The sequence below is a fragment of the Orbicella faveolata genome, unplaced genomic scaffold, assembly GCF_042242905.1.
Source record: "Orbicella faveolata isolate gen_17 unplaced genomic scaffold, um_ofav_v1 contig_47, whole genome shotgun sequence".
Taxonomy (NCBI): Eukaryota; Metazoa; Cnidaria; class Anthozoa; order Scleractinia; family Merulinidae; genus Orbicella; species Orbicella faveolata.
Window position 1 is genome coordinate 17,538,787 of NW_028301577.1, and position 68,738 is coordinate 17,607,524.

The following is a 68,738-nucleotide window of genomic DNA, read 5'->3' on the forward strand; positions in this document are numbered from 1 at the left end:
CCAGTTTTGTTTAGGCCATCGCAGTTGGCCTTTTAATTACCTTAGTTTCCTTTTAATTATCAGTCAATTCTGTTTTCTTGGATAGAACACCTGTTAGCCATATGCTTCCTGTTTGGCGACATTCCGCCATTGAATGCCCTGTTCCCCACATGATAAGGAACACCACTTTTGATTTTAGCGAGTCAGAGTTACGTTATCATAGGAGAAAGAAGTCATTGGAGTTTATTAGTAGTCAGTCCTTACACTAACTATCAGAGTACCGTTGGAGCATTGGAGTTACCTTTTCTTTTTCAGGCTTTAACACAGTACCGGACGTAAGTTCTACCCGTTTATATTCACCTTCTCGTTTCTCCATTTACCATGCCTTTGTAAATCTTGTAAATTTTAACTCTCTTTTAATTATGTATTGTAATCTACTCTGTAGTTTTCACCGTATATGTATAATATTGGGCCAAGTCGACCTTAATAAACGCTGATCAAGTAAAGTCTGTCCAATTGTTCTACATTGGGCGGTTGACGCTCGACGATCTCACCGCGCACCACATGCCAGCTACCTGGGTTCGTTACATTGGGTGAAAAAAGAAAAAAGAAGGAAGGACGAAAAGCCGGCAGGGCAAGCAAAAAAAAAACACACCTCCTCTCCCCCCCCCCCCCCCCCCCTCCTTCTTGGCTGAAGGTCTGGATCCACCACTGCATAAGTTAATTCTAGTTAGGGCTAATTATAATTGATGGAGGGCTTATCAACATGGGGGCTACACAGAGCCTTATATTGCACGGACAATAACTAGTTCTTCTATTAATTGTCTTCGTTGACCTGAGTATCCAATTTTGGTGTTATGTACTCTTGCAGTGTGTTCCACAGCTCTGGGTACAAAGATTGGACTTCTTTCTCTGTAGGCACAAAACAATCTCTGCTATCAAAGCCTGGGGCAACCTCCTCTGACATCAACGTGAAAGGTATTTCATCAGGAAATGAGGAACAACTCTTTTCATCGACTAAGATTTTTCCACATTTGAGATAACCACCGGGAACTCTCAGTTGAGGAACATGACCCTTCGTAACGTCGCGCCCCAAGATATGCTCCTCAATTTTGCCTTCTGGAGAAACAAGAATGTAGTATGCTGGCCATCCATCGTGAAAATAGTGTATGGTGTCACTCTTGTTGCTGTGTAAGTAGTTTTTTCCTCCCTGTTCAGGTGACATAATATAGTAAATTGTGGAAAACACATTTCGTTCGCTCCCCTTTCGTCCGGGAATTTGAACCGTTTCAGGCGATCTGAATGTTTCTTTGAAGTATCCTCCACACGACACGGGAATTAACCCGAGTTTCTGAATAATTAAGTCCTTTCTGTGCTGCATAAAGAAAGCTAGGCTTGTTTTGGTGTTGTAGGAGACTACGGGCAAACTAGTTCGTACTGGCAACTCAAGGCAACTCACGCAATCTCGTAGGACGAGGGCTCTGGGTAATCTGGGTATGAGTTGGGAGCCTGTGTCACAGCCATTTCTTATGGGACGGGAATGTGTCACAGCGCAGCGCTGTCACAGCAGCCTCCTCTGACATGACAGAGGATACGAGGAGGGTTTCTGCATAATTTTACGCATACTGTATGTTAACAATTCGATGTCACTGGACACCAGGAGCCATAATCGGGGACGGAGACCGTAAGTCTTGGGATCCGCGCGCACCTATGATATGGGACAATTTTTCTATTTTTAGAACAAATTGCGCCATCCTGACGTCATATATCCGCGCGGATCCACGCACATGTCGGGGGTTCTCGCGTGGATGTTGTCACGTTGCATGATCAAATGGTGAGAGTTGAGAGATTCTCTTGCGTATCTTTCACAGCGATGGCAGGGAATAAGGCAGGGAATACGAACCAGGGCGCTTATATGTAGTTTTATGCTCTGAGCCAACGGAAAAGGTGGGTTTTTCAGGGTCGAAAACAAGACTAATCTCGCGCTGGGAATGAATAATAAGATCTGCTCGCGCTAGTTGTAAGCTTACGCGTATGTTTTTGAGTTTGTTCTGACTTAAGGATATAGCAAGAAAACTCTCTACTCTGGTATCGAGTTAATTTGTGAGTTTCTCAGACAATGGTTAATCATAACCAAAACCTGTTTTGATGGTTTCTTATTGTTTCTGCTTGTTTGGTGAGTTTGCAAAAGTTTTTGAAGGGAAAGTCTGACGCGTACAATTAGCTCATTTACATAGTGCAGCTCGTGCACTTTCAAGTCCGAGTCGGTGTTTTCAATTGTCAACAAATCTTGACAAAGATTTCTTTCGTTATCTTTTCCGCTGAGTTGCTGCAAAAGATTTCACGAACGCAAAAAAGGCTACTAACATCATGTGTGTTTCTTCAACATAAGCATAGTGAAGTTTTACACTACGAAATTGAAAATAAACAAGAGTTTTGATATTTTAAACTCGATCAACAAAATCGAAATCGTTATTCAAAGTTGATTAAAGGAAGCGTCATCGTAACTTTGCTGATTATTTCTGCTTTATTCGCATATTTTCAGCTTAGCTTTTAATATGTTCTCAAACATGTATCAATCTTAAACATATTTAAAAACTATAGAGTTATTGTTTGAGTTCGATGTACGTTTTCACACGAAAGTGCGGCGGAAGTACAATTTGTCATGTTTACTGACTGTACAAAACACGCATCGGCGGGCGCTCTCATTCATCGACAACAGATAATTTACTGGATTTTTACACGAATAAAACTGAGCAGTATCTGCGGACGTAAAGTTATTGGGCCTTGATGAAACATCAAGCATTGCTTATAATCCAGGCGAAACTCAAACTAGCAATTATTTTGTTTTACTTTTCGGTCGCGATAGACTGGCAAATTCTCGCAAGCGTGTGGCAAGAGGAGCTAGGAAACTATGAAGTCCTGAAGTTCTGCTATATCTAAATATATCGACCTAGTTTTTTGCTGTGTAACGGAAAAGTTGTTAATCTTCAACATATGTGAAATTTAAAGTGGAGTAATAAACAGCTCATGTAAAAGAAGCATCCGTCGGAACACAACTTGGTCAGCGATATATACCTAAGCTTAAAGCGGAACATACCTAAATTCGACACTGTCTTACTTCACTCAAACTGGAGCAGCTTACGACGAAGATACTTAAGCAAAATTCCAACAGACGTAAACGCGTTGAGTTGTGGGCCAAAAACATAAAAAATTTCGGGAATTTCGGACGCCATTTCCCCCGCGCGACATCCGCAAAAATCCTCGCAGCATGTACGCGCGTGTGCCTCAGGCGATGGCGCAATTTGTTCTAAAAATAGAATTATTGTCCCATATCATGGGGACAACCCCAATACTAGAAATGGCGCGCGCTTACGGTCTCCGTCCCCGATTATGGCTCCTGTGGACACTTATTTACAGACTGAATCCACGTTTAAATTCTGATCGAATTTAAGAAAACGGAGATGGCTCAGTATCAAAATACATGCTAATATAGATAAAAACAGGATCGATGGCAGGTAAAACTGTGGGTAGAAAAACAAGTCCGTCACTATTGCGTCCACTGTGATTTTATACACTACATACACTACATACATTAAACAATTATTGGATGAGGTTTTTGTGATATCCAGAATAATTAAGGTCGAGGTAGGGGTTATCAGCCGAAGCCGAAGGCTGAGGCCGTTAACCCTAACCGAGACCTTGATTATTCTGGATATCACAAAAACCGAATCTAATAATTGTTTTATTACATATTGAACGAAAAAAATGGAGGTCATGTTTTTGCTTCTTCACTGACTGCAAGCAACACAAAGCGCGCGAACTTGACATGATTACCCGTGACCTTGAGTGTCCTTGACATGATGCAGATATGATATGACGTCACAGCCACTGATTTCGAAAATTCACTGTACGCCTTCGGTCAATCAGGAAAGAAATAGTGAGTTCAATGTATAATAAAAGTGGTTATAAGTGTAAGACTGATGTAAGGCACAAGTATGAGCTGAAGTACAAGAGCAAGCATGAACGTCGTACAGGGGGGGGGGGGGGGGGAGTCGCTGGAACGGTTCATGAGCGAAAAAAAAAAGAGGATCACGGATATAAAAATTTCGTTTTCCCGAATCACGAAAATAAGCAAGTACGATACTCTTTTTGATAAGCCGTTCTTATACTAGAAAGAGAGCTTGAACAAAGCAAAATCGTGACGACTCTAACCATTACGAGGACTCTCACGCCTCAAAATTACGGAGAATTGAGTGGTAAAATCACGAATATCGGTTAATAAATAAAGGATATTACACGGTGGCGAGAAGATATCAATTTTATGTTCGAGCGGCAAGAACTATATCTCACGAGTGAACGCTGCGAACGAGTGAGATATTGTTTTTACCACGAGAACATAAAATTCATATCGTCGAGCTAACGTGTAATGTTCTTTTTATTATATAAGGCTGATTTAGTAAGAGAACGGGAACGTCACTTGACGACGGCGCGCGCAGAACAAACACCCAAATATGGTCAAATTAGAACAGAATCCAGGTTACTCCGCGCGCCCTGCAGTCGTCATCTGACCATATTTGGGCATTTGTACTGCGCGCGCCGTCGTCAAGTGACGTTCCCGTTCTCTTGCTAAATCAGCCTATAGACATACTGATGACGCCGTTTTTGACGATTTTTCGAAGATTTCCGACCACTTTCCGAAGATATCCGAAGATTTTCCAAAATTGTTCCGAAGGCCAGACGAACGTTTCCGAGCATTTTCCGAATATTTTCTAAGATTACCGAAGATTACCAAAGATTGTCGAAGATTGCCGAAGACGACCGAAGAAGATCCGAAGATGTTTCGATCATACACCAACAAATTTAAGTGTAGTTAAAGGGACAAAAGACAACTGTTATCAAACATGATATCTTCATAAGTGAGGATGTCATATCTTCACATGTGAGGATATATCGTTTTTATCAATTTGTTACCACTCGGTATACCACTGACTTTTATATAATAATTCAAGTTCTTCTCGGGTCACGCAAAACCTTCATGTCACGGATCAAGAAGAATAATTTCCCAAATTCACGTTTGACGGAAAATAAAATTAGCTAATCACGCATCACGAGAATACCCCGTAAGACCCTCGTTACTGAGGGATTACATACCTTGGTTGCTTTAGTGCGTCGACCATGATTACGCAGGCACGGTGCCTGGCTAATCACCTTGTGTTTATGCTAATCGTTTTCGTCAGGAGCCCATAGTTGTCGTTTATACTTGCACCTGTGGATAGACCTACCTTTCATCCTGCACCCTCAACCCCTTCCCTTCCTTGTGCCGTTGTGCAGCTGTATTCGCAGGCTTATGTGCTAATGCTTGCCCCCTATATGCATTCTAATTATTCAAAACTTGTTGACACACACGACGCAAGAATAGTACATAAAGTAGAGGGTCCGCTATAAGTTTTTCGTGACGCGTGAATGGGCGTTTTTTTTTTTGCGTGAAGCGTGAATGAGGATTTTTTTTCCGTGATTCGTGAATCTATATTTTTCCGTCCTCGGGAAACTGGTTTTCGATTTTTTCGTGATCCGTGAAAAATGCATTTACTTTCGCGTGATTTGTGGACCATCGACTTTTGTGGGAATAATTTTTCACATTTTGGAGATTTTAGCGTCATAAAAGCTCGTAAACTACACCAAACTGGATGTAAAAAGCGTGACGGCCTGCCTTTCTCGACATCTCTCGACGCGCGTGAGGATGGAGGACTGAGAACTAACCACAGCAACAGTGAACCAGGAGGGCCTAGAATCTAGTCTGTCCCACTGTGTCACACACGCGGGGTATCACGCCATTTCGGTCGAGAAAAGGCAGAAAATGGAGGGTTCTGCGGAAAAGGTGAGTTAATCTGTCAGTATCCACACTCTATCCAGCCTTAACTGATGTCTGCTCAACCATCGCTTCGATGTCATAACCGAAATATGTCAACAAAGTGTTAATATGTCTTTTGGATTCTTTCTTTTGTCTTCACGAAGGTAGCATTTGCATATTTTATTCATATTGTCATCTTTATTGCTTGGTGACCTCGTGCATGACCTAGCTGCAGTCTGCATTGTCAACCTTTATAGTTAGATGACTATAAGGTTTCCATAGTTTAATTTTACAGTTACATTACAATCAAAACAACGTTTTGTTGCCGTAAAAAATGTCTGCCTTATTCTTGGTATCGATAAAACATGTGTCCGTGACTTTTTATCTGAGAGCCCGCTTAAATACGGCTCAATACGGACACCCCGATAATACGGACACTTTGGCATGTCCCCTTGGTGTCCGTATTAACGGGGTTCCACTGTACGTGCATAATACCCAATCCACAAAAGATCTAGCCATGCTGACGACGAGAGAGTCTGAAATTATCAAAATATGGCCATATGCAGCTATATCTACTGAGCTGTGGTACATTTCAGTGTTGCCAAATACATTTTTGTAATGATTGTATTTGTATGTTTTGCCGAACGTGAATAGAATTTGCATTTTTACGTGAAACATAATTTAGCCTTTGCATTTTCGCGTGAAACGTGATTGTTTACTTTTTTCTGTGAACGTGAAGCTGTTTTTCGAATTTTTCGTGATGCGTGAAAAGGCCAATTACTTTTGCGTGAAACTGTTTTCAGAAGAGGTATAGGGGACCCTCAGAGTAGTCTGTTCCAGGTTAAGCCCTCATTTTCCTTCGCCCTCAGCTCCCATTAAAATATTGCTGGTTTTCAGTGTCACGCAATTCAAAATAGATCAAAATCAAAATCAAAATCGGTCAATTGATACAGTCCAGAATCTGAGAAATGAAAGGAGGTAAATATGCAAAGAATCTCGTCAAAATTTTGGTCACAGCAATTTTTCTTATGCGAGATATGCGGAGAAATTTTTTACCCAAATTTATAGAGATTTGTATGGAGACGCCATGCTACGGATGGGCACCAACATGGCGGCCGGAAACCGACAGAAACATCTGTCACTGAGTTTTGCTACAAAAGCGTGAATTTATCCCTCGAGGAACTCTAAAACATTAAAATAATACTTTTTCTAAGACATGAACTGTTCAGATAGCCAAGTTCCCCGAAATAAGTCACTCTTTTCACCATCATGACAGCTCTCTAGGCCGTCATGTAAATGCCGTGTCACGCAAAAGCTTAGAAAATCAAGCGTAGTGTATCACAAAACCAAGAACCCATTCGAAGCGAAAATTTGTATGAATATTAGTTTTCAGCTGCTCTTATACATCATTTAAGTAACATCTCAGGAAGATCAATAGTTTTGTAGTTCGAATTTTGGTGACGTCATGTGAAAACCAGCTATTGGTCTCTTCTTTGCTCAGGTTTTGAACCCCAGCCTGAAATTTCAGTCGTATGTTCCCCAGATCCTGCTCAGTTTTGAAAACTGTTACTTGTAAGCTGAGGCCATTATGCAGATTGATATAACATTCAGTGGAACCCGGGTTCCCCTAAAAGTTATATCGGGTTCCGTAATAACGAGGTGACCCAAAGGTGACCGTAAGGCGGGGGCTTCGCCTTACGGTCAGTTCCTTATTACGACCACCTTTTTTTGTCTCAGCGAAACGCCCATACATTTTCTCATACGACCCCCCCCCCCCCCCCGTTAATACGGCCAACGGCCATGCCACATTCTGTCATCCAAGTCTGTATGATCGATCTTTTATAATTTTACCCCGTTTATACGGCCACTCAAACCATGTACAGATTGAAGCTTCAATTTTTTTAAAAAATTATACCTAGTCTGAGGCGTCAAAGAAAAGTTGTTAAAAGTTGTTAGAAGTGCAATTGCGATATTTCTGTTAAGATGTAACTCAACTTAGATCAGCCATGAAATCTGACCTTACCCCTGACTCGTCCCCAGTCGTCTTCATACAGGAGATCCCTTTCTCGGTACCCATCTCTCCCCCTGCTCCTCCACCTCGCGCGCTGCCGTGTGCTATATGAAGAAGACTGGGGACGAGTCAGACCCTACCCTGTTAACACGGCCACCCCTTATATAACCCCAAATTGCCATGGCCCGTTAGTGACCAGATTAACGGGAGTTCCACTGTATATAAACAATAGCCTCCATTTGGCGCGAAAATATGCTCGGATATTCGTGCGCGGACATTGTCTGTTCCGAGAAAAACTGCGAGCTTTGAGCAACAGATAATGGCTGATAATGTCCAAGGACAAATATCTGAATATATTTTGGCGCCAAATGAAGGCTATTGACGCTATTGGGTCTATTGCGCTTATCCTTCAAAGACTTCGAATATTTTTCGCAGAACGTACAGCTTTCAAAATTGGGGAATATCACTCGGATATCAGGTTCATATCGACCCCGCTTTTTCCACTAGAGCCCGTGTTTTCCACCAGACCTTTTGTTTTCCACACCCCGTGTTCTGACCCCGTAACCAGGGACCCCGCCCCCGTATTTTCCATCTACCTCTCCGAGTGGCGCAAGCTCACCGTGGGTGAAAAGTCAGGTCTTTTCCGCAAGGGTATCAGGACGATCTTCACCTTGGGCTGACACCTTGCCGTGGTGGTGAAGCTTGTGTGTCTCCATGACCCGGAGAGCTGTGCCGGCGGGGACTTTGTTCCTTGGCAGGTCTAACCATGCCGGATTGGTCGAAGGGTAGAGGCCAGACGAAGAACAGCCCCTGGTCCTCCAGGTTGGGGGTTGGGCGGCGGGCTGATAACCCGCTCCCAGAAAATGCTATTTATTACAGAAACCGAAGCTAGAACTACCACTGCACCCTATCGGGAAGCAGGGGTAAAAGATGTTAACACCCGGTTGGAACAACGTGCGAAGCAGCGAATGACGCATAAACCGCCGACGAAATTGCTGTCGCCAAAAGCGTGTGTGAAGATCGGGCAATGGAATGTTAGGACAATGTTTGAGACTGGTAAGTGCGCACAGGTGATCAAGGAGATGCAGAGGTATGGTATTAGTATTCTAGGAGTAAGTGAAATGAGATGGAACTCTTGTGGGAAGTTGAGGGTAGCTACAGGCAAAACTGTGCTATACTCAGGAATGGATGAAGGTGAAAATCATGAGAGAGGAGTTGGCTTTATTCTGTCCAAAGAAGCTGCACAATGTCTGCTGGAATGGGAGCCAGTGTCTGAGAGGATAATCAGAGCCCGGTTCAACTCGAGGTGGCAGAAGGTTACCATCTTGCAATGCTATGCCCCAACAAATGAGGCAACGGAGGAGGTGAAGGATGATTTCTAAGACCAGCTACAGATGGTTTTGGAGCAGGTGCCATGTAGAGATGTGAAGATCGTCATGGGAGATATGAATGCTAAGATGGGAATGGATAACACAGGCAGAGAGGAGGTGACGGGTAAACATGGAGCAAGAGCTGAGATGAATGAAAATGGTGAGAGATGGGCGGACTTCTGTCAGGCAAATGAACTGGTAATCGGTGGAACGCTGTTCCCCCATAAGGAGTGTCACAAGCGGACATGGAGGTCTCCTGATGGTGGTATTGTGAATCAGATCGACCACCTGGCATTTAGCAAGAGATGGAGGAGCTCACTGCAGGACGTTCGCGCGATGCGTGGAGCAGACGTTGGGTCAGACCACCACCTGTTGATGGCAAAAGTCAGGCTAAGGATTGCCAAAGTGAGAAAGGGGGATAGTGGCCGAGTGCGTTTTGAGGTCAGCAAGCTGAAAGATCTGGAGGTTAGGAACGCATTCAAGCTAGCACTGCATAACAGATTTGAGGGTCTGCAGCAGTTAATGGAGGAGGAGGAGGAACTGTCAGTGGATGATGAATGGAGGCAGATTGAACAAGGTTATGTGGAGACCTGCGAGCAGGTGCTGGGTAGGGCAAAGGCAAACAGGAAGGAGTGGATCAGCAAGGAGACTTGGGAGTTAATCGAGCAGCGAAAGGTGGCAAAAAACTCCATAAACATGGCCAGAACAAGAAACCAGAAGAGAGAGGCAAGTAAAGGATATCAAGAGTTAAATAGGGAGGTGAAGAGGAGGTGTAGGAGAGACAAGAGGGCGTATGTGGAAGCAGAAGCTGAGAGAGCTGAGGAGGCTGGAAAGAGAGGTGATGCAAGGACTTTGTACGAGATCACTAGAAAGCTAAGTGGGAGGATCCAGAATACTTGTAAGCCAGTGAGAAATGAGGCAGGCGTGTTGCTCAGGACAGCAGAGGAGGAGATCCACTGGTGGAGGGAGCACTTTCAAACAGTGCTTAACTATGAGGAGCCGATCAACCCGCCAGAGGTGGAGCCAAATGACGAGCTTAACATCAGGACAGGTCACGTTACACGTATTGAAATCAAGAATGCTATAAAGAAGTTAAAAAACGGGAAGGCTGCAGGATGTGACAATATTCCACCAGAGGCAATTAAGGCGGGAGGGGACACATCAGAGGAGGTTCTCCTGGGCCTCTGCAACAGGATATGGAATGAGGAGAAGATGCCAGAGGAGTGGAGAAAAGGTCTGCTAATCAAGCTGCCCAAGAAAGGTGATTTGAGCTACTGTAAAAACTGGCGTGGCATTATGTTGCTGAACATGGCAAGTAAGGTGTTTTGCAGAGTGATCCTGGAGCGCATCAAGATTGCGTTGGACGAAAAGCTGAGAGAGGAACAGGCGGGCTTTCGAGCAGGTCGAAGCTGCACGGATCAAATAGCAACACTGCGGATTATTATAGAACAGAGTATCGAGTGGCAGTCCTCCTTGTACATCAACTTTATCGATTTTGAGAAGGCCTTCGATAGTATCAGTAGAGATGTTTTGTGGAGGTTGTTGCGGCACTACGGGTTGCCTGACAAGATAGTCACCATCATCAGAGTTCTCTATGAGGGTTTCTCCGCACAGGTGGTACACAATGGACAGAAGACTCAACCATTGGATATGAGGACCGGGGTAAGACAAGGCTGCCCGCTATCTCCCTTGCTGTTTCTGGTCGCCCTGGATTGGGTGACGAGGACAACCTTTGACAGGAAAAGAGGTATTCAGTGGACCTTTACGACATCATTAGAAGATCTTGACTTTGCCGATGATCTGGCCCTACTGTCGCACAGAATACAGGATATGAGGGATAAGACACGAGCCTTGGAGGTACAAAGTGCGAAGGTAGGCCTGAAGATCAATGCCACCAAGACAAAGCTGATGCGTATTGGTACCAAACGTGGTGATGTTGTGTCGGTAGCTGGGAAGCGGGTTGAGGAAGTGGATGAGTTCACATACCTTGGGAGCATTGTAAGCAAGAAGGGAGGCACTGACGAGGACATTCAGGCACGAATTGGAAAGGCAAGACAGGCATTTGCGATGCTGAGACCAATATGGCGATCCACGGCACTAACAACCAAGACCAAGCTGAGAGTCTTTGGGACAAATGTGAAGGCGGTGCTCTTGTATGGTTCTGAAACTTGGAGGCTGACCAAGGGATTGGAGCAGAAGTTGCAAGTGTTTATCAATAAGAGCCTGAGGAACATCTTGCGGATTTGGTGGCCTAGAAAAATCAGCAACAAGGACCTTTGGAGTCAAACAGGGCAACGACCGATAGAGGAAGAAATAAGACAGAGAGCTTGGGGCTGGATCGGCCACACACTGAGGAAACCAGATGGACACGTAGTCAAGAGGGCACTAGAGTGGAACCCACAGGGGAAGCGAAAGAGAGGGAGACCCCAAAACAGCTGGAGGCGCACGAGAATGGCAGAGCTGGTGGCGAAGCATGTTACGTGGAATGAGGCAAAAGGCACTGCACAAAATAGGGTTAGGTGGCGCGCGCTAGTTGAGGACCTATGTTCCACTTAGGAACGAAGAGGATTAAGTAAGTAAGTATCAGGACGCTGGGAACTTTCATTCCGCTTTTTTATTCCACAACTTCCTTCCCGGGGCTTTTCCCTCTGAAGTTGGGAGGCGGGGGGGAGGGGGGGGGGGGGACGGGGACCAAAAATTTGATATTCTATTTATGACTGTTGCGGCTGGCAAAGTTGCCCAAGACATAATTTATGAAGGGCTTTTGTCGATAGTCTAATCACTAATGATGAAAAAGTAGCTTCTTCTAAAAAACATAGCCAGTTCATGGCTAGAGTGCAAAAAACGATGACTAAAATGGCCAAAATCGATACCCTATTTATAACGAATACCGCTGAAAAACCCCTTTGGGGTCGCACATACCTATATTGTCCATATAAGGGAATACGCCCCTCCTCCCGGTGGGAGAAAGAGCTACATGTACTGCTACCTTCTGAACAATAGAAATTTATACGCATGTTTGCACTTTACGTACCTTTTGAAACATGAATAATTAACGCATTGTGTTGAAGTGTAAAGCATATAACGTGGGAAATGTCACGTTTGTTTATTCGGAATCTATTTTTGGTGAAGAAAATTTTTGCCTGACTTTTAAGATCATTCATTTGATCTACCCATGTTCGTTATAGCTATGAATGATATAAATGTTATCGACATGTTATCACGATCATTTTACTTCACCATTCTCGGTGTAAATACAGCAGAGAAGGTCACAAAATTGGCTCACACTCTTCTGTCCACTGACTTACGTGTCTGATCAAACAATCACATAGCTAGGAAATGTATATATAACAGGTTCAGGTTTGAAGAATCAAATTTCTGACATCAAAGTTCTTTGGGTCTCTTCAGTTTTGAGGTGAGAGCCTTGTTAAGACATCTGACCCATCGCAGAAACGCCGCTTTCTTTTCAGGTCACGCGAACTGAGTATGTGTCCACTGACAAATAAATACAAGAATTCAGTTTAAAGACAGGATTCAATCAATGCAAATCTTTGAAAAATTCAGTTCTATTCGTTGTCTGGTGCACAATACTCTTCCAACTTTGACCACAAGTCTGGGTACTTTGCTTTCACGTCAGAAGCAACCGGCACATGGCGATCTCTATAATCAAAGCCCGGAGACATTTCTTCTGAAATCAACGTGAAAGGTTCCTCACCAGGAAACTTTGCATATTCTCCAGCATCGTCGACGAGAATTTTAGCTGCTTTCAGGCAATTACCAGGAACCCTCAGTTGAAGAACATGGCCTTTCAAAATGTCTCTACCTAAGATAAATTCTTCTACGTCGCCCTCCGGTGTGATATAAATATATTTAGCCGGCCATCCATCATGAAAATAATGTGTGATGTCACTCTTGTTACTATTAAAATAGTTTTTACCTCCCAGTTCAGATACGATCAGATAGTAAATCGTGGTGAATAAACTTCGGTAGCCTCCCTCTCTCTCTTTCACTTGTACCGTTTCAGGTGAGCGATACGTTTCTCCGAAGTAGCCGCCTTCTTCAGAGAGGGGGATCAAACTTAGCCTTTGAACGTAGATATCTTTTCGGTGATTCATTGTGAAAGCAGAAATTCTGACTAATATAACGCGAAATTTCGATGAAATCGCTTTTTAAGCGACCCTGGCGATGACGTCGCAAAACATCACTAAATAAATGCAGGCATGCGAAATTCCTTTATTTATCGTTTTGATGTCGCACATTTACGATTTGTACAGGAAATCGTATGAACGCGGCGAGTGCATCTCGTGATTTATGGGCACGAGTGAGGTTTTGAGAGTTTTCAAAATTGCACGAGCCGTAAGCGAGTACAATTCGAGAACTTTCAAAACATCACGAGTGACCATAAATCACGAAATGTACGAGCAGATTCGTACGATTTTTTATTTATTATAAACAAACACACTACTTTCTACGCGTTACGTATTACATAAAACGCTTCAATGGTTTCCAAATTGCTCACATGTTTTATTTGAACCAATCAAAAAAATAATGTTGTGACAGGCAAATCAAGCGTGAAGTTCTCGAAGGTTTCTTAAAATACTCAGAAAATGTCTTGAAAGCTTGATTTTCAGGTTTGGCCGAATAAGCAGAATTGGTAAAAAGATGCCTAATAATAGTTTTAAAATGCAAACCTGAAAATGTTACATACATTGATTTTTGGTTATTGCAAACTTCAAACGCAGTTTTCAGACCTAATTCCAATACCTTATATATGACTTATAAGAATTATCCCTGAATGGTTTTCATGGCAACACTTGTCAAATTATAAATATGAACAATAAGACGGAAAATGTGAAAAAAACAGAAAGTGCTCATGTAAATTGCATTGGTTACCTTCGAACGCTCGTCCTAAACTACATTGACTCCTCTTGCTTCGTTTGGTATATGATAGCCATGTCAAATGAGTAGCTGTTCCAGGCTTATCACGTGATCAATTGCAAATGACTCGGTTAGGCTGAACAGATAGAACTGGTACAAATGTGATTACTACGGTCAAGTACAAGTAAATGCAAATACAATCATGTTACATACACTGGTTTTTAGTTATTGAAAATCTCAAACGTTTTTAGAGCTTATGTCAGCAACTTATTTTTAACTTTAAAGAAATTGTTCATGGATGGTTTCCATGGCTAAACTTGCCAAATGTTAAATATGAATAATTATTCGGGATATAAGAAGCTGCTTGTACATTTGTTACATTGATAATTAAAGTTAGATCTCTTCGTCTTCTTCGCTGTCATCTGAGAGAAACTCCTCGATAGAATCTTCACATCTGTTGTCACAGTCTAATAGCTTGCACACATCCGTGCACTTCAAACCATTTGCCAGGCAACTGCAGGTAGCAAGTTGACATGACCTTGTACACGAGCAAGACAGTAGTTTTAGCACGGTTGTAGGGGCTGGGTCACCGCTCATCACCAGTCAATGACAAAGTGATCACCGTCTTCGCGCCAGCCAAAACCAATGGGGTTCGCGTCCCTTGGCAGCTTTGCAGACTTCGCTTCCAAATGACTGCTTGGAAGTTTGCGCGAACCGCATGCTTGAACAAGCAGTCGACACAAGGTGGTAATTGGGAGGAGTCGATGTTACCCTTCTTGGTGCAGAATAACCTGTACCTCAGCTCATTAATGTTATCAGTATCATTATCAGTTATCAGTAGAGCTCACCTGTATACTCTTGAAGGCTCTGAAAAAGCATATCTGATAGAACCCATTTCGTCCCCAGCTGCTTAAACATTTCTTGGTAAGATGTCTGTTGCTTGACAAGTCGTAGGGCTCTTATCTTTTCCCTTCCAACGAAGGCACTCACTGTGTCACAACCAATGAAAGCATGCATACCAATTGGGCATTTGCAAAGTTCTTCTCCTACGGCTGCCACCACACTGGCGATACTGACATATCTAGTTCTTGTCTGCGCTTCACACTTGACATACATGGATGCCGAATAAAGCAATTAAACGCCAGGCAAAGTAAGAATACCTCTGTATCTTCTGATGCCACAACCACCGCCTTGTAGCGTGATTTAGCTGCATGAGCTGCATTTCTTGGTAAGCCTGGCATCAGCCTGGCAGTAAGCCTGGTATCAGCTTCTTCGTGTTGAGTTGAGCTCTTCAACTATATTGGCAGCTTGTGAGGTAATCTCGTAACAGTCACGTTCGCACGAAAAGTGACCTTGCTTGTCGACTTTGTTCTGTATTAATCCCGTTTCCATCCCTTTACCGCAAACTCTGTGAAGGCCTTTTTATTCTTTGGATTCAAAAGGAATTTTCTCCACTGCTGCACCTTGTGTTCGGATGCGTCCGCATGTAGTCGCGCTAAGATCCTTAAAAGGTTTTTTCTTCGTGCGTTTTCAGGAGCTTTTTGGCGGGTAACTTCTACAAATCTCCTAGGACGAGGGCCGTAACCATCGTCTGCATTGTAAATGGGAAGATTTTCTGCATCCAGTGCCTCAACACTCCTCTTTTTGGTCTGAACTATTTGCGTTGATGGTTTCGGGAGAAGTTGTGGTCCGAAATGCCTCGCCTGCACCGCTATTCCATTTACTCTATGCGATGTTCCTTCACCCAATAACGTTTCTTCTAGGTGGTCAATGTTATCCCATGCCAAAGTAGTGTCACCATGAGGCTGGATGTTATCTGGCAATGGGATTTCACTTGTTGATGTCATTTTTTTACGGCACAGTGCAATATTGATTTCTTCAAGCTGGGAATTGGCGATTCCGTGGCCGCAACGATTACGAAATTGGATGAGTTCAACGTTACCTGTCAGGGTCTTCACAGCATAGGGAAGAGGGCTCTGTTTGGATGGCTTAATCTTTCCTCTGCTTACACCAAACATCAGATCTTGGGCGAACGATTTCATCAACCTCTGCACTCTTGGATGACAGTTTTTATCTGGCCATTCCGTTTTTCCAGTCAGATATGTTTGCAAGAACGAACCCTGCTTTTTGGGAACATTCATTGCGCTCTTAGCGAGATCTGATGGGCGTGGAGACTATGACATCTTGTTTTCTGTTCTTTGAATAGCTTCGCGAATGTCAACAGCAGCCCGGTGTATATTTGAGCTCCGAGAAGACTGAACTCAATTATGAACTCAATTAATTGACCTGGCTCCCAATGTGTGGCTTCATATCTCAGTTGGTAGAGCATCGCACCGGTATCGCGGAGGTCACGGGTTCGAATCCCGTTGAAGTCCTGATTTTTTCAGGCTTCTTCTTTCCAATTGCTTAAATTGGAAAATTTACTGCGATGATCATTCTTCACTTCCATCTACAACCGCAGTTCGTATATGAATTATTTCATATAAACTTCACACCTTAGTCACCATATATGAATGAAATCATCTTTAGCAATGTATGAAATGACCCTCATATCAAAGGAAAACTATTATTTAATATCATTTTCCTTTCGGTGCATTTCAAACTCCATATTTTTCAAAATCTCTCATTATGTCATCTAATGCTACACCTTTCGTATAAAATGACCAATGATATATACTCGAACGCCTATTTCGAGGATCTGTAAGTTTCTTGTCAAAAATCGACACTATCAGCGTAATATTAAGTTAATTGATTTCTCTAAATGTTTGCCCAGATGCTTACTGTTTATTTTTCCCCTGAGAAAATTTCTCATTTCTATAAAGAACCAAAATTTAAGCAGGAATTAGCCCTACACACCTGTCAAGAATGCCGTCATCTTGGATTTATCCATGACGCAATATGAATGACACCGTTGGTTGTTTTTTAGTTTTTCGTGTAATCCTGACACAAATTTCTACTTCTAACAACTGCGAGGAAAAATAAAATGTTTTCCTTTATTTCAAATATCTAAAGTACTGATCAAACAATCGTGACCATATATTTAGAGGATCTTCTTCTGAGCCTCGTTTCCATGTTGAAGGCATTTTTTTGCGAAATTTTAAATTAAAAAATCTCACACAAAGCTACTCATTAAGAAAGGTTATCATACAAATTTGAAAACAACTCATGCAGTAGTATCAGCTGATAAAACTTAGGTTATGTCCTTAGGTTTGGTACCGAAAAGTGGTCTGGCCCATGGACTAATACCTTGGTTGTTTTAGTGCGTCGACCATGATTACGCAGGCACGGTGCCTGGCTAATCACCTTGTGTTTATGCTAATCGTTGTCGTTAGGAGCCCATGGTTGTCGTTAATGCTTGCACCTGTGGATAGACCTACCTTTCATCCGGCACCCTTAACCCCTTCCCTTCCTTGTGCCGTCGTGCAGCTGTATTCGCAGGCTTATGTGCTAATGTTTGCCCCGTATATGCCTTCTAATAATTCAAAACTTGTTGACACACACGACGCAAGAATACTACATGAAGTAGTCTGTTCCAGGTTAAGCCCTCATTTTCTTTCGCCCTCCCGTTAAAATATTGGTCTCTTCTTTGCTAAGGTTTTGAACCCCAGCCTGAAATTTCAGTCGTATGTTCCCCAGATCCTGCTCAGTTTGAAAACTTGTAAACTGAGGCCATTATGCAGATCGATATAACATTCAGTGGAACCCGGGTTCCACTGAATGTTATATCGGTTCCGTAATAACGAGGTGACCGTAAGGCGGGGGCCTCGCCTTACGGTCAGCTCGTTATTACGGCCACCTTTTTTTTGTCTCAGCGAAACGTCCATACGTTTTCTTATACGAACCGCCCGCCCCCGCCCTCGCCCCCGTTAATACGGCCAACGGCCATGGCACATTCTGAAATCCCAGTCTGCATGATCGATCCTTTATAATTTTACCCTGTTTATACGGCCACTCAGGCCATTGTTAATATTGTATGTACAGATTGAAGCTTCAATGTTTTAAAAAAATTATATCTAGTTTGATGCGTTAAAGGAAAGTTGTTAAAAGTTGTTAGAAGTGCAATTGTGATATTTCTGTCAAGATGTAACTCAATTTAGATCAGCCATGAAGTCTGACCCTACCCCTGACTCGTTCCCAGTCGTCTTCATACAGGAGATCCCTTTCTCGGTGCCCATCTCTCCCCCTCCTCGCTGCCGTGTGCTATGTGAAGAAGACTGGGGACGAGTCAAACCCTACCCCGTTAACACGGCCACCCCTTTGATAAGGCCAAATTGTCATGGCCCGTTAGTGACCAGATTAACGGGAGTTCCACTGTATATAAACAATAGCCTCCATTTGGCGCGAAAATATGCTCGGATATTTGTCCGCGGACAATGTCTGTTCTGAGAAAAAATGCGAGCTTTGAGCAACAGATAATGCCTGATAATGTCCAAGGACAAATATCTGAATATATTTTGGCGCCAAATGAAGGCTATTGACGCTATTGGGTCTATTGTGCTTATCCTTCAAAGACTTCAAATGTTGAAAGTGAAGAATGATCATCGCAGTTAATTTTCCAATTTAAGCAATTGGAAAGAAGAAGCCTGAAAAAATCAGGGCTTCAACGGGATTCGAACCCGTGACCTCCACGATACCGGTGCGATGCTCTACCAACTGAGCTATGAAGCCACACATTGGGAGCGAGGTCAATTAATTGAGTTCATATCTTCCCGTGAGGAGTGAAATGATGTGAAGTTTATATGAAATAATTCATATATGAACTGCGGTTGTAGATGAAACTGATGAATGATCATCGCAGTTAATTTTCCAATTTAAGCAATTGGAAAGACGAAGACAGAAAAAATCAGGGCTTCAACGGGATTCGAACCCGTGACCTCCGCGATACCGGTGCGATGCTCTACCAATTGGGATATGAAGCCACACATTGGGAGCGTGGTCAATTAATTGAGTTCTTGTCTTCCTTCATTATTTCATATAAACTTCACATCATTTGACTCCTCACGGGAAGATATGAACTCAATTAATTGACCTCGCTCCCAATGTGTGGCTTCATAGCTCAGTTGGTAGAGCATCGCACCGGTATCGCGGAGGTCACGGGTTCGAATCCCGTTGAAGCCCTGATTTTTTCTGTCTTCGTCTTTCCAATTGCTTAAATTGGAAAATTAACTGCGATGATCATTCATCAGTTTCATCTACAACCGCAGTTCATATATGAATTATTTCATATAAACTTCACATCACTTCAAATATTTTTCGCAGCACGTACAGCTTTCAAAATTAGGGAATACCACTCGGATATCAGGTTCATATCGACCCCGCTTTTTCCACCAGAGCCCCTGTTTTCCACCAGACCTTGCGTTCACACCCCGTGTTCTGACCCCGTAACCAGGGACCCCGGCCCCGTGTTTTCCATCTACCTCTCCGTGTGGCGCAAGCTCACCGTGGGTGAGAAGTCAGGTTTTTTCCTCAAGGGTATTAGGAAGCTGGGAACTTTCATTCCGCCTTTTTATCCCACAGCTTCCTTCCCGGGGCTTCTCCCTCTGAAATTGGGAGGGGGGGTGGTGCGGAGACCAAAATTTTGATATTCTATTTATGACTGTTGCGGCTGGCTCAGTTGCCCTAAACATAATTTATGAAGGGCTTTTATGATGAAAAAGTAGTTTCTTCTAAAAAAGATACCCAGTTCATGACTAGAGTGCAAAACGATGACTAAAATGGCCAAAATCGATACCCTAGTTATGACCAATACGGCTGAAAAACCATACCCTTTGGGGTCGCACATACCTACATAGCCCATATAAGGGAATACGCTCGCCCTCCCGGGGGGAGAAAGGGCTACATGTACTGCTATCTTCTGAACAATAGAAATTTATCCGCACGTTTGGACTTGACGCACCTTTTGAAACATGAATAATTAACGCATCGTCTTGAAGTGTAACGCATATAACGTGGGAAATGTCACGTTTGTTTATTCGGAATCTATTTTTGGTGAAAAAAATTTTTTCCTGACTTTTAAGATCATTCATTTGATCTACCCATGCTCGTTATAACTGTGAATGATAAAAATGTTATCGACATGTTATCACGATCATTTTACTTCACCATTCTCGGTGTACTGAAATACAACATGGAAGGTCACAAAATTGGCTCACACTCTTCTGTCCACTGACCTACGTGTCTGATCAAACAATCACATAGCTAGGAAATGTATATATAACAGGTTCAGGTTTGAAGAATCAAATTTCTGACATCAAAGTTCTTTGGGTCAATTCAGTTTTGAGGTGAGAGACTTGTTAAGACATCTGACCCATCACAGAAACGCCGCTTTCTTTTAAGGTCACGCGAGCTGAGTATGTGTCCACTGACAAATAAATACAAGAATTCAGTTTAAAGACAGGATTCAATCAATGCAAATCTTTGAAAAATTCAATTCTATTCGTTGTCTGGTGCACAATACTCTTCCAACTTTGGCCACAAGTCTGGGTACTTTGCTTTCACTTCAGAAGCAACCGGCACATGGCGATCTCTATAATCAAAGCCCGGAGACATTTCTTCTGAAATCAACGTGAAAGGTTCCTCACCAGGAAACTTTGCATATTCTCCAGCATCGTCGACGAGAATTCTAGCCTCTTTCAGACAATTACCAGGAACCCTCAGTTGAAGAACATGGCCTTTCAAAATGTCTCTACCTAAGATAAATTCTTCTACGTCGCCCTCCGGTGTGATATAAATATATTTAGCAGGCCATCCACCATGAAAATAATGTGTGATGTCACTCTTATTGCGATGAAGATAGTTTTTACCTCCCAGTTCAGTTACGATCAGATAGTAAATCGTGGTGAATAAACTTCGGCTTTCTCCTTCTCTCTCCTCCACTTGTACTGTTTCAGGTGAGCGATACGTTTCTCCGAAGTAGCCGCCTTCTTCAGAGAGCGGCATCAAACCCAACCTTTGAACGTAGATATCTTTTCGGTGATTCATTGTGAAAGCAGAAATTCTGACTAATATAAAGCGAAACTTCGATGAAATCGCTTTTTAAGCGACCCTGGCGATGACGCCACAAGACATCACTAAATTAATACAGGCATGCGAAATTCCTTTATTAATCATTTTCTTATGGTACATATGCTTTGTACCGAGAAAAGGCGCTGCACGAGTGTCAAGTTCTTATTGAGCATGCTCAGATTGTTGCTAAGATACAGTTTCGCACCCAGACCGAATCGGTTTTCATTTAAAAGACCAGGCGAAAATGACGTGTAAATTAAACAAAGCGCAAAGAAATGCCTTCGTGTAAGCGGTCACCCCAAAACGCAGACTATGCAGATTGCAGACTGCAGACCGTGCAGACCGTGCAGACCATGCAGACTGCGCAGACTGAGTACTTTTTTTTCTTATTCTTGTTTTTGCATTTACTTTTGACTCGCATATTTTTTGGTTCTGTTCAATTATATATCGGAGTGTTTGTTATCCACAGGCCGCGCAAAGTCGGTGGTATGTCACTGTTGATGTGTTATAGATTTTGCAAGGGAAACTCCCTTTAGTCCTAAATATGCTTAAGTAAAGCTATTTTACATTGTAGAAATAAAATGCACTTGTAATGTAATGTCGCACGTAACATGTGCATTTTCTACTCTTGCTGTACAAAATGTAATTCCAAATGGCTGCTGGAGTGTGATTGCGATCACGCCAAAAAAGCCTAGTGCATGGAAAGAGCACAGCAAACCGAGTAGCATTTGAAATTCTCAACGCAGTACGGTTGCCGTGATGAGTTGATGCGATGGTTAATTTATCTGGTCTTATGGCAGTTGTGTTTTTATGGTGATTTAGGCTACGAGTGGTCCCTTTTTCGCTTAGTCCATCGTGCGTGACGCCTAAGAAAACGTCGAGGAAAAAATTTCGTACGAGCATTTTTTTTCCTCGAGGTTTACTTACGGTCACGCTCAACTAAGCGAAAGAAGGAATACTTCTAGTCTAATGGCGATTCTGTAATTTGTGAAGCAAAAGCGATTTGTGGGACAAGGTCGCTTAGAGTCACCGTCCTTGCTTTGTTTTATGAATCAGTTAAGAGGAGAACGAAGACTAAGAAAATCGAAAAAAAAACACCACAACAACAACAAATTAGACAAAATAAATAAAACCAGAAACCCGTCAAAAATTGACGCAATTTGCGCACAGAATGCATGGAAGTTTATTTTTATGCTTGATTTTAGTACATTTAGGACCAGTAAAGGAAATTCCCCATAGAAAGTCTATTAAACGCGTGAATCAACAGTCAGATGTTGAGTTTGTGCCGCCTGTAGATAAATAACAAACACTAGGACATATTGAACACTATTTTGTCACTAGAAGCGACAAAAGTGAGTCAAGTGTTAGAAAAAAAGTACTCAGTCTGCACAGTCTGCATGGTCTGCACGGTCTGCATGGTCTGCAGTCTGCATGGTCTGCAGTCTGCATGGTCTGCGTTTTGAGGTGACCGTCGTGTAAGACGCCTGAGAAAAAGTTGAAAGTTTTGCGTTCTTCCCCTAGTTCCTGTTCGCCTCAAACTCCAACTAAAATTGGAATAAGAAGAGTTCAGGTAAAAAATGAAAAGGACTCGTGCTGCCTCTGTTGTGGGATAAATTTGTACGGCGCGAGAAGTACCTACAATTTACTGAGCCAAGATGGCTAAGAAGATCTCCTATAATTAATCCTCCAAACGATCGATGTCGAAAGGCAATCTTGTCGAATCTGTAAATCCTGCTTCAGACGTGTGGAGTCTTTGGACAAAAAGTCGTCTGTGTTAAACTTAGGACTGGAATGCTTTAGAAGCAAATATAACTCAAACAATCCGACAGGATCAACTCTGAAAACAGATATACCATCAGCAACTTCTAATGAGTCTTTCGTCAAAAGGCTTGCAAAAATACCCTTAAGGTCTGCTCCAAGAAAACGTTGAAAAGTATGTGAAAAGGGTTAGGGTTAGGGTCGCTCGTGCTTGGTCACTCGTGGTCACTCGTGAGCACTTTCGGACCCTATCTAAAATTGGCGGCAATCAAGTCCCTCGTCCGGCGGGTCATGGATAACTGAACTACTGAACAATATGAAGGATTTTTCTGAAAGTCTATTAATAATCTTTTAAAAATATTTAATTATTCCAAAACAGTTCGTTTATTTGCAGCATTTGAGTACTCCTTGGAACCTTACGAAATTTCTGTAGGCTTCTGTAGTTTGATCCTCTCTCCCGAATAAATGGTAGAAAGTTGGAATTCAAGTGATTTGACTGAAAATTTGATTACGCGTAAACGTTCCACGTGACAAAGTACGACACATACGACGTCTGCCACATTGCAGGTTCGTGCAAGCAGGTTCAGACTCTCGTCCATCACCAAGCAGAAAAAGAGCTAACCACTTGGTCAGCACAGTTGGCAGAGTCCCGGGGGGGAGGGGGTGACTCGAGCTCCCATATAAAAAGGACGCGGGTGCTTGTACCATTTAGGGGTTAAAAAAGCGCGGTTTTAGTACCTCTTAGGATTCAGCCTCAAAAGGTCTATAGCGGGAGCTTTTTGCGGTACCTTTTAGGGTATTGAGCCGAAAACTAATATGACAGGAGATCCTGTGTTGCTTTAGAATTGGCACCGCTTAGGGGTAAAAAAAAAAAAAATCAAGCCACGCCCACAAAACAGGATCTTGGTACCTCTTAGGGGTTCTTTTCAAAATTTCCGACGAGCAGGCCCCGTCCTTTTTATATGATAGACCCCTCCCGAGATAGAGCGCCAGACTGCTGTGCGGAGAGGTCGAAGTACTGGACCAACGCTCAGGGTCTTAAAATAGCTGAGGAGAATGTGCTGCCTTTATAGTTACATCTGCAAATGGTTAGACGTTCAAGTCTTCTTGGATAAGGACTATAAATCGTGGACCCCGTCTCCTGCATCTCCAGTGTTACATGGGTCTGAGAGGACGTTAAAGAACCCACGCACTTATAAAAAAGAGTAGAGCATGTAGGTCCTGGTTTTGTGGTCTGACCTTGTCTCACGGGTTGGTGCTTTATATCCGGGGTTAAACCTCATTGCGCATTTCCCCCTTGGACGGAATTGTCCAGGAAAAATTGCTGACTATGATTATGACTAATTAATATGACTATGACTGAGAGAAGGGAATTAATCTCTGTCCCGCAGGGTATGACTTTCCAGGCCTGGAAAATGAAATTATAACATTCCAGGACTTTCCAGGTTTTCCACGATACGTACGAACCCTATAAATCTCGTGTATCTCGTTCTTTATTTATACCAATATTCACAATACCAGAATCTGGGTATCCATGAATACAGTGACTGAACGCTAAATGAGCCAGAGAATCGAATTTTTGCTTTACAATTGAGTTCATTCATAAATATTAGCTCTTAAATATATTAGATCTAGCTATAAATAACATAAATATTATCTAGCCACTGAACTTTTATCAGAATCATTTTACTCTTGCGCTCTCGGGTTGTTATAATTAATACAGCGCTGAGTATGACCTCTTTCGTCTAGTGTCCTACGCGACTGTCAGACGTTCAAATTACAAAGATATGACAGAAGCAGGTTTAAGAAACAAATTCTGACATCTGTAGGACCTCTGGGTCACCTGAGAGCCTTGTTTAGAAATCGCATGCATCGTATATCGCTCTGATCTGTTCTAGCTACCGGTCTCTTTTCAGGTGACGCCGCAAGCTGAGACAGGATTCAATCGACGTAAACCTTTCGGGGAGATTCAGTTCTATTATTCTTCGCCCGGTGCACAATACTCTTCCAACTTTGGCCACAAGTCTGGGTACTTAGCTTCCACTTCAGAAGCAGTCGGTACATAGCGATCTCTATAATCAAAGCCCGGAGACATTTCTTCTGAAATCAACGTGAACGGTTCCTCACCAGGAAACTTTGCATATTCTCCAGCATCGTCGACGAGAATTTTAGCCGCTTTCAAACAATTACCAGGAACCCTCAGTTGAAGAACATGGCCTTTCAAAATGTCTCTACCTAAGATAGATTCTTTAATGTCGCCCTCCGGTGTGATATAAATATATTTAGCCGGCCATCCATCGTGAAAATAATGTGTGATGTCACTCTTATTGCGATTAAAATAGTTTTTGCCTCCCAGTTCAGGTACGATCAGATAGTAAATCGTGGTGAATAAACTTCGGCTTTCTCCTTCTCTCTCCTCCACTTGTACTGTTTCAGGTGAGCGATAAGTTTCTCCGAAGTAGCCGCCTTCTTCAGAGAGGGGCATCAAACCTAGCCTTTCAACGTAGATCTCTTTTCGATGAATCATTTCAGCGGTCTATAAGTGAAACAAGAAATTTTGACTAAAGCGAAACTTCGGTGAAATCGCTTTTTACGCATTGAGTCAGGATCCTAGCTATGACGTCATAGGTCGTCGTTAAATGTTCTTCTAGCTTCCTTTCGATGGCAGATGATATCGAGCACGTACCGACGATTTATTCCCGAGTCAAACCAAGCAGTACTACAAAGAACTGCAAACTTATCCGTTTCTTTGCGATCAGCAATCTTGCTTGATTTTTGTCTTTTGGCAGCTTCTGTTTTGTAATCCCTAGCCAAAAGTTAAGACATCATTGTTTAACTCGTTTCGTTTATTGAAAATGCGTTGTCATGGTACACTTCACTGCCCACATCCCCTGCGTCAAAGTTAATGAGGAACTAAGTTGAATTTGATTGTTTTGTACTCTTGTACGTATTTGATGGCCCGTCACGCAAGCGTTTCCTCCTCAACGATCGGATACAACTTTGTTTATTTTCAAGCAAGTAAAACACGATGAAACGCCCTTGAAACCGCAACCTACGCCCAGGTCAGTTTCTTTAGCTATCCACATGAAAAATATACCTAACAAAACTATTTTAAATTGTTTAATTATTAAATCAAAGAAAGGAAATGGAAGGAAGAGAAAAAAAAAAATCTTTCACAAAAAGTTCATTTTCAGTTTGTATATCTCTAGAAACGTCGATATTGATCAGCACTCTTATATGTCTCCAGGTGAAGTGAGTGACGTTTGGAAAACCTAAGCAGAAGTAACGGAAAAGCGTTGAAGAGCAGCCGGTATTTTTTTTTTGTATCTTGCGTAACAACAACATCATCAAATACGTGAAAGGTCTAAAAGGCCAAGAATGACGAACACTCCCTGCGCATATATCATATACGCGGGGATGTAGGGCGCGAAAAGTAGGTCGCGCGTGACAGCGCGTAATGAGTACCTCTACGTGCGCCCCTTACAAGCTGGTACGTTCTCGTCTCGAGAGTTACTTGTTAGAAGTATCGTTATGTTTCACCCACCTCATGACGAAAGGGACACGGAAGCTCTAGGGCTCTCTAGACTGCTTTAGAAGCTGACTGCTTACAGTGTGTTTTTCTCTCGACCTGGGTACTGTTCGGTGTGGTCGGTGTGCAGCACTTCGGCCCTTCTTACGTTCGCTTTCAAAAGAAACACTTTTCTGACCCAACGAAGAAAGACATGTTGAAAGCAGTCTATGGAGGCTTGCGTAACGCCATGTTCTACTTGAAGGAGGCTAGACTACCAGATTTAATTGATAACGCAGCACGACATGACGAATTTTCTAAAGAAATTTTCTAGTCAAAGAGATGCCCTGGAATACCATGCAACACGAGGGTTATTTCAATGAACCTGAAAATTTGTTTCCTGTAAATATTGCAAGCTTTCTCTGTTTTTCTTTTGTACGGTCGTAGTTGGAGTTCTTACTTTCACATCGTATATCGTGACTGAATTTCTCACGTACGGAAGAACCCTCTTTGACGACCACCCCGTATATAGCTGAACCGAACAAAAGTTGTATATCTTAGCTTGTTGCCGTCACCTCCTTATAATACGACCTAAATTGTTGATTCCCCCCGGCAACCTTTATTTTCTATGTAAATAAACGGCTTTGGTTCTCTGAAAGAATTAGCATTCAGCAAGACCAAGAATTTTGTTTTTGTGGTGCTCTGAAAAGAGCCGTTTTGAACAAAGAGCCATTTTAAATTTTTTCTTGAAGTTTTCGTAGGAGGTGGAAACTGACTTTCTTTTATCATGATTTCTGATTCTACTGAGGCTGTCGATTGAGGTTTCAAAATACGTAATTATTTTTGGAATGTTTTAAACAGTTTTATTAGACGTGAGAAATTTGAACATGCATGTGTTCACTGTAATTTGAGTGCGTCTGCATCCCGATTTCAACACTCACGCATTCGGACAAGTCACATTGGGTAATTTTTTGGGCAAGACTGGGTCCCCGCCCAATTCCGAAGTTCGATCGCGAAGTGCCCGTACGCTTTTGAATGCCACTGTGGTTATGGTGGGTAAAGTTCAACAGAAGTCTTTTGTTTATTCGGCCTGCGATAAACTAAGCTAAAATACCGTCCAAACGTTATTTTTTCTTCTCTTTTCTCAGCAGAGGAAAGAAGTAGCTGAATTAGAAACCTTGGCACGTAACACACCGTCAGAACTTGAAGGACATTTTAAGACGTCTTACACAACCAGTCTCTTGTTTTCGCGGAGGACAGCGCTTGGAGAACCTTTCAAACTACTTTGATTCCTTGTTTCTTTGAAAATGCCTTATTTTGAGTTATCAACAAACGTTAAAGAAGTGCCTGCCGAGTTTCATAAAGAAACTACGAATTTGATTGCAGAGCTTTTAGGAAAACCGAGCTCGGTGAGTGTTAATTCTCCCAGCTGGGATCAAGTTTGTTACGTTAGATGTGTGCAGCTAGGTCACTGATTGCTGATCTGAGCGCTCATCAGTATTCAGTACTCTTATCACCTTGCCGCCGTTATTTGGGTCATTAGAAGCGTTTGCATGATGATTTAAGTAACGGCTGCAAAGAGTCGACTTGACGTTTGCGTATTCTCCATATGTAAAGCTCAGTTCAGATCCCTCAAGTTGATGTTTATATCCCGAAGGATTATAAGCTTAAAGGGGGTCAGGCGACAAGATCCCCCAGGAAATTTTGAATAGAATGAACTGTCGTACTTGTTTTCTCTATTCTGTTCTGCGACATGACCCTTTTTTTTAACTATTCAAAGTGGCTGTAACCATGTACACATCGGTACTCTTTTGGGCAAATATATATTCCTGACCTGGGCAGTGGGTAAAGGGGGTGATATGGCCGCTTAAGTTCAATTTTATATCAACCTTTTGTGTTGATAAGAAGTATGTTATAGTATTACAGACAAGAGCCATAAATATTCCAAATTAAATTGTGGCATAGTACTTTGGAAAAATGTTTCCTGAGACACCATAATGGATAACTGGACATTGAAAAAATTTATTTAGATATCACACCCAAGGGACAGTGTTTTACTACTTATCCAAATGCCAAGAAGGGAGTTGAAAATACAATGCACCGTGATGTTTGTAGCCTGAAATGTAAGTCATGTCCCACCCCTGGGCAAGAGATGCCTGAAGTCTGAGCATTATAATTCCGTCCAGGGATGTCACTTACTGTTTCTTATATGAAAAGTAATTTCTGATTGGTTTTCAGTTTGTGCAGGATAGGCACAAGTTTCGTATTGGTTAAAACAAGATACAGGCTGTTAGAAACTGTCTTGTGGGTGTTGCCGGCAAACGTGTAAATGCAGTCTGAGTTAATTATGAATCCTTTAGTATTAAAATTTCTGCTCCTGGGTTCTACTGCTGTGCCATAACTGCTCTTAAATTAATTTTCTTCACTCTTGCTGACCTGTTCCCTTAGTTTAACATTTTAACTTAAAGATAAATGTAACAAAGACTTCTCTAAGCAAGTCGAAGTATTATTTGTTGTGGCTGTAGGCATAATTACTTTGCCATAATTAGTTTTCAGTCTGTTCAAGATTTTAGATACCTTTTCCTTCGCTTTTACTGAATATGGATTTCTTGGTGGGATACATCATTTGACAGCTGAAAGAAGTAACATTTCTATAAATGGAATGAGGAACGATTCTGTGCTGTGCTGCGAGAAGAAGAACGGAAAAATTTGCACCACATTCTAGTACTGTTGAGAATAAACTCTGCTTCAGCTGGTTTCCAGCAGTGCATGGTTTGAAGTTCAAAATGAAGTTAATTTTTCTGCAGTTTCTCAATTTCAGCTTGTATTAGGAATTGAGTTTGAGAGTAACACCATATCTTTATGGAGGATGTCTTTACGCTGAGTTGCTGCGTCGAGAGCATGCATTAACGTAAAAATGCAATATGCCTGTTTGAACATATAAATTTATGAAAACTTGTCATAAACTAGGAGGTGACGTAACCAGACGGAATTATAATGCTCAGACTTCAGGTGTCTCTCACCCAGGTATTAGGCTGAGGGCGGGAGATGGCTGACATTTTAGGTGATGTTGTTTGGAAATGATTGTGTTAAAACAATGTCTTCTCAACAAGTTAGATTTGTCTGTATATCTTTGTACTGCACAGGTGGTTATAGTTCATGTCAATGCTGATGTCAGATTGACATTTGGTGGGACAGATGATGCAGCTGGTCTTGCTCATCTGTATTCAGCAGGATGCCTTGAACCAGAGAAAAACAACTCTTATGCTAAAACCATATCTGAACACCTTCAGAAACATTTCAGCATTCCAGTTGGCAGGTAAGTACTATTTTCAAGAGATTTTTTCACTGATAGACTGGAGCTGGTTTTTAATAGAAATGTGTAGTTCCAGAAAATATCCACACCTCTCCAATGGAAAGGATTTTTACTAAGACCCCCCCCCCCCCCCCCCACGTCTCTGGAAATTCAAATTAATTAACTATTGAGCATTCACCTAGCAAAATTACTAGAATTCTACTAGTACTGGTATGCTGATGCAAATGCTGCAATCTGATTAGCTGAGCTGTCCACACTATCAGCTAGTAGTGTGTGGTGGCTGGAGGTTGTCACTATAAACTAAGGCAATATTTTCTCAATTCTCTGATGTTTTGGAGGTACATTTAGAAAGTTAAGTATTCTAAACATACCGGTATTTTGGTTATCCAATTCTCAAGAAGACTTAATGAAATAAATTAAACACTATTGCACTTTAAAACATCAATTGAAAATTGTTCAATATTGATTACATAGTGTCCGCTGGCACTGCGAGCTGGCACTGCAAGCTGGCCAGTCTTAAAATAGTTTCAACTTTGATTTTAAAATTCAGGCTATAGGCTGGGAAATGCAAACAAGTACAACAGCAAAAGATATATATAATTATACTAGTCTCTTCATGCATTTTCCCACTTATTTTGCTCATTGCACCTCACCACAATGTATGATTTCAGGAAATATCCATACCCACCCCAACGGGAGGGAGGGTCTTAAAAGCCAAAATACAAACCACAACTGGAATTTCCAGATCTAGAGGTGTGGACGGTGGGGTGTGGGTGGGGTGGCTGTATACACTCTAAAAAATCCCTCTGTTGGGGGAGGGATGGATATTTTCTGTCACAAAAATGTCTTTTTCAATTTCCATTACTATTTTAATTTATTGCTTTAACTTATTTTTCTGTTTACATAATTTATTCCTTGCAGGTCCATGATTTTCTTTCATGACATTGCAAGAACTCACGTTGGCTTTAATGGCAAAACCTTGGCAAGTAAATAAGGAGCTGTCTATGCTGATTCTTTCACAAAGGGGAACCTAAAATGTATGATGCAGGAACATTGTGATCTATGCTAACTCTTAAGCTAGCCTTTACTAGATAGCATAAAAATTAAAACTAAATAAAAAATAAACTGAACACAATTGTTTTTTAATAATCTTACCTTCCAGTTTTAAATAAACAAATTATTAATTGAACATGCATTTTGCCAAACATTACTAGTAACTATTGTCTTTTAAATGAGGGAAGTAAAATAACAACAAAGTAAATGGTTTAGATTTGTCACACGGGCAACAAACAGTTCACAACAGTCAATTAAGGATGCTTTACCTTATTTGGCATTTGTTATTACTTATTTATAAGTAATAACAAGTGCTGTGTAAGGCAAAGTCACCCTTAATTAGTTACCTGTTGTGAACTGTTATCCTTGTAGTCATATCTCTTAGTAACCATGGTATAATTGGCCAATTTAGTGAGCCATATCCTAACCTACTCTATGGGCTCCTATAATATGGAGCTTTTTTGGTGCAGACATGTCTTGTGGTCTCATGGCTTCCAGAAAGTTCCAGCAAATATTAGAGCCAGGGCTCAATATTTAGAGTGCACGAAGCTGGAAAGCTTGAACTCACTGGAACTCACCCTAACTTTTGACCCTTCCATTAAGTGTAAATAGACACCCCCTAAGCAGAGGGTCAGTGGATACCCACTTGTGTGATGGTTGACTCCGCATATATTGTAGGCTCAGTGTCCAGTTGCTCTAGGTGTGTTGGTGTGCCCACGATCCTCTCCATCCTCATGGCTGGGGAAATGGGTTGTCCCTTTCAGAGACATGGAATAAAACCCATGCGTCCAGCATGGTCTTGAGTATTTGTTATATCTTCTTAATCGAAACTAAAACTAAGGAGAAAATGGAGAATTAAAGATGATTTCCAGTCTGTACTGTGCAGTCTCAGCACCCTAATGTTTACAAGTCTCACTCGATGGAATGTGAATCGATGTTATTTGTTATGAACAACATACCTTATCTTTGAGACCTTTCATAATAATGTACTTCATGTAAGTAATTGCAAAATGTTGCATTTTGTGATGTCTTGCATGAAATAAAACAAAAAGCGTAAACAAACTCTCGCGAGTGCACAGTACGGACTGGAAATCATTGATATCAGATATCCAAACACCGTCACTGTCATGATTTCCTTTGTTTAAACTTAACGAATTTGGGAAAGCTAGTTAAAGATGTCCAGAGCACAAGGTTCACATAACTGACATAATTGTCTCGCAGTAGTATCAGAAACAAAGCTTCTGTGACAGAATCAGACATGTTGTAGGTTGGATTCTATGAGGTACTAAGAGTTAACATTCTTGCACAATAGTCTGTTCCATGCATTGGGTTAATTTGGGAGCAGTGCAAAAATTGGCAAGCCAAAAAAAGAGCAGTCCAGGAGTATGTCACAGGAACCAAACCCCATCTCTTTTTTCTCTTGCTATATTTTAATCCCAGAAATATGGCACCTATCAGTTCAAAGTGAACACACTAGTCAGTTGGCCATCAAGAACCCCATGACCAAAGCATCTGGAATAGTATCTCAGTTCTTAAGATCAATATTACAGTAGACACAGCATCCATTAAGGGGGTCTAAAACAGGGTTGTACATGACTCCTTCAGCTTGCAGATGAACTGGTCTAGAGCTTTTACAGCTTAGCTTTTGCTAGGACATCTTTTAGGGATTTCCCTCTTGCAATATGAAATTGGGGAAAGGAAAGGGGTCTCCTTAAAGATTTCTCTCACTTGTGGTGGGCAACTTGCACAAAACTTAGTGCAATGAAAGATCTCTGTAGTGTTGTAATGTGTTAGCACATTAAGACTAGACTCGATGGAATCTGTCATCTTTGTATCCAGGAATGTAGTTCGTATTTCAGAAACTTTAGCTGTGAATTTGAATTTGAATTCTGACTGTCTTTCATCCTGTTTTCTGCACGAAAAATCAATAATTCCCATGTCCTGCTATGAAAATAACCAACTTCATGCCTCCTGCCGACCCCTTGCAATCTTGCATCCTGGCTTCAAACTTCCTTTCATCCCGCATCCTGGTAGGGAATAAAAGACTCATCCTGCATCCTGTCAATTCCGTGTTAGACCCTCCAGTGGAACCCTGTTAATCTGATCACCATCGGGACACCAAAATCTGGTTGTATTAAAGGGGTCCTTTAAATAAGTGCTCTTGTTCGGGCCAGTAGTTGTGATAATGAGGTGGCCATAATTTAACAGGGTGGCCGTAAAGCAGGGCTCCACTGTATTAATCTTTATCTGTAATGGGTTTTTGCTCAAGTGGCCAGCAGCCATACAAACTCATTGGAACAAGAGAAAATGTTTCTATAAGAGAATTATTTTGGTCACCTAACATGGCTGCTGTTTCATTGCTGTAGTACACCATTGACCAATATGGTTGCTGAAATGCTATGTGAAAATGCTCTATACTCGGAAAAGTTGTAGCATCAAGCAAGTTAATGCTAAGGGATTCTATCAAGACAAAATAAAAACAAGGCAAACATTTTTCTCATCGTTTATTTTTGATATTTTCATATCTTTTCTCCATCTTAATGAACCTTTCAGGGAAAGAGGGGGTTAAATTAAACTGTCATCTACAACTACCTACAGAAACTACAAGATTGTTTTATAATCACTCAGATCAGCAGAAAAAGAACTTTCACCATTTCCAAATTATTTTCTAAGTTAAATAGCCCTACATTACTCTTTGTTTCACACTTAAAGCAAGACATCTAGAGCTTGAGTCCTCTCTATTAGTTTTGCATCACTGTGTAATTCTACTGTAGTTAACATCAGTAATGGAAGAACTGTTGGATGTTTTAATACTGATGATTAGCAACAAACAGGCTTTCTCCTCCAGCAACACTGGCACTTCCAGTAAACTTTCCTGTAGCTGCAGCTCCATTAGCTGCAGCACGCCTTAGGAACTCTACCTGGCCAGCTTTCACTTGATCTGCTTTTCCACTCCAGGCCTTCAATGCACTTGCTTGAAGAGCACGGCCAAATGAAAATGTCAGACTCCATGGCTTCTTACCTGAATGAAAGGAAGGCAAAGAATTTGAAGTGCTGCTTTGCAATTCTGAACATTCAGTAACCATGAAACCCATTAACCAACTTATTTAAATGAACAATATCAGTCAAACAGCCAAAGCCAGAGAAGTCCTCTACCACCTGATAACCAAGTACAGCAAAGGCTGTGCGCTGGGTTTGCAGCCTGACCACGGAAAAACTTCCTTGCTACAGAAACCATTAAAGTGCCACTGAAACGAAATTTTCGTATGTGAGATTTTTGCTTAGTAATAAAGTTTCAACCTTACTTGGAAACACTGCAGACTTTTTTTTCGCATACGGTAAGCGAAAACTGCTTTTTCAGCCGTTCGAAGTTGGTTGGTTAAGCCCAAAATTGGCGGCCATCTTGGCACGGCCAAAACAGCCTAGTGACGTCACTGGTTGTATTACTCTCAGGCCGAGCTGAAAATTTAGAGTGATTATGGGAGAAGAGAATACTGTTCGAAGCCCCCCCAAAAACATCTTAAGGACATCTCAGAACTGTAAAGCAGATAATAACAGTAGCCTTAGACAAGAAGAGGTGGAGAGTCGATCCTGGGGCTTTTCAGTCTATTTAATTGGACATTTGCAGGATATTTTATGTAAGCAAGCAAACGAGTGGGAGTTCTTAGATCGCAAACTGATCGGGACTCTTGGTGAAATGGCCACCACTCAATTAAACAATACCTACACTCGTAAAGTAAAAAAGACATGAAAACAAGAGAAAGCGGCTTTTGAAATTATTATCCGGACTGCTGATGCACGAATCGCAGCAACAACGCTTCGAGTTTCGAGTCGCTTCGCTTCGAGGAAACCGGACGTGGCTTTTTGAGTTTCACCACGGACGAGATTGTGCTACAGTGACCTTTAGTCCAGTTGTATCTGTTACATCCTACAAGTTATCAAATCAGCAACAATTTAAGAAACCCTCTTCTTTTATGTGAGGGAGCGAATTTAAACTATAAAGGTAAACTAAGCTGCCATGACCCTACAGGTATGTTTTCAGGAAACGAGAGAAAGCGTGACAATGTCGACGGCGAAAGGTGATATATGCAAATTAGTTCAAATTCTGTTTAATAAACCTTCGAAAGGAGTGTAAACTAGTGACATTTTAACGAATTGCTTTGAATTTGGATACCATTAAATGAAGATCATAGACATAAGTATGTGCTAAAGAACTCAAAGTAATCCATCGACCGTGAAATATTGCAATTGGGAGATACGTGTAAAAGAGAAGCGAAATTCCCGCTTTGTTTACACTGATACGTATGCGGCGATAAAGCAAACCCTGCTGCGGATCACAATCGTCAAAGATACATTTTGTCTACCACAAGAACTCTTATTTATTAGTATCATAAAAAGATGCCCTCTGTGTGCAAAGAAGTACTCGACTCAAAGCTTGTGAACCGTTAATAACTTCGTGATTGTGCGGATGGCTGATGCGCTTACGGCTTTTACTGCAGTAAAGTTGCTGAGGATATATTCGAACCTTGTGTAATAGACGTTAGATAAACGTGAGAATCCAAATTTCAGAACCAGGCTGAAAACAGACGACGAAATATTGTGTTTAGGCTTTGACGTGATATAAAAGTTGCCACACTCGTCTTCGAAATCTCCAATCGAGTACTCAAGATGTTCGAAAAGTAACTGAGCTGTTCTAATCTGTAGCATTTATTTTGGTGAATCTACACTCGTTGGCGCCCTCCAACGTTCATGATATGTATTTCCTGTCAAGACTGGACAGAAATTACAAGGTAGAAAACTAGCAGGTATCGACAATATGAAAAATAAACTTGAGTAAATCAAGTGAAAACAAGAGAGAATCTATAGCGCTTCTTGCGTGAATACAACCAGTGACGTCACAAGGTCCTTAAATTCGGTTCCAGAGCCCGGACACAGTTTTGCTCCAAAAAGTCGATTTCAGCACCTAAAAAAAGCACTTTCCGTTAGGATTTGACAGAAATAAAGTTCACCATTATTTTAAGCACGTTTGAAACTACAAATTGGGCTAATAAAAGAGAGTACGAAAATTTCGTTTCAGTGGCACTTTAATTAAAATATTGGCCTTATGTCCCAGCTGGGACAATGAGGATGAGTGACTGATGAATGTGTTTGAATATAATGCACGTAATGCTAAGACAATTCAGACTGAAATTTACAGCCTTTATGGCTCACCATTAATTCAATATGTTTGTAACAGTTTACAGAGAGTCGCACACATGAGGATCATCGGTGAAATGTAGTAAAATACTGTCCATGTGGATCTGGCCTTGTGATCTCGATTGTTGGAAATAAGATAAAACTGAGAATATCCGACTACAAGCCAGCAGTCATTGTTTTTAGATGAACCACAAGAGATGAAAATGAACCTCATTTTGTCATTCACCTGGATATTGGTTGATGGCATTCAAATTAATGGAAGCTTCTTCTTCTGATTGACCTCCAGACAAAAATACAATTCCAGGCACAGCAGCAGGTACAGTGCGTGACAGTGCTGTTACAGTGGCCTGAGCATTCTGCTGTGGTGTGTTCTTGGTAGTGCAACTTTGACCTTTTCAAGAGAAAAAACATTCTTACAACATACTCAAATGATAGTTTTACTTCAAGCCCATAACTATTGCAATATCCAGTTAAAGACCAGTTCTGCATAGAACTTAAAAAGTTTTAAGAGCCTTTTTGTAGCCCCTTTCAATCTTTCAGACTCAGTAGTGATTGATATCTGTTTCAACGAAGGAACAATTCATTACTATACGTCACATGAGACCCCATTAACCTCAAGTGTCAACAAAATTTAAAAGGAGGAAAATTCCAATTTCACACCAACAGTTCATTGATGCAAACTATATTTTTTTTACTAATACTGCAGTAAACTCAGCTTTTTTAGTGAATCGAATGAAATTGCTATTACACTGTGGTGAAAATGTGTCTTTGTTCCCCCTGACCACAAAGGTTGGCTGAAATCATGCATGGACACGTTGTTAATATTACGTGAGTTATGAATAAAATCATTTTGTAGATTTTCCGCAAACGAACTAGCTCTAGGCGTTCGCCTGTCAAAAAGGCTTTTTGAATTTACAAAGATATAGGGCTAAATTAAATAAGACACATATATGGTCTCTAGTGTAAACAAATGCACAGGGGGTATTCAGGGGCATTTTAGTTTTTCAGACGTTTGTTTGCAGCATAACATCACAGGAAGAAAGCTTTCAGTTATTGCAATGTCATCCAGGATACAAAGCAATTTGCTTCTTTGTGATAATTACAGTAGCCAATATCGAATCTAAATACCTCTATCCAGAAACAGAAACCTTGGCCAAAATAGCTGTTAATTCGTATCTACAAAGTGGATGTTTAAAGTCAAATTTTTTGCCTACCAGCTGTTACCATGTTTGGTTTCAGCAGTGTGCCTTCGAGGTAGATATGGTGGTCAACCAAGGCCTTGTAAGTGGCAGACAGGACTGCTTCCGTGACTGTTTGGCATCGCTCTAAAGAATGATCACCGTCGCATAATATTTCAGGCTCGACGATTGGAACAAGACCATTCTGTTGGCAAATGCTTGCATAGCGAGCCAGTACATTGGCGTTCTCTTTCATGGCCAACTCCGAGGGCGTATTCTCAGAAATTTTGAGAACACAACGCCACTTTGCAAAGTCGCAGCCATCCTTTTTGTACTGGGCGCACCTCTCGGACAATCCATCAAGTCCCTGAGTTGTCCCTTCGCCGATGGTTCCTGCGAGGGGCACGACACCTTTGTCCACTTTAATGCCGGGAATTATCCCCTGATCTCGCAGAATCTTCACAAATGGTGTTCCATCGTCTGCCTTTTGATACAGGGTTTCGTGGAAGAGGATGACACCGCTTATACTGTTAGCCATTTCTGCTCCCGAGGTGAACAGAAGCTGTCGATAGCTTCGACGATTTTCTTCGGTGTTCTCCACTCCAATACCAGCCAGTCGTTTGCCCATGGTTCCAGTGCTTTCATCTGCGGCCAAAATACCCTTGCCAGGTACTACAATGGCTTCGGCAATTCTCTTCAGCTCGGCTTTTAGTTCGGGGGTAAAAGGAGCATCCATGCTGATAAGGTAAGAGCGTTTTCAATCCTCTATACTTCGCAAGATAGATCGACCCGTTCGACGCTTGCTACGCAAAATGCAGAGGACAAAGATCATTCGTTCCGGGATCTTTACCTTTCAGTAATGTGTTTTGATTGGTCAGTTGAAAGGCTGGTTTTACATTATAACCAATGAAAACTTCGCTTAGAATGCAGTCTCGGGACATGACATAGGTCTCGTAATTGTTTCGAAATAATTGTGTAAACGTGTCGTTTTAGGAAAATCCAACGCCAAAATCAAATTTTTTCTCCGCTTCTTCTCCCAAATACAGTAAATTATTGCTAGTTTTGCAGCGAAGTAATTTATATTGGAAAATATGCCTTCCTATTATGGTATTAGAGTGGGTGTGAAGGGGGAGGTGTAAGACAGCGGCGCAAAAATTTGTACAGCGGACAACCGCAGAAAACAAGATGGCGACGAAATTTCTTCAAAAGTGCATGGCTTTCAGCTACTTTTTTGACAAATTTCCTTTGCAGAAATCATCAAATTTCCTTAAGGACTGCAAGTTTAAGGTATGCAGACGAATTTATATGGACGATTTGCCTAGGAATTGTGTATTTTTTGAAGTTCACAGTTTATTCATACACTGCATTCACGCATTCACAAGGACATCAAGCAACAGCCATCTTGACGGATAGACGGGCACAATGTTTGTATGGGAGTTTGATGGCAAATTATTTTCTTAAAATTGAATTCTGAACAATTTAGTTATAGCAAAGTTAAGATACTAGACAAAGCATTGCATTAAACAAATCTGCTATTAAGGTGATTCCTCACATTTGCACTGCGCATCCTTACTGCGTATAATTTATGGCGTCACTAGCGCGCGCTCGTGCACGTGGATTTGCCTTGATATTGAGTTCTGTCAGTTGAAAAATAGCTATAGTTCACTAACGAGATCGGGCACCCCAATTCTTTCCCCGTCGTTTTAATCAACTAATCATTAGCTTTGTGTGAGAAAAGACTGATCTGATTTCTATTGCTGAAAATTGAAGAAATAAGGAAAATAGCAGCTGCACTGTAGTCTTTTCTATTTTGCAGTTTGATAGCTGTGGCAAGCAATTTGGTTCCAATATTTTAACAAGGATTCAGCTGTCTGTTAAAATCAAACTTAAAAAGGTTATTTGTGTCCGACACAAGTATTGACTGTAGTTTGAGGCGTGTTTTCATGAGTTTGGGCTCACAAAGATTTTACAATAACTTGGAATGCATTCTAGTAAGAAGCATTAAATAATGCCAAAATGGGACATTTTCAATACCTCACTGCTCTTTAACGAGCATGGGCACCCCCCTTTTTATTTTATAATTTAAGTTCTCATATGATAAATATTCAGTGGACAAAGTTTGAAGAAAACTCTATTGACAGTTTTATCTCAGGGGAATTACCTTAAGAGTTTTTCTTGGGGGAAAGTGGGGGGGGGGAGGGGGAGGGGGACGAGTGACAATGACTTTCAGGCTAGTAGATTATCTTTACAGCTTGTCTAGAGGGCTAGCCTGAAAATAAGTTGTCTTTGCACCCTGTGAATACCAAATTTTGGAGCAACTACACAAATTATACAGGGCCACTTTTGAAGGTGCATAAATTTAGTGGCTCGTTTGGCTCGGCAGTGGATAAAAGAACAAGGAATAATCTATATATGCGTTAAGTCCCAGGTTTATATATTTAGTGGCTTGCTTGGCTTGTTTGGCTCAGCAGTGAATAAAAGAACAAGGAATTCTCTAGTGTATACGGGTTAAGTCTCTATAAAGGGGGAGGGGAGGGTGGAGGGTAGTCAAAACTAGAATTTCTAGAGGGATAAGGGGGAGGGGGAATGAAACCAAAAAACACTCCATGGGGAGGAGTATGGATATTTTCTGAAACAAGCCAATAAATGCAGCCTTATATATATCGTTGAGGGTTGATTGAAAACCCCCTGGAATAAATATTTTAAGAAAACCAAGTTGATACTTGACTTGAACCGATTTGGCAGGCTAAATACATACAGAAAAAAAAAACAGGAGTGAACTATTCTCATCAGTGAATTGCAGATAAAGTTTTGTATGTTCTGTGGTTTAAAAGCCCATTTATTTGTTTTTCTCTTTTTTTTCTACAGATGTATGCAATTCCACTTAATTATGCAAGTAGTGGTGGCAAAGCGGCAGTGATACAACAAGCAAGCAAGGTTCGCCCAAGGACAAAGTCTCCTTCACACAAGATGCGTGTACACCATGAAGAGTCCAATCAACAAGTAAGGCAATTGAAGATAATTTATATTGTTTGTAATTTTGCCCAGTATGGTATTGATAAGAGTTTTGAAATAAAATGAATTGTCAAATTTTTCACGACCTCTGTCACTTTCCTTTTGAAAGCCACAGGTCAAATTAAAGCAACTTTTGTCTTTTTGCTAATTTTTGTTCTTCAGTTTCCAGAATAAAAGTACTAAAATATGTATTGACCTGGTTTTGCCGTATTCAGTAGTTATTGCAGTGAAAAGTTACAGGACATTCTCGAAAAATAGGATTTATTTAATAAATTTTTGGAGTGATCGTACAAAAATCACTCTCAGTGAAAAAAAAAATATTATTACATTTTGAAAATAAAAAATTTGCTATACAAATTTGAGGGCAAATGAACATTAAATTCCCATGGACTTATAGCTTTCAAGGGGTGATTTGAATGCTCACATTTAGAGGCTGTGAAAAATGTGACAATTCCTTTTTTTTCAAACTTCTTGGTATAGTTTGATTTCTAGATTTTTAAGCTTTAATTTGATATAGGGGTGTAGGTATCCACAGTTCAAAGTGGACGTACTACATCACTTGGACATGTGACATCTCTAAATGTATACAGTAACCCTAACCCAACTGATCCAAAGTCGGGCAGGGGCTTAGTTTATAAATTTGAGATTTAAATTATTGAATGTACTTTTTTAAAGAAGTGCTTAGTTTTAATTAATCCTTACATTTTAGGGTTGGATGTGTTGTCAAGCTTATGTTACTGGTGAGAGATACAACATTCATGGTATTCACAATTACCTGAGCAAAATGGAAAAATATAAGATTACCTTTATACCAGAAGGTAAGTAATTTGTGGTTTGGTGTTAAGTAGCATGTTAACCCATTGACTCCTGTGCCGGCCGTAACTGGCCATGACGAGCCTTGGCCTTTCTTCCACTTCTGATGTCATCACCCTTGACCAAAATTGGCATCATCTATGCTCAACTTCTGCAGGAGGAAAAGATCTTTCCAGTGATACCCAGATCAGAGTGATCGGCCCAATGGAGCCTGTGATATGCACAAAAATGCTCAAAAAGTTGAGTGAAAAACTCAGAACAAAATTTCCTGGCCCTACACGTGGCTACTCCATGGCGAAAATTGCCTGTCTCGATGATGCTTTCTCTGAATGTTTTAAACTGGAAGCAATTCCAGTAGAAGGTCAATCACTGCAGCTAAAAGAAAAGAAAAGGAGAAAAAGGAAAGGCGAAAAAAAATAAATAAAAAAATCGAAAAGCCTAAAGACGTAGGTCACTTTCTCGTCCAAAACCTCAAAATTTTGATTTCTGCGCATGCCTGAGCGAAAATGTTGTAAAACGTGATGCTAGTGGAAAGAAAGGCATGCTGTCATGTTGCAAATGCCTGTTTGAGTAGGTTGGAGTTAATTTGGCACAGATCCAGCCTGAAAATCTCCAAAATGACCAAAAAATGCATTTTTGGCGCAAAGCTCCAGGAGTCAATAGGTTAAGTGTTAAAAATTATGTTACTTAATCACCTTTGATGTTTTATACGTAACGTTATTGATAGCATTAATTATGGTTTTTGTTGGAAATTTATGTCTAATTAAAAGACATTGAATGTAAGTACTAATGCTTGGAACAGCTTAAACTTTTGATTTCTGCGCATGCCTGAGCGAAAATGTTGTAAAACGTGATGCTAGTGGAAAGAAAGGCATGCTGTCATGTTGTAAATGCCTGTTTGAGTAGATTGGAGCCAATTTGGCCCAGATCCAGCCTGAAAATCTCCAAAATGACTAAAAAATACGTTTTTGGCGAAAAGCTCCAGGAGTCAATGGGTTAAGTGTTAAAAATTATGCTACTTAACCACTTTTGATGTTTTATATGCAACATTATTGATAGCATTAATTATCATGGTTTTTGTCGGAAATTTATGTATAATTAAAAGACATTGAATGTAAATACTAATGCTTGGAACAGCTAAAATATAATCATGACAGCTAAAACTTTATTTTTTATAGAGGAACCAAACGTCTTACGTGTGTGTATAAAAGATGAAAATGGTAACAACAATGGAGAGGTTTTCTTCTTCAGGTACAACATTTTAAAATCAATCCAAATTTCTTTACAGTAGAAATAAGTGTTATTTACATTTGTCCTCACCAATCACAGTTTGTTGTATGTTTCTTTGCTCTTAACTTGATTGTGTTGAATAAGAGGGGAGGTGAGGGGGGCTTATTAGACAGGGGGGCTTAATAGAGGATTTACGGTATTGGATTTTATCATTGGTTTTTGGTTGTACATGTAATTGCAATTTTTAAACCTTTGTTGAAAATTATGTGATAGTTTCATCATTTTATCTGTGTTGTCTTAAAAAGGTGGCTTGGATCTTTGGTGTTATGGAATGTGTCTAAGTCAGAGGTATGAATGAAACAATATTGCTCCTGCAGGGTTCTGCGCAGGGTTTTGGGCTAGAGTAGAGGCCAAAACCTGAGAAAAGGCATTAATAGCACCCCCTTGTATAAAGAAGTAATTATAGTATATTAGTAGTACTTGTCTGTAGTATTGGAATCGATCCCTATTTGAAGAAACTAGGCGAGCACGGTGGTCCTGGTTAATAAATCTCCAATTACATTATGGCCTGCATGATGATTTTAGTGCGATGAAGTAAATTTAGTTCGAAATGGTGGAGATTCTTATCTAGAACAAATTGAAAACGATTTCAAAGATCCTGAAGATGGATTTTGGGAGAAAAACAACTCAGAAAGTATGGAAAGTAATATTATTGTGAAGTATATCTCAAAATTCCAGGCGAGTGTCACTTTGCTTGTGTTCAATTGCCTCTAAATACCCTTTCGATCACCAGTTTTACCTTTGGCATCTCATCTATTTGGCATAACAGTATGAGTGATAAAGAAATAAAATTTTTGTTTCATACAATAATGTTCTGACAATTGTTTTCAATCAGCATAAATATAAGAAAATGGGGGTAGCTTTAGTGATAACTATTACTAGTTATTATTAATAAAGAAAATGTTCTTCTCAACGTTGTCTTCAGCAAGGGCTTAATTGAGAATTTTCGTCATTATCTTGTGTACTACATTAACATGTATGGTGAAAGTGTCTGTCAAGATTGTTAATGTTATGGTAAAGAGATTTCATGCTATACATGTAGCTATGTATGCCCTGTAAATTGGTTTTAAATAAATTATTATAAACAAAAATATGTCAACAGAGACCAAATATTGCGGATTAACTTTGCATAATTTGTTAAATATTATTTATATTAAGTTATTAGTGATATTTAAACGTGTAATTTACATACGTCAGGAGAAATACTTTAAAAGGACAGCCCAGCTATTCCAAGAAGAAGGACATGAAACTGCAGTTATAGAAACAGAAGATGAGCAACTTTTATATTCATATTCCAAGTAAGTAGTACAACAAAAAGAAATTCATATATTATATGAATTTCTTTTTGTTGTACTTTGATAGACATTTCATTAGTTGCATTTGTGTCAAAATTATTGCTTGTTTCACCACTCTTGTATCAATGGCTCTTACTATTTCATATTTCATTACTTCTTCCATTAGAAATGCAACAACTCTTGTTAATGGAAGGATTATTCTAAATGAAAATTCAAGAGAAGACACCATGGCATTAGAAAAATATGCTTTTTCTAATGCCCTGGCCTTATCCGGTAAGAGTCATTTGTTGCATAATTATTACTTTAATTTGTTCTTGGTTGCCAAATGTGTGCAGATTCCAGATTTAGTATTGATTGACTGACTGACTGATGGATGGATGGACAGATGGATGAATACAGACAGACAGACAGACAGACAGACAGACAGACAGACAGACAGACAGACAGATGGACGGATGGGCAAACACTCAGATGGATGAGGAGTATTCAAACAGTTTAACAACAGATTAATACATTGAAGCTGTGTTAAATACATGTAGAATTAAATAAAATAAAAAATTAGTTAATAAGTGAAGTTGATAATAAAATAGCAATATAATTTACAGCTATAATTAAATGCACAGTAATCTGGAATGTTCCTAGTCAAGGCACTTCACTCTCCGAGTTTATACATGTACTGTACCATCCATACCAATTTATTGTAGGTATGCCAGTGCCTTTCAAGATGTAGATTTTCTGTCATTTGGGATTTAACTTGGTCATCATGTCAACAACTATTCGTAGGCCTAGAATTAATACTTTTCAAACAAGAGTTTTGTTTCAAATCATGGTTGTTAAAATAAGTAAGAAATCAATCATGAAGGGGATGTTTCTCTTTTGTTTTTCCACACTGTAGTTAAACTTGCCATCTGGGAAGATGTCTTAGATGAGTATATACTGTCCATACGATGGGTCCCAGAGGTAAATGAGTCTACAGATTATTGAAGCCATTGCTTTTATTCACCTGATGTTCAAAGCAGTTCTTTGTAGGAACCTTGATTATGACCTAGTGCCTTGCAAATTATTGGATTTTGATCTTCAACTCCATTCAATAAATAAAAATTATTTTATACGCTGCTTGTGGCTACTAAATAATATAACTCTTTGATGTAGGTGCTACATGAAAGTACACAGTTCTTTCTTCCATTTGTATTAAAATGCTCCACCCTTCTTGAGACTATAAATGCAAGACATTAACCAAGCCAAATGTAAGGCTGGGGTGTAAGAAGAATTACAAGGAGTCTCAAGGGCAAAAGCTAGTCAGCTGTGGCACCTGAGCTCTTCTAGACCACAGCCCTGAAATGGCTGGTCTAGCTCAACAGTTCAATGGTTTGCCAATGGGCCTAATATTGTTAATATTTTACAAATTAAGGATTTGAAAAGAGGAATAAAAGTAAAGATGTCAAGAAAGGAGGTGTTAGAGAAAACAGGAGAACTTATTTCTCTCAGGTATGCTAGTATGCAGGAACTTAAATACAATATTTGTATGAATTAATCTATTAATTTAAATAATATTTCACAACTCAGTGTGTTTCAAACTGTTTATGAATAATATTGATTGATTGATTGGTATTGTTTTGTATGTGCTGATAGTGCCTTTGTTCTCCTTTAGATACAAGATCAATTTGTCTTCTGACCTTCTGAAGACCCCAGATTTTTACTGGGATCGTGAAAACCTGGAAAGCTTGTATGATAAAACATGTATTTACCTGGATGTTCACAAAAGGACAAGGGTAAACATTTTACCTATAGTCACAGAAAATACTTTCACATTAAACAGTGTTGATATTAGGAAATAAAATTGGCATTTCAGTATAGTTGAAAGACAATACAAACATGAAGCATGCACACTGCTAAGATTATGTCTTGTCAAAATTTTGTGGAAGGGAGAAAAGGCCTACATGTAGTTGACTACCAAGGGAGAGAACGGCAGGGGTGAGGACCTGTGTGACCACTGTACCTGACCCCTAAGTATTTAAATTGCACTCTGCACTATCTGAGACTGTCTCACTAGTTCAAAAAATTAATGTAAAGTTAGGCCACAGGTAGATTGTTCCCTAAAATGGATTGGAATGAGTAAAGGCACGCTTGGAACAGTCTGAGAGTAGTAATGTGTCTTGCCAAGACCAGCCTTGAACCTGCACTTTCTTTATCCATATTAAAACCACACTTCCTAATATATACATTTCATGACATTTGGTAATAATTCTTTGGTTCTGTACAAGGTGATGAATGAGAAATTAAATCATTGCTCTGAGATGGTGGAGTTATTAAGGACACACCTCAGTGAAAAGCATTCCTTCAGACTGGAATGGGGTATTATTGCACTTATAACTGTTGAGGTATGGAGTTCACAATTTTCAGGTCCAGAAAATATCCATACCCCTTCAAAAGAATTCTGAGGGAGTAGGGGGTCTCAACAGCGAAAGTATCAGGTGCAGATCTAGGAGAAGGGAGCAGGGAATGCACCCCCCTCCTTGAGATGATTTTTAAAATTTGTTTACCTCACCAGTCAGTTACACTATTCCTTAGTGGTGCACCCCCTCCTAAGAAAAATCCTGGATCCACCCCTGAGAAAGGAAGCTAAACTGGAAATTCCAGGGGGGGATTGGAGTACAAAATAACCTTCCTGGGTGGAGGTATGGATATTTTCTGCAACCACACAATTGCATATGATACAAAGCTTTTGAAAATAATACCTTAATAAAGAGACCTTTTAGAGTGCCATGGAGAGAGCTATGCACCTGAAGTCCTTTGTATGCATTGCAAGCCTGTGAAGCCGTGCAAAATTTTTAAAAGACTCATATTGGTTACACTGTATGTGGGTTGGGTTTGTGATTGGTTCTGTTCCTTGCTCCAAGGCTTTTTCTCCAGGTTCTCCCTAAAAACCTAACACTTAAGTACTACTGTACATTGTAGATAAATTCTAATTTGATCCAGAAACAGTTGATAAAGAGCCATTCCATGGATGCTACTGTTAATTTTCCTTAATTAATTTTTGTTTCTTTATAATTAAATAGTAGCTGGCAGTTGCTCTTAAGCCTTGCTTATGTGCCAATAATAATTATACCATTCCTTGGTATTTGTTTTAAGAGTTGCAACAACTGACTTATGAGCTCAAACCTTCAACAACAGGACAGCTTGCAACTGCCTAACAAAAGCTGATCCTAAACTAGAACAATGTTTTAAATTAACATTTTATCTGTTGTATCTTGTTTCTTTTGCAGGTTGTGTTTGAAACTCTGTATTTAATAGAGAGGTACTTCCCCTTCAGGTGACCCATGTTTGGTGTATGAGAAAAAAAGAATCATTTGAGAACTTATCAAAAGACATTTAGCGAATCAGTTCCTTACAGAACATGTAGTACATGTATTATGTGTATGGCTTCATCATTGAGCCTACTTACGAGCAGTGTCCTGCAGTTGGCAAACTCAGGGGATGACACTACGAAAAAAGGACTGCCTATTCTTAGAGACCCAAGGACAGCCAACTGGGGTGTGACAAAACTAAAACAAATATTCAGCTTGATGAAATAAATACAAATTTTGTTGAGCTGATTTTGTCCATTTTAACTTTTGCTTCACCTCCCTGCTGTCTCTTCAGTTATCTACCGCTGGGTATCATGTATCATGGGGTAGGATCATGTTAAATTTAGATGGAAATTCTGTCTTACAGAATGTTTTTTTTATTTGTTATTTTTAATGTTAAATATTGTTAACATCAATGTAACAAACCTACTCATTTTAAAGTGAAACACCTTTCACAGTTTTTTCTGTGGTTTATTTAGAAAGAGATCCAACTAGTATAAAATAATAATTTGTGACAAATAATTTTGTCAAGAAAAAAACTGGAATGTCATAAAATGAGTACCGGTATCTTTTGAAAACCAAGCTTATAAACCAATAATCATCATTGTTACTGAGAGTGATTGTACTGTTACCATATGTTAGCATGTTTGACAACTTTCTAACATCTTGATTTTCTGAATACTTCACCCAACCAACAAGCCAAGCACTGCATGGGTAAGTTATTGACAAGTAACTTGGGTTTTGATTGGTCTGAAAGCAATTAAAAATAGCTAACAGAAATGATGTCAAATGTTGATTGAAAAATCAACTTCACTTTTAGAATTTTGTCAAGAAGTCAGATCGAAATTCATGACCAAAAATCAAAGGAAGCTGACATTTTATCATTTGAAAATAATCAAACAACTTGCCTGCAAAAGGCAGACCAATTTTTGCTTCATGCATCTGACAACCAGCTGGGAATTACCAGTTAGTTGTTTCACATCATAAACAACAAGGGAAATTCCTTGTGAATTAGCTGACTACCAGTGTGGGACCTACTCATATGAAATTTCACTGCACTTAGCATGTCAAAGAACTCTGTCAAAAATAAAGATCAATTATTATTATTGAGAGTTTCCCAAAACCATTGGTAATGTCATGATAATGGCCTTTGTAGCAGAGGCCATACCTTAAGGCATGGGAAAGGAAGAAAAAATGTCACATGTCCCCCAGGGTGTGAATGCAACTGCATGGCTGTGTGCTTTCTTTCCCTGTGTTTGGAGGATTCCAGCTCATATGGTTCTGTTACTCAACTTGCTTCCAGTTCAGCCTTGCTGGCTTAGTTGCCCACGGCTCTTTTTCTTGAAATATATTAAGAGTCTTCACACAGACACTTATTCCATTTTTGAATAAATCACGTTTCTTCTTCTCCTCCTCCACTGTGAAGAATACATTTCACTCGTTACCATTCCAGTATTTTCTAGGGTTTTCTCTCTTTTCCCACACTGAAGATGAGGTAAATTTGATTTCATCCATTTTCATGACTTCCAACATCAGCTCCTGAAGAAAATTAATTAAAATACAGAATTAAAAATGTTCAAAGAATTACCATGATGCCAAGGGCACTAATATATTCTTGTTAAAGGGAGAGATTATTTCATCAATGATTTATTGAAAATACAACATGATGCAATACATGTATTGTCATTCCTCTATTTTGGATACTAAGTTGTACACTTCTAACAACCCACAATAAGGGAACAACTACATGTGTACCAAGCCCAAAATAGGATCACGCTACTCTATCTCTTACTCACTGGTTATAATATATAGATTTAGCAAAGCCCAAAAGCAGAGCTCCTGGGCCGGGTTGTTCAAAGCTTGATTGAGCTAACCCAGGATAAATGAGAATTTTGATATGAGTTTTGTAACTTTGCGGTGAGGTTTTCTGTATATTATATTGTTTGGCCTTCTGTTTTGAGTTTGAATAATCTCAAACTACACATAACAAAAGCAGTGAAAAACACTTGTATACAAGAAAAATTTATACTGTGGTTAACTTTTGATCCTGGGTGAGCTTTAACTGGCTTCTAAACAATTTTTTACAAGTTAACCCGACATGAGCCTGCAATCCAACCGAAAACTAGAACTTGGTCAGCAGTCAAGATGATGAGCTTGATGAGCTCTAAACTTGAGCCTGCAATATGGTCACATGATACTGGTCAGCGGATACCTTGTTTTGAGAGGTGTCAATTGACCATAACATGGATGTCCAATATCGAAGAAGTATGCTATAAACCAAGGCTACAAGTCTCTGTGTGGCTGCCATCTTGCGCGACTCCGTTGTTGTCAACGTCGTCGTCGTCAAAGTGTACCCGCCCACGAGCAATACCACTAGCCATGAAAACCATGAGAAAATCAATGCATGGGTTTCCTTTACTTTCCTATTAGAGTGTATGGGTATGGTGCTCCGTTTGGCAGCCATGCAGGCCACCAGAGCTCCGCTATAACATCTGAATAATGTACTAAATAAATGATTTTTAGTTATTTTATTCTCACAGTCATCATTTTTTTATAGTAATTAGCCCTTCCATGTCAGAATTCAGCTAAAAAGGAAAAGAAGTTACAGGCTTTGAACCGGTGACACTCCACTTTAAAATGAGACTGAAGTAACAAGCTTTGTAGATGATTAAGGCAATAAGGGTTACTTCAGTTATACAGGGGGAAGTTACAATCCTTGCATCAAACTAAATAAACATCTGTAGAATAAGGGCTTTACATTCTCCAGACCAACCTTTGACTCGGAGGATTTATTATAGGTGTAAGTCGCACAGCTGCTGAAGGCCTTCCAGTACACTGAACAATCCTGCATTTCACCATAGATGTAGTAACGATGAAACTGGTTTTTGGCAGCTGAAGTAACAAGGCACAATAGATGATACTGATTAGACAAATCAAAACAGAGATTACTTTGAATTCTCTTTCTGCCTGGGGGCAGAAAAGAACAAAAGTCCTTGCAAAATGCCAGCTCATTAATAATTCATCAAGTTGAAACGAGGAAATCATAACCATGTTAGAGTAAGCCTGAGACCAATTTAACCCCATTTGCAGCACCTCGAAGTTTATTAAAAATACTCTGTGGTATGTCATATTTTCAACTCTCATAGTGTTTGGAAATGTGGTAAAAAACGCTTTCTTGTGTTTGATAATATTATATTGCATCTGATCAACCACTGTTCACTGTCTTCATGTACCTGGCATCAACAGAAATGATGATGATGATGAAGATGATGAAGGTGGTGATCACAGTTGCAGAAAACTGATATTTCAAAGACTACAGTTAGAAATACTGGGTTTTGACCAACTTGCTGGTTGACAGTAACATCATATGGTATGAAATTGGGTTTAGTCCTTGACTATCTTTATTTGTTAGAAAATACAGTAAATTAATGTTCAATCTATGATCTAACTCGGAAACATATCACAGGTGATATGCTTCTGCTAACTATATAAACTGTTCGTCTTGAATGATAATGAAACCTGGTAAGAAGTCTTTAGTTCTAACATGTACCACATGGAGAAGGACTGTGGAAAAGGAGTGCAGACAGGAGGGGTGGGTCAGCTGGGCCAAAGCCAACCGCATGGCACAAGGCAGGGCTGGCTGGAGAGCGAAAGTTGCAGCCTTATGCACCCCTGGTGCAGGGAGAACTAACTAGTACCAACAAGTACATGTCAGACTTGGACAGGCTTCCATGAGGAATGCAAAATTAATCACATAATATTATCATTTTCAACATGTAACTCTTACACCGGCAAAATCTCCACTTTTCCAAGAATGTTATGCACTTGGGAGGCTGGAAAAGAAACCAAAGAAATTAGCTGTTAAGATTTTGGCTACCATTAGAATGGAATCATTACAGTGTAATCCACAAACTATAAAATTTTTGGTCAGCTTTAATTCAACCTAACTTATACTTAATCCTACCAAGGACAAGTCATTTCCATTTAAACAGGCCCTTAGAAACACAGACAATTGGGTAAAAGATCATGTTTCCTCAGTATTTCTTTATTTCCCAGTCTTTTGCTGAACTGTCTGGTTTAAACTGCATTTTTCAGCACATATCATGAAGAGTAAGAGGGGGAAATTGCGGTATTGGACAATTTTTCTTGCGGTATTTCAGTAGTTTTAGTCTCGAAATACTGTATTGTGGTATTCTCTGAATCTGTGGGATGCAGTGTTTTAGCATTACAGGCAGTATTAAAAATTATCCTCCAAGTCCTCCAACTAGACCCTCCAATGTCTTCCGAGTCTTTTCCAGTTTCGCCGTAGTAGGAAATGGGTAAGCTATTTTTCGCTAATTTAATTAGCATTCACGTCAGTGGAGTACTCATTTTGATTATTTTGTCTTAACCCTTTGAATACCAAACTTTCGCCAAAAAATACCGTTTTTAACCGTTTAGTCAGGTTTTTTAGCTGCCATGATGCTAAATAAGCCTAAGTTTTGCTAAAAAAAGCTTTTATTTTACTAAAAGGAAACATTTTTCGAGGATTAGGTACAAAATTGAGCAAAACGTCAATTCCGGGCATGCGCATAAGCCAAAATTTGGACTTATTCTTTTTTTTCTTTTTTTTTAGCCATTAACCGTTCTCAATTTCGTTTGTTGGCCATTTCCTTTCTGTTTTTCTTGGCCCTTTTACACTGGCTACCTTTTGAATTGTATTTTCTTTCTGGCTGCAGTAAAAAGTTGGATGTTAATTACGGGCAAAGCCTAGAAATGGACCTTGATCAATCATAGGTGTTGTGGACCATTTTACCACCATTTTTGCACCAAAACTGATAACGTTTTTCGATTTGCGATGTCGGAATGTCATCGATATCTAAACCTGACCATTGTGCGGAAAGGGCTAGCCTAGCACTACCATCTGCTTATCAAGAATATCTGATGACATTTAAATTGATGACGTCACAAGTGGTACAAAGAGCACGACCATTAATTACGCATATATGCGTAGTTGGTATTCAGAGGGTTAAGTTATCAAAAATTACCTGACTTAACGTTCATTAACAAATTCTTAACTCTTATTTGTGTTATTTGCTCTGAACTGCAGACTGTAGTGGTTTCAGTATGAGATCTAGTTTCAACTTAGTTTGCAGTATTTAGCAATTTTTTTGTGCGATATTTCATTATTTACCAAATTTTTTGAGGTGTTGCAGTGTTCAGAGGACCCCAAATGTACCGCGCCATGAATAAAATGCTTTTCTTACACATTCAGCTTGTTGATATTCATGTGGTTGGATTCATTATTACAGAGTCAGAATGTGATAACAGATGGAGTCCACAGTTCTCATCTCAAAGTTGCTGCATAGCTGTCACTAATCACATTATTCAGTGTAAACTATTGCTTGATTGAATGACAAGAATTAGAAACTTTTAATTACTAGAAGAACTTAGCTTACTACTTAGCTCGGAGTACTGTTAACCTGAAGTTTGGAATACTTCAAACCAGTTTTGGCATGCACTTAACAATAAATTCCGATATTAAATTGATGAATTTAAAAAGTTGATCCTGCCTTCCCCTACCCCACCCGCTGTCTGGGGGCCTGAGCTGAGGGTCACCCCTCTACCAAGTCAGTAGGAATGAGCAAAAAAAACTCATTAAAGTCATTTTTGACCCACTACCAAGCCGACCCTGTGATTTCTCATATAAACAGTTATCTAATATTTAGAAAGAGATCTGTGAAAAGTTCTCTCGCCTGATCGCGTGGATCGGTGTTGAGGGGCCTAATCCACGAAAAACACTGCTGTCTGCAAAATCGGGTGCACGTGTGTTTTTCGGCCCTTTCTAAAATCTCTTAAAATTCACGATACAATTTCACTGTTTCTAAACCAATGAGGGATCACTACTAAATGGACTTACCTTGAATTCAGTTGCTTTTACCTCAGTTTGAACACTTTCCTCTCCAAAAATGCTCGACATTATCAAGAGCCACCAACAGTAACAATTAGAGATCTGGGTACGAGACTATGTTATTAAAATGACCGAATGGATATCTGGGATGTACTGATTAGAAAATGAAAACGAGGTTGTGGATTGCAAACGAGGCAAAGGTGGAGATTCCGGGAAAGGAGAACTTCCACAAACTATAAACCACCCAAAATTATCATGTCTGAGCCAAAGCAACTTCAGCTTCAGGTGGAGGGGCTTAGTAATTTAATGGCAACGCTGAAAGAACACGAAGGAAAGAGAAGAACGGTCATGTTTATCGGCTCAATGAACGAGAGTGGCGAGAGTTGGTGTCCAGACTGTCGAGAAGGTTTGTAACTTTCTGATCATGTTATTTCCTGTCAGAATAATGAACCTCACGCTCCTTCAACATCCGTGAGTTGTGATTGAGAACTTGTTGTTGTTCGACGCTACACTGACTCTTTCAATTCCTTGCCTGTTAGATGAAGAAAAACCTGAGATTTTGTTTTCTGTTCGTTTGTTCCTCAATACGTCTTGAAGTGTTTTGATTTCATTAATTATATTTCACATCTAACTGCTGGGCTACACCCAACGTCTGATTTTTCACATGACCAGCTGTGTACAATCCACTGGGCAGATATTTGCCATCAAAGTTGTAAACGATGTTTCCTAGTATATTAAATTCATGAGACATAAACGGATAAAAAGTAAAATTTTCTCCTCAGTGCATGTTCTGATGAACGTAAAATGTGACCCAGAATGAAACGAAAACCTCACCTCGATGATATCCAGTGAACATTTTTAAAAGCTGTAATTCTTGAATAATTCATAATGTAACATGATATGTTCTCAGGTCTGGAGCAAGTCATCAACTGACTCTCTGCTAATTTGAAGTTTGAAATCTTTCAATTTTATAGCTCTTGTTATTTTTGTAGACTCTATGCTTAATTCAGAGGTTTCATACTTATGTGTATGATCTAGTCCAGGTTGAAATAAGACATAGAAAATGCAGGGGGTTCTTTAGACTCCCCCCTCCCCTTTTTTCACAGTAAAAAATAAGTGAGTAAAGAAACAAGAATAACTGAATACTTATGAGTACTGTGCAGCTCTTCTTTGTTAGTGGATTATATCCCTTGACAAGAAACTGCTCCAGTCAGATGCCTTTGGACAAAACAATTATTGGGAGCCAAGCGCATCTAACTACTTTAATTTCTTTTCTTCTGGTTAAATAGTTTGTGTCTTAATTAGGGGAAGATGTGAAACAATGTATGCTTTAAGAATCAGCATATGACTTAAAACCTTCCTTGCAGAGCCAATTTTGCCAAGGAAAATTGATAATGAGGTTCAATCCACACTAATACATTTTTAGACACAATAAGTATTTGAAGCAAAAACTCATCAAATGCTTCACATCTGTGCCCCCTTTTCTGCAGTGCTTTCACTGTCCACACTTTAAAACACTCAAAACACTAATACCCTATGACAAAAAAACTACAATCCTCACAAGCCAATGCACATGCAAGTAGATGACATGATCAGCGTTTTCACTGTCCTCACTATTACAATAGGGCTTAATGCATTCAAGTGTCTCCACTGTGGACAGTGGATGAGCATTTGGTAAAACTCCATCAAAAAATAGGCGTCATCCTGCAAAAATCCAGAACTGTTACAGGCAAATATTCCCTAATTCTATTGACTTAATATTTAAGGTTACTGAATGTCGTTTCAGTCACCAAAAATTGGCTGCATTTCCTTTTTGATTGAAATACCATTTACACAGCATCAGGATCCAGAATTGCTTTGAAGGAAATTGTTGGATCCCTGGTATATCAAAAGGTTAATTAATAATAGCATGGCTCAATAAGTAGTGTAGTAAATTTCATCAATGAAAGCAAGATTTGAAACAAATTTGAAGGTTGAATGATAAATTGATTATTCTTGAAAGTAAAAAAATTGCTTTGAAAGAGCTAGAGGTTTGTAAATGTTTAACACTACACTTGTTATTCTGAATATATTTCCTGCAGTTGTAGAAGACTTAACATCAGACGTTTTCCTTGGAGCTGCTGCGCAGGCCCAGAAATATTGACCTTTTTTGTAAAAATGCAGATGGTAACCTGGTGTAATGGGTTTGTTGATGGAGATCAAAATGGAATTTGGACTGTTTGTTTTTATGGTGGGAAGAACACCGAAGAACCTGTTAAATATTCCTTAAAGCTAGGACGGGAACCTCTATCCTCAAAGGAAAAAAACTCAGTGCAAATATAACCTAGGATCTAGGGAGAACTCTTACAGCTGTACGAGCTCTTCTCCCTTAAATTAGATTAAACTTGTGAACCATTAGGTTTATTTGTCACCATACCCAGTTTTGCATGATCAGTAGTTTGTGAAGACATAAAAAGTACAAACTGAGTGCTGTTTTATATTTCAGTGGAACCAGTTGTAGAAGCTGCTTTGCAACAGGCCTCATCTGACCTGGTGTTCATTTTGGTTATTGTTGGTGATAAGCCTGAGTAAGTTCACTCTTTTAATAAAGGTCCAGAAAATTATTCACTAATTATTTATGTTGTTAACTTTTTTTGAACTGACCTGTTTTTTTTTTTTAAATAGTTATTTAGTTATTTATTCCTATGATTCAACTGGATCTGTGAACCCAGCATTGTTTCTAAGGAGATAGAAAGAGACAACACTTTCTTTTGGGAAATGATACTTAGCTCTTATTAACTGAGCAGGAGGTCTGTATGGGAGAATCTTGACCGAGGTCTGTACACATGACCAAGGTCAAGATTCTCACATACAGACCGACTAAGCTCGGTTAATAAGATGTTTATTACATGGCAAACTAGAAAAAATTAATACGTTTAATGTAACTGGTTTGTGCAAGCTAACATTTTGCTTGCGAACGGCGATGAGCTGAACTAAATTCTGCCAAAGTTTGCTCGTTCTCTTTACTTTTTTTCCTCATCAGGCTTGGCACTTCCATAATATGAATATTTTCTGGAACTAATATTTTGGACGAAAACAATCAATATTTTTGTATTTAGTTTGCAACTTTTTCACGGCCAAGTGTAATCGATGGAGATGCCGGTCTAGATGGGAAAATCTAGACCGCAGTCAATATCGATTTCAGCCAATCAAATTTGTGAATTCGTTAGTTCCCAGTCCTTGTGAGACACAGCCATATAATAAAGAATGACATCAAATGTTTCCCACTGAAAGGAGCCCATCTTATGACATTTCTATGTAATGCTTGTGACTCACACAGGTATAAAGTTATGCTATTAGTCCGTGGGTACCTATCAAGTCAGGTACTCTTGAATACTGTGTTGGTTAACTCAAAATACTTGAACACACAGGAAAATTACTGAATAATATCTTAACACTAGGCTAATAATCAACTTGAAGGTGATAAAGGTACATTAACTGCCATAAAACATTTCTGAAGCCATCATTTAAACCATTCATCCTTCAACTTTGCTTTGCTCAGTTTACACTCGCTAAGGACTAATGATTTAAATGTTTACTTCACAAACTCGCTAGAGCAGTTAATATTCCTAGTTTATCAATTTCAAGTTCAACTACTTGATAAATAGCTATTAATAACTTGACCACCAACACGTCCCAAACATTTCTTTAGAAACCAATAACTTTGTAACTCTTTACACATCAGCTTTACACTAGCTAGTAAAAGTCAGATTTTACTGCCAAATCAATTTCTAACTAGCCAGATTTTCCATTTCTCAAGTTTTGGGTACTAAGTGCTTTTTGTTTTATGGCATATGCTAAAACCTGAAACAACAAAACAAAACCATTGAAACAAAATCACTGAAATCAGCAAAACCACTGAAATAGCTTAAATGAAACAACCTACTTGTAAATGAAACCACCTAAACAACCAACATAAAATTGTGCAAATGACAACACAACCAAAAAAAGAACAAGAAAAAACAACAACAACAACAAAAAAAACAGGAAAGAACATAAGTGAAATTTGGAGGAAAATGTACTAGATTTCCTTTCAGATATTGTCTGGACTTTAAGGGTTTCAAACAGTAAGGCTCTCCTATTCTTATTAATCTCAATACAGTTGGCGAGGGGTGATTGAGGAGCACCAGGCCAGCTATCAAAGTTGATGGGAAAAGAGAGCGAGCCATGTTATTGGTTGAGCATGACCCACTGACTAATCCGTCAAACAGCAATCTTAAAAATTACTGGTATTCCAGAAACTTAAAAAAGGCAAAGTTTATGTAATTATGAAAGGACTGGTAAGCTCTTTGCTGTTCAGTGATAATTAGACTGGCTGCCTCTGTTTCGCCAATCAGATTGCACATTTACATAGTAGTCAGTCAGTGGGTTATGCTTATTAAGTTTGATATCTATGGTAGTCAGAGCTAACTAGCAACCTATTTTAACCCTGTAAACTCCCAGGAGTGATCAAAATGTAATTTCTCATTGCAATACCTATATATCATTAAGTAGGCAGGTGATGAGAATACAGAAAATCATCAGCTTAGCAACATTGTCTTGATATACAATCTATTCACAGAACTGCCAAAAAAAATTATGGCTACCAGTAAAAAGAATTTCTGTGAACTTCGGACTGAAACGATGATTATTTACTGTAGAGGACATTTGCTCAATGAGACAATTGTTTTGTCTTTTAACAGATGGAAATCACCTGAAAATGAATTCAGAAAAAGTGAGTTCAAACTCACAGAAATTCCAACAATTGTGGACTATGGCACTGTAAGTACATTTGTTTTACAAAATTTATGTTTTTAGATTCAGAGCAATTTTCAGTTGAAATGTCATAAAACCAAAACTAAGTAATCACTGTCCAATCACAAATTACAAACTAAAACAATCTTGTGAGCCAATCAAAACACATTTAGAAAATTAAATACACACAGCCAATGCAAAGCATGTGAAAATATTTGTGTGCTATTTGTGATAAAATGTTGGTTTTGTTTTTACTTCTGATCGGATAACAAGGTGGGGTGAGTTTTTTAAAACTAATCACTTAATATGTGTAGTGATGCAAAACTAAAGCAAACACAAAATACTTTCACATTATTTTCAATTGATGTTCAAGTGAAAAATGTTCTATACAGATCATGCTGTTGGTCATGTTGGCTGACCCTATCGGGCCAATATATCAACCGATACTTGGTCCATATGTTGGCTGAGTATTGGTCGAGACTTGGCCAATACTTGGCTGATATACCAGGTGATAGTTGGTGGAGTGTCAGTTGATACGTCAGCAGATGTATGTCAGTCAAGTGTCACTCAAGTGACGGCCGACATATTGACGAATACTATACTGATACTCAACCCACACTCAGCCGACACTCGACCGACATTCAACCAACTGTTGGCTGATATATTGGTCAGGTGTCCATCTAGTGGACTGGTATCAACTAACGGGCGAATGTCTTTTGAGATGTACAATGTTTATCATGATGTTTCAACTGTTTAAGTTGCAAGTCTTCATCAGGTGACGAGGTTGACTGAATACGGGGTATCATTTGTATCACAAATCCATGTACACTTTAATTTTAACTCAATGTAATACAAAGGCTAGTATTCACATACATTTCATAGGCATTGTAACCTATTTTTCTTGTCGTTTTCTCAGGATAAAAGGCTGGGATGTGAAGACTGCAAAATTCAGGACAAAGTGGACAAGTTCTTTTCAAACTGAAAATGAATGACCCAAAGCGATCACAACAAGAACAATCATAGGCAGTGTGCTTGTTGCTCTGTTTGTGTGTAATAAGTTGCAAAATGTGATACACTCCAAAACCCTACAGATTTGAAACTTAACATTTGCTCAACCTAATTATTACAAGTATGTTTGCATGAAGAATCTAATGTTATTAAATTATGAAAATAGAAATTAATGAGCTTTGCAAATTTGGCAACAAAGAAAGGAAGGGTTGGTTTGTGGGAAGAAAAAGGTGATCTTGCCCCTGAACATAAATAAGATTTTATTCTTTCAAGTTCAGTGCTCACTCGTGAGATGTAACTTGGCTGATGGAGTAAGAAATAAGTTGAAATTTGTCTTGAGATGAAAGATAAATTATCTGTAGCTTAAAGCAGATAGTTGGTCTCAAGTTATCTTCAGTCCTGTAACTATTGGGTTAAGGTCCACAGAATGTCACTTGGTGAGATAGAATGTTTGCAATTTACAGATGTCACATTTTGCAGACAACGTTATCTGTAGTAGTATATGAAATATATTTTTCTTTTTTTAATGAAATTGCCAAGTAAAGGTTTAGATAGAGACTTTCCAATCGATATCTTCAGATGTATGTGTCTGTAAAAGTTAGTTGTGATGTTATGTTATTAAAGTGAAAGCCGTGAATAAGCTGGAAGCAGATTCATTGTGTTCATAGCTTTTGAAGTAAACTACTTCACGTCACTGACTACAGGTGATCATAGAGTGCCTGAGTGAAGGCTCGAGAGTTTGTAAGACTTGAGTGTGTGGATTTGAAATTCACCGTCCGGAGACAAAAAAAATCACTTTTGCTTCAAAGGCTGAGCTGCAAAAATTTAAACTTCACCTAGATATCTTAGCTTTTCTTGTTTTTTCGCTTCCGTATGCTACATTTAATTGGTGATTTTCCCGTAAATTCAGTGATCAGCCTCTTAATTGCCCATAAATTAGTCTATCAACTTTATTGCGTTGCTGTATTACCAATTTCTTACAACTAACATGAAAAAGAATGTATGGAATTCACTAAAACTCTGAGCTTGGGATTGAAAACCGGAGTTCAATTGGAAAGATGCACTCACACGAAGAAAGGTTTACGACAGAACCGTTACAAATTTTCAGACGACGCAGAAAAATATACTTTAAATTCAGTTGTACAGGTGCTCTTGAAGAGAATAACATTACAACTTTCCTTTTACAGCAAAGCTAAGTGGTTATGTGACTTGAATGAAATCATCCGGACAGACAAGAGTATTCAGTCAATTGCCGACTCACTCGGCTACAGGAAGAAAGAACTGTTTTGAGTGTTCATGTGACGCGGGAAAGATAGGTTAATTAGGGTGATCATTTGTAAGGTTTTTATGGACGGAAAAAAGATTAGGAACAACAGGTTTTTGGAGAATAAAAGCTCCGGGCGACAACGGGAATACGTAATTAGTCACTGTTTATTAGCAAGAACAATAACGGAAAAGCTATTAAGCCAGATCGCGAGACGGTCAAGGGCACGCTAAATTATGATGAGAAAAGACCGGACAACGCACTTGAGTAGTACTTCAAACATGAATTGAACTAAAACTTAATTTACGCTAAAATTTGCTGGTAGGATTGATAAATATTTGTCGAAATTAGCATATTCCGAGCAATGAGCCTTCATTGAAACCCTTTAAAGTAACTGTTGTGCGAAAATTTAAAGTTTAAAAGTTTCTTCATTCGTCAAACCAATAGTTTTATCTCAGTCCTCACAGAGTTTAAATGAGGCTGTCCCTAAGATGAAAAGCTGAAAATGGGACTAGTACAGCGTTTGTATAGAAGGACATTTCGATCTGGTTCAGTAAGTACCTTTTTGGGGGGGGGGGGAAGTAGTATAGGACGCTTATATGAGCGGTAACCAATCAGGAGCCGAGAAAGACAATAGACTATTGTTTGGAGAACAATGGATGCTATTGTTTTCCAAATCCAAGATGGCCGCCACAAATTTCAACCAATCAGGAGCCGAATTAAGAATTCAAGATGGCGGCGCCCACGAAAGTCGGCCATGTTGGAAAACAGCCCACCAGCCTCGACGGAGGACTGGGATCGGTCTCACGGATTTCCATGGCGACACAAATCACGCCAGGGTCACGCAAAAATGTCAGGCAACTTCAAAATCCATACTTACAGTGTGCTGTGGTCCTAAACGACAGAGGTCCGTCCAACAAGCGACCATGATGGAGACTGAGAGACTTGTATCCGAGGCACTTATATACCCTTCTATTCGTTCCAAAGCATCCTGGGACGGCGACCTCATCGGGAACCAATCTTAGACTTGCCCCACTCCCTTCGCAGTCGAAGGGGTAAAAATAGCGGTAAGGGGGTACTCCCCGTTCCAAAGCATCCTGGGCTGGTGACCTCATCGGGAACCAATCTTAGACTAGCCCCACTCCCTTCGCGGTCGTAGGGGTAAAAATTGGGGTGAGGGGGTACTTCCCGTTCCAAAGCATCGTGGGACGGTGACCTCATCGGGAACCAATCTTAGACTTGCCCCACTCCCTTCGCGGTCGAAGGGGTAAAAATTGGGGTGAGGGGGTACTTCCCGTTCCAAAGCATCGTGGGACGGTGACCTCATCGGGAGCCAATCTTAGACTTGCCCTACTCCCTTCGCGGTCGAAGGGGTAAAAATTGGGGTGAGGGGGTACTCCCCGTTCCAAAGCATCGTGGGACGATGACCTCATCGGGAACCAATCCTAGACTTATCCTACTCCCTTCTCGGCCAAAGGAGTAAAATAGGGATAAGGGGGTACTCCCTCTTAGTCTGCTATATAAAACCTTCACACGTTTTGAAAAGGACCAAAACAAAGTTTGTTGACTCACGAAATGGAAGTTAGAAGAAGTCGAAGACTACTAGGATTGATCCCCGAAGTAGATGAGTTCAAGGACAAATGTTTCATCTGTCAAGGCGACCTTGTCATTGACTCCTTGACTCGATGTAGTGCGAAAACTTATTGCTGTGGAAAATTTTTGCACAAGAGATGTTTGCAACAGGAGTTACAATACTCAGATAAGTGCGGACGTTGCAAAACCTCAAATCCTCGGGGGAATGAAGATGAGGCACAACTTTCACCTTGGGAGGAGGTGGTACGCGAGAGGATTACCAACGCAACGAATGCCATCAATAGGTATCGGCGAGGGGGACGGCCTTATCATATTCACAATCGTAATATTGTTTCGTGGAGGACCTTGCCGTACCATGCGAATCTTTCCATCTGGTTTGAATTTTATACAAGACTCACCATCTTCGTGCAGCAAAGGCGAAACGCTACCCTGTACATCCATGCCTATGTCAACTTGCCGTGGATGACCATTACTCAATCAATAAGACTGACGGTGTATGAAATGTTCAGTAGAAACATCCCAACGGAAGTAATGCTCTGCGTACGCGAAGTAAAGTTGAGGTTATTGTTCCTGTCGTGGCTGCACTACGACGCTGAGGATGAAGTGATTATCAACAAATTAACTCTTCAGTCATCTTTTTCACCCCCCATTTACCATGAAGACACAGCTTGGGTGTAACGTGTAACTTTTATTGTAACTTAAAAAACTCGTAAAATAAAACAAAAACAAAAACAAAGAGTCTGAGTCTTTGCAACGTTTATTGAATAATGATAATAAAAATAATAACACGAACTCCGAAAAAGAATTGATTACAATTTTTGACTCTTTAAGTCTTGACCGTCGGTATTCCACAAAGTGTTGGGGACTAAACTCGTTTCCAGTTTCACAGACTCTTGGTCCCTGGCCCCAAAACGCACGATATTCTGCCTTAGTTTTCTTTGCTTTTGGTCATGAAGTCTTTGCCTGATCCGTTCCTTATTCTTGGCATAATAACTTCTCCAATACTCGTTGATCCATTCCCTGTTGTTTTTACAGTATTGTCTTCGGTAATTTCTGATGTGCTCCTTGTTCTGTTCACAATAGGCTCTCTGGCTGCTGGCGAGTCGTTCCTTGTTGTTTTCATACCATCTTTTACGACGGGTTTTGAGAATCCCGATGTTCTCTGCACGATATCTCTTTTGTTGGGCCAGGATTCGTTGTTTGTTCTTGGCATAATATTTTTTGTGGTAGGCCTTTTTACAGACAACCCTCAGACAACCCCTGTCATTCCCTGACAGTTGATTGGAGCAATTCATCTTGCATGTGTAGCGTCTTACAAATAATGACTAAAACCCTGGAATCACACACTCTTATAAGAGTCACATGGCTAATTCAGGTCTTAACCTCTTCTTCTACTTCCTGTTCGTCATCATCGTCGGGGAGTAACTTCTTCCGCATTAGTCTCTTTGGCAGGAATTTTCGTTTTGCCACTGCCGACTCGGCCGCTTCGTCAAAATCCATGTCGTCTTCCTCAATAAAGCGTCGAAGAGTCTTCATGACTTTACGGTGTATTGCGTCGTGTTTGATACGGTGAGTCCATTTTAGACGCTCTAAGTAAGTCCTTCGTAACCTTCTTCTACTTACAGGTAATAGGACGTTGAAAGCAGCATTTTCGGCATAGTTTTGGGATTTTCCCTTATCCAGGAACTGCTGGACTTCTTTCAGGTAGGTTTCTTTGACGTCTTCCCCGACGTTTTGACGTAGCGGACTCCACGGATCTGGTTCATCGTCGTCCGCTTCTTCTTCCTCTTCGGAGCTGCTACTATCCTCATCTTCTTCCTGTTCCTCTTCAGGCTCCTCTTCATCCACCTCTTCTTCCTCTTCAACGTTCTCGTCATTGTCATCTTCCACGGGGCCAAAAATAACTGTTGAACGATCATCCATGATTCTCGTCGACCTTCACCGAAGACAACGTACTTCAAATGAGCCGAGTCGATTAAACTGATGTTTAATATATCATTTTGGGCAATGATCAGACATCCTCTCTCTTTCTTCGATGCCAGCGCGGGTATCCTTCGTGCGTCATGAGGTGACTAAACACGCGTTTCCTGTCATCACTGGCGGGATGTAAATCCAGGACCGTGTACCCAAACGGTCGTTCGGTCACTTTTTGATACGCGTCCATCATGTCTTGCCAGCAAGTGGGAAAAGCTTGAAGCAGTAAATTCTTCATCCCTAATTGATCTCTTGGATTTTTGAAGGCTACGATGTAGTGGGCGTTCCTGGAAATACTCTTGGCGTATTTCCCTGGTGGAAACATGTCTTGGCACAAGTACAACACGGTGATATTTTGATGATGAGAGTGTTTGGTGAATAAGTCTAGCAACGCTTTGTCCTCACCTCCCTCTGCCATCAGATCGTCCAGTACGAGTAATCCACCCTTCGGAAACCATGACTTGAGATGGTCTGACTCTGGAATCCCTTCGTGAAATTGCACACCAGCGTCTTCCATGTCTTTAAATCCGTCTTGCCACGCCCCGTAGCAATAATGAATCGTAGTGGGAGGGTTTACAAACAATTCTTCCAAGTGATCCAAGAGTAACGATTCGGTAAAACAAGTCTTCCCACAACCAGAAGGGCCCACGATCAAAATACTGGAGGGTGTCTTGAACCGAAACGCTTCTCCCATTTCTATTCTACTAGGGATCCCATGGTGCTTTTCGGTAGGAAATGTGATATTTGGGACATCTTGTGTCTTATCTGATCCACTGCTTTGACAACTATGTTTTTCGTGACGAATTCTACTGTCTGCACGAGAGAATAGTCTATGACAATATCGACAATAAAGGGACATGACTCCTTGCTAGTTTGACTCAAAATGAATTCAGGCAGTTAATGCCTTAGTTTTATACATGATTAATGATCGAGTTGACGAGTGTGGTGGAGGCGGTGGCGGTGGTGGTGGTGGCGGTGGTGAATGTGGTGGTGGTGCAGGTAATGGATGTGGTGGTGGTGGTGGTGAATGTGGTGGATGTGGTGGTGGTGGTGAATGTGGTGGTGGTGGTGGTGGATGCGGTGGTGGTGGTGTAGGTGTAGGTAATGGATGTGGCTGTGGTGGTGAATGTGGTGGATGTGGCGGTGGTGGCGGTGGTGGTGAATGTGGTTTTGGTGGCGGTGGTAAATGTGGTGGTGGTGGAATGTTGCGGTGGTGGTAGATGCGGTGGTGGCGGCGGTGGTAAATGTGGTGGTGGTAAATGTGGTGGTAGTGGTGGATGTAACGGTGATGGTGGTAAATGTGGTGGATGTGGCGGTGGTGGTGGTGAATGTGGTGGTGGCGGTGGCGATGGCGGTGGAGGTGGATGTGGTGGGAAATGTGGTGGTGGTGGTGTAGGTGGTGGATGTGGCTGTGGTGGTGAATGTAGTGGATGCGGCGATGGTGGTACATGGGTGGTGATATAGGAGGTGGTGGTAATGAATGTAGTGGTTTTGATGGTGCATGTGGTGGTGGTGGTGAATGTGGCGGTGGTAGTGAATGTGGTGGTGGTGGTGGTGGTGAATGTGGTGGTGGTGGCGGTGGTGGCGGTGGTGGCGGTGGTGGTGAATGTGGTCGTGGCGGTGTAGATGGTGGTGGAGTGGTGGTGGTGGTAAATGTGGTGGTGGAGGTGGTGGTGGTAAATGTGGTGGTAGTAGATGAGGTGGTGGTGGTGTCGTAAAAGATGGTATGAAAACAACAAGGAACGACTCGCCAGCAGCCAGAGAGCCTATTGTGAACAGAACAAGGAGCACATCAGAAATTACCGAAGACAATACTGTAAAAACAACAGGGAATGGATCAACGAGTATTGGAGAAGTTATTATGCCAAGAATAAGGAACGGATCAGGCAAAGACTTCATGACCAAAAGCAAAGAAAACTAAGGCAGAATATCGTGCGTTTTGGGGCCAGGGACCAAGAGTCTGTGAAACTGGAAACGAGTTTAGTCCCCAACACTTTGTGGAATACCGACGGTCAAGACTTAAAGAGTCAAAAATTGTAATCAATTCTTTTTCGGAGTTCGTGTTATTATTTTTATTATCATTATTCAATAAACGTTGCAAAGACTCAGACTCTTTGTTTTTGTTTTTGTTTTATTTTACGAGTTTTTTAAGTTACAATAAAAGTTACACGTTACACCCAAGCTGTGTCTTCATGGTAAATGGGGGGTGAAAAAGATGACTGAAGAGTTAATTTGTTGATAATCACTTCATCCTCAGCGTCGTAGTGCAGCCACGACAGGAACAATAACCTCAACTTTACTTCGCGTACGCAGAGCATTACTTCCGTTGGGATGTTTCTACTGAACATTTCATACACCGTCAGTCTTATTGATTGAGTAATGGTCATCCACGGCAAGTTGACATAGGCATGGATGTACAGGGTAGCGTTTCGCCTTTGCTGCACGAAGATGGTGAGTCTTGTATAAAATTCAAACCAGATGGAAAGATTCGCATGGTACGGCAAGGTCCTCCACGAAACAATATTACGATTGTGAATATGATAAGGCCGTCCCCCTCGCCGATACCTATTGATGGCATTCGTTGCGTTGGTAATCCTCTCGCGTACCACCTCCTCCCAAGGTGAAAGTTGTGCCTCATCTTCATTCCCCCGAGGATTTGAGGTTTTGCAACGTCCGCACTTATCTGAGTATTGTAACTCCTGTTGCAAACATCTCTTGTGCAAAAATTTTCCACAGCAATAAGTTTTCGCACTACATCGAGTCAAGGAGTCAATGACAAGGTCGCCTTGACAGATGAAACATTTGTCCTTGAACTCATCTACTTCGGGGATCAATCCTAGTAGTCTTCGACTTCTTCTAACTTCCATTTCGTGAGTCAACAAACTTTGTTTTGGTCCTTTTCAAAACGTGTGAAGGTTTTATATAGCAGACTAAGAGGGAGTACCCCTTTATCCCTATTTTACCCCTTTGGCCGAGAAGGGAGTGGGACAAGTCTAGGATTGGTTCCCGATGAGGTCACCGTCCCACGATGCTTTGGAACGGGGAGTACCCCCTCACCCCAATTTTTACCCCTTCGACCGCGAAGGGAGTAGGGCAAGTCTAAGATTGGCTCCCGATGAGGTCACCGTCCCACGATGCTTTGGAACGGGAAGTACCCCCTCACCCCAATTTTACCCCTTCGACCGCGAAGGGAGTGGGGCAAGTCTAAGATTGGTTCCCGATGAGGTCACCAGCCCAGGATGCTTTGGAACGGGGAGTACCCCCTTACCGCTATTTTTACCCCTTCGACTGCGAAGGGAGTGGGGCAAGTCTAAGATTGGTTCCCGATGAGGTCGCCGTCCCAGGATGCTTTGGAACGAATAGAAGGGTATATAAGTGCCTCGGATACAAGTCTCTCAGTCTCCATCATGGTCGCTTGTTGGACGGACCTCTGTCGTTTAGGACCACAGGACACTGTAAGTATGGATTTTGAAGTTGCCTGACATTTTTGCGTGACCCTGGCGTGATTTGTGTCGCCATGGAAATCCGTGAGACCGATCCCAGTCCTCCGTCGAGGCTGGTGGGCTGTTTTCCAACATGGCCGACTTTCGTGGGCGCCGCCATCTTGAATTCTTAATTCGGCTCCTGATTGGTTGAAATTTGTGGCGGCCATCTTGGATTTGGAAAACAATAGCATCCATTGTTCTCCAAACAATAGCCTATTGTGTTTCTCGGCTCCTGATTGGTTACCGCTCATATAAGCGTCCTATACTACTGGGAAGGCAGGGCGTAAACATGGAGCGATTATTACTGAAACAAAATCCAGATGGTGATGTCAAATAGTCAGGAAACAAAACTTGTTCAATGTTGCTGTGACGCGTGAAAAGATGCAAAATTGTTTCAAATACAATTGTTAGGTCTTGGTGAACGGAGACTAAAACAGGAAGATATGATTAGTAACTGTTTGATGAGCAGGAACAATAACGGACTAACACTACTAACATCACGGCAAATATATATGCCAAAGAGAAAACAGCTTTTCGTTTTAGATTTATCAAAGCAAGAGCCTGGTTGAGTTGTTAAATACTCTTCAGTTCAGTTGTGGTCTTAAAATAAGGCACGTTGTGACGATTAGAAAGCTATCCAAACAAGACAGAGTGTTAGTTTAGAGGCAGATTTATTACGTAAAGCAAGATTTGGAACCTAAACAGGAAGATATAACGCACAATGAACTGACATTACAATTAAATTTTAAAGGTCCTCAGTGGTTCGTTGAATTATCTCGTCACACAAATTTAACCAAGTATAGAAACCGAATTGGTGCGATGTAGATTAATTTGGACGTGATTCTAGGCACATCTAAATCGTGGGAATTTGATTTCGATCATTTTGTCTTGTTTCGAATTACTCATTTATATAGGACTCGACCTCGGCTGCGAGTCACTGTTAAGAGTACTCCCAAAACTCACAGCTAAATGAATTGGTATTATATCTAGTGGTCATGAGACACTGATAGTTAGAGTTGTATCACAAAGTATTTAATTGTAGTTACGAGTTTTCGATATTTTTCATGCTCGACGTACTGTCAAACTCCACTTATTGAACTTGATGAAATCAATGAAAGCAAAGCCCGGATAGTTTGGCTACTGAGTTGTGAACACCTTTTCTTATTTTTCTTTGATTTTTAACTCTATCCGCGGGGTTCGTAAGTTGCACGATTGAAGAAATAACTTTTGCCCGTAGGTCGGTTTACTATCGTCGTTGAACATGTTTTGTTCCAGAAACAAAAAGGCTTCCATCTTTCACAAAGTAAATTCACCGAGTGATTTTTCCCGTAAGGGGTAAACGAACAATGCCACAGTAAACTTGAAACACTCAAAATATTGGGGCGGTTAAGAATGCATGAAAATTATCCAATTGCAAGACAAATTAAATCGCGAAATTATTGAAATGACTGACGAATCTCAAAGAGGCCATTTGTTGGTTCAACTTCACAGCTACTGACTGTTGACCAACAAGCTCTTTCATTAAAGTGGCTGGTATACTAACTATGGCGGAGGTAAAGCTCAATGATCAGACGAGCAATTCATTGACTTCATGAGAACAGAAAGACGTCAAAGAATGATTCATTCAGTGAATCACTAGTCGACAGGTAATGAAAATAAAGAAAATCATCAACTTTGTGATATATATTGTCTTGATGTGTCGGTAAATTCTTACAACTAACATGAAAGGAAATGTACGGAATTCAGTAAGGAGAGTTAATATTTTAGACATGGGATTGAAAGCCGTAGCAATCTTGGGACTGCACTGACACGGAGGAAAACGGAACGTTTTATAAATGAACCGTCGCAAATTTTCATACTAGGCAGGAAAATATTAATTTACTTC

At 40.4% G+C, this 68,738-nt stretch overlaps 12 protein-coding genes across 14 annotated transcripts; 4 read left to right on the forward strand and 8 right to left on the reverse strand.

Moving 5' to 3' along the window:
- Positions 1-650: 650 nt before the first annotated feature.
- On the reverse strand, positions 651-1,942 carry LOC149097422 (uncharacterized). The gene has a single exon (XM_089280444.1). It carries the CDS (start codon positions 1,358-1,360, stop codon positions 797-799), a length of 564 nt encoding a protein of 187 aa, XP_089136570.1. The 5' UTR covers positions 1,361-1,942; the 3' UTR covers positions 651-796.
- Positions 1,943-8,707: 6,765 nt separating this feature from the next.
- On the forward strand, positions 8,708-9,226 carry LOC149097423 (protein CFDP2-like). The gene has a single exon (XM_089280397.1). The coding sequence runs from the start codon at positions 8,708-8,710 to the stop codon at positions 9,224-9,226; it is 519 nt and encodes a 172-aa protein (XP_089136523.1).
- A 3,048-nt stretch (positions 9,227-12,274) lies between these two features.
- LOC149097424 (uncharacterized) lies at positions 12,275-13,413 on the reverse strand. Its single transcript, XM_089280446.1, has one exon. The coding sequence runs from the start codon at positions 13,327-13,329 to the stop codon at positions 12,781-12,783; it is 549 nt and encodes a 182-aa protein (XP_089136572.1). The 5' UTR covers positions 13,330-13,413; the 3' UTR covers positions 12,275-12,780.
- Positions 13,414-20,160: 6,747 nt separating this feature from the next.
- Positions 20,161-21,154, reverse strand: LOC149097425 (uncharacterized). The gene has a single exon (XM_089280447.1). The coding sequence runs from the start codon at positions 21,071-21,073 to the stop codon at positions 20,525-20,527; it is 549 nt and encodes a 182-aa protein (XP_089136573.1). The 5' UTR covers positions 21,074-21,154; the 3' UTR covers positions 20,161-20,524.
- A 3,176-nt stretch (positions 21,155-24,330) lies between these two features.
- Positions 24,331-25,706, reverse strand: LOC110066062 (uncharacterized). The gene has a single exon (XM_020773262.2). It carries the CDS (start codon positions 25,380-25,382, stop codon positions 24,834-24,836), a length of 549 nt encoding a protein of 182 aa, XP_020628921.1. The 5' UTR covers positions 25,383-25,706; the 3' UTR covers positions 24,331-24,833.
- Positions 25,707-26,286: 580 nt separating this feature from the next.
- LOC149097426 (macrophage migration inhibitory factor homolog) lies at positions 26,287-30,814 on the forward strand. 2 transcript variants are annotated; one of them, XM_089280449.1, is made up of 4 exons: positions 26,287-26,345; positions 27,512-27,772; positions 29,510-29,682; positions 30,601-30,814. In XM_089280449.1, the coding sequence occupies exons 2-4, from the start codon at positions 27,671-27,673 to the stop codon at positions 30,671-30,673; spliced, it is 348 nt and encodes a 115-aa protein (XP_089136575.1). In that variant the 5' UTR covers positions 26,287-26,345; positions 27,512-27,670; the 3' UTR covers positions 30,674-30,814. The 2 variants fall into 2 exon arrangements, with proteins under 2 accessions (XP_089136575.1, XP_089136574.1); XM_089280448.1 differs by lacking the exon at positions 26,287-26,345 and having other exon boundaries at positions 27,491-27,772.
- A 2,407-nt stretch (positions 30,815-33,221) lies between these two features.
- Positions 33,222-37,934, reverse strand: LOC149097427 (fructose-bisphosphate aldolase C-like). The gene is made up of 3 exons (XM_089280443.1): positions 37,143-37,934; positions 36,155-36,319; positions 33,222-33,754 (listed from the first exon to the last, which is right to left on the reverse strand). The coding sequence occupies exons 1-3, from the start codon at positions 37,840-37,842 to the stop codon at positions 33,540-33,542; spliced, it is 1,080 nt and encodes a 359-aa protein (XP_089136569.1). The 5' UTR covers positions 37,843-37,934; the 3' UTR covers positions 33,222-33,539.
- A 286-nt stretch (positions 37,935-38,220) lies between these two features.
- LOC110066027 (required for meiotic nuclear division protein 1 homolog) lies at positions 38,221-47,110 on the forward strand. 2 transcript variants are annotated; one of them, XM_089279430.1, is made up of 12 exons: positions 38,232-38,393; positions 39,975-40,109; positions 40,831-40,939; positions 42,113-42,185; positions 42,470-42,512; positions 43,422-43,522; positions 43,686-43,792; positions 44,415-44,479; positions 44,931-45,007; positions 45,171-45,291; positions 45,784-45,900; positions 46,786-47,110. In XM_089279430.1, the coding sequence occupies exons 1-12, from the start codon at positions 38,292-38,294 to the stop codon at positions 46,834-46,836; spliced, it is 1,101 nt and encodes a 366-aa protein (XP_089135556.1). In that variant the 5' UTR covers positions 38,232-38,291; the 3' UTR covers positions 46,837-47,110. The 2 variants fall into 2 exon arrangements, with proteins under 2 accessions (XP_089135555.1, XP_089135556.1); XM_089279429.1 differs by having other exon boundaries at positions 38,221-38,393; positions 45,784-46,865.
- Positions 47,111-47,220: 110 nt separating this feature from the next.
- Positions 47,221-52,839, reverse strand: LOC110066028 (synaptic plasticity regulator PANTS-like). Its single transcript, XM_020773231.2, has 4 exons — positions 52,766-52,839; positions 50,654-50,699; positions 49,640-49,758; positions 47,221-48,405 (listed from the first exon to the last, which is right to left on the reverse strand). The coding sequence occupies exons 1-4, from the start codon at positions 52,823-52,825 to the stop codon at positions 48,301-48,303; spliced, it is 330 nt and encodes a 109-aa protein (XP_020628890.1). The 5' UTR covers positions 52,826-52,839; the 3' UTR covers positions 47,221-48,300.
- A 172-nt stretch (positions 52,840-53,011) lies between these two features.
- On the forward strand, positions 53,012-59,177 carry LOC110066026 (thioredoxin domain-containing protein 17-like). Its single transcript, XM_020773229.2, has 4 exons — positions 53,012-53,162; positions 55,242-55,323; positions 57,478-57,556; positions 58,446-59,177. The coding sequence occupies exons 1-4, from the start codon at positions 53,012-53,014 to the stop codon at positions 58,509-58,511; spliced, it is 378 nt and encodes a 125-aa protein (XP_020628888.1). The 3' UTR covers positions 58,512-59,177.
- A 3,400-nt stretch (positions 59,178-62,577) lies between these two features.
- On the reverse strand, positions 62,578-63,375 carry LOC149097428 (uncharacterized). The gene has a single exon (XM_089280537.1). The coding sequence runs from the start codon at positions 63,315-63,317 to the stop codon at positions 62,766-62,768; it is 552 nt and encodes a 183-aa protein (XP_089136663.1). The 5' UTR covers positions 63,318-63,375; the 3' UTR covers positions 62,578-62,765.
- On the reverse strand, positions 63,357-64,281 carry LOC149097429 (uncharacterized). The gene has a single exon (XM_089280536.1). It carries the CDS (start codon positions 64,225-64,227, stop codon positions 63,406-63,408), a length of 822 nt encoding a protein of 273 aa, XP_089136662.1. The 5' UTR covers positions 64,228-64,281; the 3' UTR covers positions 63,357-63,405.
- Between the last annotated feature and the right edge of the window lie 4,457 nt (positions 64,282-68,738).

Coding starts and splice junctions, on each gene's coding strand:
- LOC149097422 (XM_089280444.1), bottom strand. CDS start 1,360: ATGCAGCACAGAAAGGACTTAATTATTCAGAAACTCGGGTTAATTCCC.
- LOC149097423 (XM_089280397.1), top strand. CDS start 8,708: ATGCTATTTATTACAGAAACCGAAGCTAGAACTACCACTGCACCCTAT.
- LOC149097424 (XM_089280446.1), bottom strand. CDS start 13,329: ATGAATCACCGAAAAGATATCTACGTTCAAAGGCTAAGTTTGATCCCC.
- LOC149097425 (XM_089280447.1), bottom strand. CDS start 21,073: ATGAATCACCGAAAAGATATCTACGTTCAAAGGTTGGGTTTGATGCCG.
- LOC110066062 (XM_020773262.2), bottom strand. CDS start 25,382: ATGATTCATCGAAAAGAGATCTACGTTGAAAGGCTAGGTTTGATGCCC.
- LOC149097426 (XM_089280449.1), top strand. CDS start 27,671: ATGCCTTATTTTGAGTTATCAACAAACGTTAAAGAAGTGCCTGCCGAG. Junction 27,773..29,509: donor TTTTAGGAAAACCGAGCTCG/GTGAGTGTTAAT, acceptor TGTACTGCACAG/GTGGTTATAGTTCATGTCAA. Junction 29,683..30,600: donor TTCAGCATTCCAGTTGGCAG/GTAAGTACTATT, acceptor TATTCCTTGCAG/GTCCATGATTTTCTTTCATG.
- LOC149097427 (XM_089280443.1), bottom strand. CDS start 37,842: ATGGATGCTCCTTTTACCCCCGAACTAAAAGCCGAGCTGAAGAGAATT. Junction 36,320..37,142: donor ACCAAACATGGTAACAGCTG/GTAGGCAAAAAA, acceptor TCTCTTGAAAAG/GTCAAAGTTGCACTACCAAG. Junction 33,755..36,154: donor TGCCATCAACCAATATCCAG/GTGAATGACAAA, acceptor CCTTTCATTCAG/GTAAGAAGCCATGGAGTCTG.
- LOC110066027 (XM_089279429.1), top strand. CDS start 38,292: ATGGCGACGAAATTTCTTCAAAAGTGCATGGCTTTCAGCTACTTTTTT. Junction 40,940..42,112: donor GATTACCTTTATACCAGAAG/GTAAGTAATTTG, acceptor TATTTTTTATAG/AGGAACCAAACGTCTTACGT. Junction 43,523..43,685: donor CTTTTATATTCATATTCCAA/GTAAGTAGTACA, acceptor TTCTTCCATTAG/AAATGCAACAACTCTTGTTA.
- LOC110066028 (XM_020773231.2), bottom strand. CDS start 52,825: ATGTCGAGCATTTTTGGAGAGGAAAGTGTTCAAACTGAGGTAAAAGCA. Junction 49,759..50,653: donor AAAGTGGAGATTTTGCCGGT/GTAAGAGTTACA, acceptor TTGTTACTTCAG/CTGCCAAAAACCAGTTTCAT. Junction 48,406..49,639: donor ATAAATCCTCCGAGTCAAAG/GTTGGTCTGGAG, acceptor AATTTTCTTCAG/GAGCTGATGTTGGAAGTCAT.
- LOC110066026 (XM_020773229.2), top strand. CDS start 53,012: ATGTCTGAGCCAAAGCAACTTCAGCTTCAGGTGGAGGGGCTTAGTAAT. Junction 53,163..55,241: donor GTGTCCAGACTGTCGAGAAG/GTTTGTAACTTT, acceptor TTTATATTTCAG/TGGAACCAGTTGTAGAAGCT. Junction 57,557..58,445: donor CAATTGTGGACTATGGCACT/GTAAGTACATTT, acceptor TCGTTTTCTCAG/GATAAAAGGCTGGGATGTGA.
- LOC149097428 (XM_089280537.1), bottom strand. CDS start 63,317: ATGGATGATCGTTCAACAGTTATTTTTGGCCCCGTGGAAGATGACAAT.
- LOC149097429 (XM_089280536.1), bottom strand. CDS start 64,227: ATGTCCCTTTATTGTCGATATTGTCATAGACTATTCTCTCGTGCAGAC.